Here is a 70,987-nt window from a genome sequence, read left to right on the forward strand (position 1 = left end):
TGTTCCACCAGAACATCTTGGCAGGAGTCTCCTGGTCACATTTGCTGAGGTAGGCATACTACTGATAATTTCAGTGAGAAGCATGAGCTTTTTTAGTATAGATCATTAATAATTTTACTTTAGTTTCTTTCCCTCTGTTCTTGCTGTTTCTTAGGCTATCATTCTTTCCTGCAAAGTATTAATACTTTGGGGTGGCTCAAGTGGTGAGTCCATGTTTTCACCATCCATCCAAGATCTGTGGCTCAGTGAATTCTTATCAATGTTGCAAAAGGGAGCTGTATCAAAGTGGCTTTTTAGCTCAGGTAGGGAATCAGCAGATACAACTGCAAGGTAATGCCACAGCCAGACGTACAAATGAACCGTGTCATAGAGCAAGAAGACTTGTGAAAGAACACGGCCTCCAAAACAAGCACTGAGGAGAAGAGCGACGCAGGTGTGCTCAGACACTGGTGGCAAGCAATTCTGTGCGTGAGAAAAAGGGAAAAGATGGCACGCTGAGTCAGTTTGAACAGCAGCGAGGTAATTTCGTTCCCTTGCAAATAGATGTCTTGGAAAAAACAGAGGCTGCATGCCAAGAAGCTATTGATCGTGTTGCTAAATAAAGTAGTAGCCTCACTTTGCAGCAGGTTCTTCTAGAAGCACCTGCTAAGCATAGATGAGGAAAGGACCGCAGCCATCCCAGCACGCCAGCATGACACAAGAGCAGCTGCAGATGGGGGGGCTGACTGGCCGTGCTCAATACGCCCACCTGAGCTGGTGCCCCACAAGCCGCCCGCCAGAAGGGATGACTGGAGGTGAAGGGCCATCATGCGGCAATCCCAAGACACGTGGGGAAATGTGGCATGGCAGGACGGACTCACCTGCTCTCTCCTTCCATGGGAAAGTGAAGAGGGCCGCTGGGGGGTTCCCAGCCAAAGAGCAGGGGAGCAGGATGGGAGCCATCAGGAAAAATGCTGCTGCTCCTTGTCAAGGTCCCAGGAACCAGAGAATAATGCTGGGGGCTGGCTCAAGTGGCGGGTCAACGTTTTCATCATCTGTCGAAGACTCTGTGGCTTGTCCTTCATACGGCAGAGGAGAATCAGCCGCACCGCTTCTGTCCTCTGTGCTATCAGTCATGTCCCCAGGTGAGTTTGATAAAACAGCAAGATGATTCAATCCCATCCTAATTCCAAGTGAAAATGTCAGGAAAGGGAATGATAAAATAGTGACAGGCAGCTGAGGTCAGCTTCTGGGGAGAAACCCTGAGCCAAGGAGGGTGGTGCAAGTGTCAGGCTGGTGAGCATCACTCAAAGAACCACTGTTAGAAACGTTATCAGTGCAAAATGGCTAGGTCATGGAACAACTTGATGCACACACGTCACTGTTTTGCAAAGCAACTGTACTTTTACAGCCATCATCCACCTGCTTCTTTATTGACCTAGACATCCCTGGAGTTGGTCTTGCTAGTTTCTTGTATCTATGGTGCCAGATAAGGGGTGTGGGGGGTGGGTTTTCACGGAGGTGTTGGAGGGGCTAGGATGCTGGTGTGACCTCCGTAGTCCAGGGGTATCCTTCACGGATGGCTTTGAGATTCTGAGAAACAAAGGTCCCTACCCTCAGGGTGGGGGCTGTCATCCTTGCGGTGAGCTCGGGTCCTTTGGTCACACTTACTTCACCACGAATATCTATGCTTACTTAAGCATGACTCTGCAGTATATGACGTAAGCTGTGGACATCTTAAAAAAGTTCATTCAATTTCATGTTATAAAGACTGCTTGGTGCAACAGTTGAGGAATGAGATTTTCCTAACGGGGGCTAAGAGGCCGTCACCTGGGGGGCTTAAGGCCTAGCAGGAGAGAGGCAAAGACTGAAACACCGTCTGCTGTCCGGCTACAATCCCAAAAGCGCCTCACCGTTCGTCTGACAGGCTCTCTGCTGCTCCGAACGGTTTGTTTACAGCTGTGTCTAAAATAAACGTTGCCTATTTTTTTTTTTTTTTTCACTCCTGTTGTTCCTGCGGAGCAAGTTGGATTCCTTTCTGACTCACGCATGATTAACTAACTTCCAGCTGCATTATCTTTATTGTTGCTGCCGATACACAAGCCAGCGCTCAGCACGACTCGCGGGTCCCAAGCTGGGCCGGCAGCGCTGCCGGTTTGCTGGCGCCGGGCTCTTCGGGAAACGTTAGTATTTTCGGTCTGTTCTGTGCGAGACAACACGTGCTCGCGTCCTCGGGGACCAGGGAAACCCAACGGCGCCGCAGCGGGTACCGCGCCCCGGACCCCCGTGCGGTGCTGCTCGCCCCACGCGCGGCGGAGCCCGGGGGGGTCCCGGCGGCGGCGGGAGGGGCGGGGCTGCCCCCCCTCCGTCGCCCCGCGGCGAGGAAGCGGTTAAGGCCGGGCACCAGGAAACGGGAAGGAAGAGGCCGAGCCCAGCGGGGGCCGCACAGCGGAAACCCACCCCCCCCACCGCCCCGCTCCCGCGGCAGCCGCCGCCGCCGGTGGGCCGGGCGCACGTGCGGGCGGGGCGGGGCGGCGGCAGGCGGGCACGTGCGGCACCGGCACCTGGCAGCGGCCGCCGGGCGGGCCCGGAGGTAGGGGAGAAGCGCGGCTCCCTCCGCGCCGCCGCCCCGGGGAAGGGCGGCCGGAGGCGGCTTACACAACCGGCCGCCCCTTACATAAGCCGGGAGCCGGGCCCGCGGGGGCGGTGCGAGCTGCCCGCCATCCTCTCCCTCCCCTCCGCCATCCCCCGTCCCGGGAGCCGCCCCCCTGCTGCAGCGGTGTGACCCGCCCCCTCCCTCCCTCCCTTCCGTCGCCGCCTCCTCCCAGGAAGGAGCCGGAGTCGGCAGCGCCGCGGGCCCGGCATGGAGTAGGGCGGCCGGGGGCCGGCGGCGCGGCGCGGGCATGGAGCTGGGCCCGGGGCCCTGCGCGCTGCCCCCCGCCGCCGGGGCCGGGACCAGGTCCGCGGCGGCGGGACCCTGCGCCGAGATGCTGCAGGTGGCGGAGGAGGCCTTCCGCGGCGGCAACTTCGAGCTGGCGGCCGAGATCTACGGCTCGGAGCTGGCGGGGCTGCCGCAGCCCGAGCGGGGCCTGTGCCTCCGACGCGCCGACGCGCTGGCGCGGGCCGGCCGCATGGCCGAGGCGCTGGACGCCTACGGCGCGGCGGCGCGGCTTGCGCGGCTGCGGCCCGAGGAGCTGCGGGAGCTGGCCGAGAGCTTCGCCCTCAGCATCCGTGACAAGGAGCTGCGCCTCCCGCCCTGGGGGAGCGGCGGCCCCGGCGGCGGCGGGGCGGAGGGCGAGGTGCTGGGCGACCCGGCGTGCTGCCGCCCGCCCGAGCTCTTCGCCTGCCCGCTGTGCCGGCGGCTGCTGTGCGAGCCGGTGACCCTGCACTGCGGGCACACCCACTGCCGCCGCTGCGCCGAGCCGGGCGACTGCGGCCGCTGCCACCGCCCGCGCCGCCCCGCCGAGCCGACCCCCGCCGCCGCCTCGCCGCCGTCGCCCGCCGCCCGCCCGCGGGTCAACGTGGTGCTGGGCAACCTGCTGCACAAGTGGTTCGGCGCCGAGAGCCGGGCGCGGCGGCTCCGCGCCGAGGGCGACGCGCTGCGGGAGCGGCAGGAGCTGCCGGCCGCCCTGGAGAAGTACAACCAGGCCCTGGAGATGGGTGAGGAGCGGGGAAGGGGGGCGGGCGGAGGAGGAGGAGGAGGAGGAGGGGGCGAGGCGGGGGCAGCCCCTTCCCCGCACGGCTGCTGCGGGCCGGGGGGCTGTGGTGGGTGGTGGGAGGGGGCACCTGGGGGAAGTTTTCAGAATGAGTCCTCCCAGCGGGTTTCCTCACCCCCCACCCCCCCCAAGTGAATGGCTATTTTTGTTCCGCTGTTATTTTTGTCCTTGCTCAGAAGGTGCCTGGCGTTTAGCTGCTTGCAGTCTATGACTCATTATGCAGTATTTCTAGAAAACCCGCTTTCCTATTTGTGGGGAAACCATCTTTTAGTAAAAGATAACGCAGGAGCGGTCGTGCCGCGGTTTTGTGGAAGAAAAGACCGTGTGGGTCGGATTCATTCAGCTGCAAGGTTGTATCTTCAGCAGAACGCAGCCCTTAAAAACCTTTAGGGCAACATCAATAGGCATAAAGGCTCAGAATTTTTCCTTTACCTTACACTGCGCAAAATACTAGAGATAAATCCGCGTTTTGGCTGGCGGAGATGGTCCGCCTGTGTTTTGAGTGTAACCTCTCTATAGGCATGCAGCATTTCTGTGTGCAAAGTGTTCTCTGGAGCCTGGATTTCAAGAAAAATGGCACAGTCTACCTTCTTCCTCGGCCAAACCGATGGCAGCCGTAGTTTATCAGAACTAGGTTGTTTTCAGTCTCTGTGCCGAGTAGTAGGTGGATCCTGCTCGCTCGGTTGTAGCCTTATAGTAATGCTTGTGTGCGTGCGTGCTCCCGGCTTGTTTGCTCTGCAAGCGGTGGGGGTGGTACAACACCATGAGTATCTCAGACGCCTGGAGAGAGGCGTGGAGCCGGGATCTCAGCAAATCCCCCGGGATCTGCCACTCCTCCGGCCTGAGCGTGATAGATGTCCGGTTTAATTGACGAGGAAGGGGGAGAAAGCCTCGGTCATCATGTTAGTAGTAGAGACGAAATCCTGCGGGTAAATCTCTTTGGAAGACAAATGTAGAGAAAACCGTCTTTCCTGTTTGGAAAAGCTCCTTCCCTGCTTTGATTAAAATTACTTTGCTTGTGCCTAGTTTTTACATCTAAGGATAAATGCTTCTGATATATTTTTTTTAATTATTATTTTGCTGGCAGCTGTGGAGAGAAACGCACCACTATGCTAGTCCCTGACTTGCTTTTGTTTGTTTTTTTTTTTTTTTGCTGTGGTTGCATGACAGCAGAGGTACAAGACTTGGTGACTGCATGGCAATACTGTTGCTTCACAGCTGATGCTGGCTGTGGAAACCATTACTATTTATTCCAGTTTTCCAGCTAGATGCGACAAGTTTTCAGTCCTAGCTGAGTCTCTCTGTAAAACTATTACGTGGTTTAGCTGAAGTAATCTCTCTTAAAGTAGGGCAGGATGGAGAACCCAAGAAGGAAGGTGAAGCAGAGGGAGGGGAGAGGCTTGATGTAGGTCACGGGTGGATCCACCGAGTTTTCTTTCAGTAGTGGAGCCTCTTTAATGTATTGGGTTCAGGGTCCCACTGCTGGGGAAAGTGTCATCTCTCCAATGAAATAAGTACTTGATGTGATTTTTAGAGGACTGTTTCTTACTGTCGTGTGTGCTTCTTGCTGTGTCTGTGCAGGGGTGAAAGGAGAGGGAAGACTGTAGCGTGTTGCTAGCGCAACTGCACAGCCTGTCCTTCCCCTTCCTGTCCCTGGAGCACACATGTCCAGCCGTGGCTGCTCTGCATCGGGGTCTTGAGATAACTCCCTTGTGTCCTTATTGCTGTTTTCTGTGATTTTCCAAGTACGCTGGGAATCTGTTCAGAAACTCCTCACCCTGTCAGTAATGCTAAAATTGCTTAACAAGATTTTTTTTAAATGTCTTATTAAAAATAATAGCAGGTATCTTGCTAGCTTTTGAAATCCTAAAACCATAGGCTGATACTTGCTAACTTCCCAGTAGCAGAGACAAATTCCTGTTGCTGGAGGGCAGCCCGCCCCCAGCCCTTCACCTTCTAAAAACATTGTTTTGTGTGTGCCAGTGCCATTTCTCACAGGTCAAACTGCTGTCTGAGCCTCACGTTCTGAAATTCTTAGTGTTCGTCTGGTGTTGCCTTTTGGCTTGCTGGAGTTGCCTTCTTGCTTTCCAGCCACATAACACAGTAAATAGCAGAGGAAAAAAAAACCAACCAGCCAAACCCAAACAAACAACAACAAAATCCCACCATGGCTGTCTTCTGACTGTTAGTACTTCTTAAGTGTTGGCATATGGGCAACTTGAAATGCTTATGAGCCACTGTCAGGTATTTAAGACTGTCGGTGCGTGAGAAAATAACTGATTTTTTTTAGCCTCCAAGATGCTTATGTATTACTATTGAGTCAAGGGCATGGGTATCCTTTTAATTTCTTTTTAGAGGGTGAAGGCACATGTATACACTGATTATACAATTGCTGTATAAAGTTAGGTAAAACTCCAGGCTTCTTGGCAGGACGCAAGGATTGGTGGGATTTCTTTACTGGTGCTTCTTGTGGAGTACTTTCCTGCTTCATCTGCAACAACTGGCTTTGTGTGATGTAATATTAAAGCAAGTTTTCCAGTTACCAATCTCTTCTTTTCATTCTCGTTGCAACCTTCTGCCTTCTGATTTGCAGGCGCTTCAAGTCTAAACTATAAAAGTCTCCTGTCATATAGCCAGTATGCTTATTTCCAGTACAGTCTGGTCTCAGAAGAGGTCCGTATGCCTTCAAATTGTCAACTTTTCCAGCTGAAATAGTTAGTTAACAACAAAAGATGAACATACTTGCTAAAAGCAAGCTTTTGCAAGACTATCTGATTTACAGTGCCGCTACTGCTCCCGTGCTCCCTCTATCAGAGTCTGCTATGGATTGAAGTGTGGGTGTGTGAGGTTTTTTGTTGTTCATTTTAAGGAAATCAGCTTTACTATTTGATCTTTCTAGTCCTCTTGAGATGCCTGCAGCTTGGTGATCTCTGCTGTTTTAAACAAAGTTGCTGTCTTTTTTGCTGCTGTAGAGGTTGGAATAGATCCCTCATTATTGCAAGGTATCTAATTTCCACAGCTTCAAAGCAAGCACATGTCAGGCTGCTTGAAAGGAAGCATTTGTTTCCAGCTGGATCACTCTTTGTGCCAAGGTTTATGTTGTTCAGCCATCATAATGCCAAGTATTGCCAAATCTTGCTTTTGGGGCTGGTCCTTAGGCAGATGAAATGAAAGGAGTTGGGGTATGAGGTGGGTTTCTTTTCTGTCGTCACTTCTCTTCTAATTGGTCTTCTGATTATATGAACTTTTAGGTCAATTAAACTGAAATATATTTATCATATGTGTGCAGGGTTGGGGTTTTTTGTTTGGGGATTTTTTTTGTGTGTGTGCAGTAGGTGCTTTCTGCACTCTTTCCTGTCACCTGCTGCTCTGTGATGAGATGCTGTCTGGAGGGACTGTGCCTGGGAGGACTACAGCTGTCTCTGTATCCAGGTGTACAGACCCTTTAAGCTGTGTGTCTGAAACTAAAGGAAGATAGATTTCAGTGACAAATTAATGTGGGCATTTGAGGATGTGCTTGTGGGAGTGTTTTGTTTTTTTCTCTTTCTAGAAAGCAATTCCCAGTTACAGAGGTAGCAGGTGGTTGTTGCTTCATAGGGAAGATAATGAATAGGGCTTTTCCCAAGTACCATGTGTAACTTCATATGGCCAAAGACTGTCATGGTGGGGTGGGAACATGAAAACACAGTTCACTTTTAGGGAACAGTATTTATCAAAAGATACTGTCTTAGGCAGGCCAGGTAGGAGCATGCTGTAGTAGTCTGCAGATTTTACAATTGGATGCTATACAGCTCTGAAGGAGACTGAGCTATCCTTGGGGTGAGGGCCTGCTTGTAAGCAAACACACAAAGAGTGTCAGAGGGTTTGGGTGGCAGTGGCTTGTGCCTTCGGTGGGCATTTCACTGTGCCCTTCTTCCTACTGAGACGGCCTGTTAGCGTCTTGCACCTTCCCTGTAAATAAGCCTGAAGATGCCTGCTCAGAGGTAAACAGCTCAGCAGTGCAGTCCTCTGGCTTCTCTTGCTGCTGCTGTCTTTGCAGTGGCTCTGGTTCGTGAGCTGTCAGTGGTTACAGCTCTCGGGTGGTCTCTCAAGCCTGCACGCGGGGCTGTGGCTCTGCTGCGCCTGCCTGACCCTAATCCTGAACGAGCTGTGTCAGGTGGGGAGGGATGGCTGTGCGCTGGCTCCTGTGGTGCAGCGAAGCAGGTGCTTGCTTGCCTGCTGTGTGCTGTGCCATTGTGTCTGGCTCCTAACAGAGTAGCACACATTGTTATCTGGACACCGGCATGCCAGGACACCTTGTTTTTGCAAGAGGCATGTTGGCTCTGGTGTGTAATTACCCACTGCTGCAAAGTCTGCCAAGCCTGGGAATTGTTGCTGTCTCTAGAGAGCAGTAAAATTTGCAGCAATCCCTCAGAGTGGTTGTGTTTACTTCTGGTGTGATGGACTCTTTCGGAGCAGAAACAGGTTTCTCCTGGGAAGGGAGGATAGCTAATGCATGTAGCTGCTCAAATTGCCCAGCATTTTAATCTCCCTGGCTCCATCCCCAGGGGGTTCAGAATAAGCATTTAGGAGATAAAGCTTGGTTGTATCAGAGTTTTAAAAACATGGAGTTAAGGACAGATATTAGTGCAAAGGGGTCCTTTTCTTCCAAAGTCCTTTACATGGATCTCCCACTTCCAGTGGGTAAAGGATGGCACAGGAAAGGCCAAGGAGAAGAGGTGAGTTAGCAGCAGATCTGACGCAGTGTCAGAGGTAGCATGCTGCAGGGTGAGGGAGATGCCGCCTGGGTGCTGGAGATGCTCTGTCTCTTATCTCCTGGGGTATAGAGCTGCATGCTGATCTCCAGCCCGTGGAGTGGTGGCTGGGGTGTTGCTAGAACCAAAATGTAGGAGCTTTCCTGAGCTTTGGTGGAAAGAGAAGGATCTGCCTCTCTTGGCCAGACCTCAGGGGAAAGAGGCTTCTCCCTTCTCATGCCAGCGGGTGTTCACCATAAATTGGCCTCTTAAATTTCCATTAATTGCTTGGCCACAAAATAAATTAGTGCTGAGTGGCCACATTAAGTTTATCTGGGGCCTTCCAGATTCTTACTTCATAAGAATTAAGGGGGCAGGGCAGACCAGGAGGCAGTAGGAAAGAGTCATAAAGGGGGAGCATTGGGCGTGTGAGGATGAGGCCTCAGGCCAGAATGTGCCTGTTCTCAAGCAGACGGAGCCTCTTAGAATGGTGTCAGTGCTGGCTTCTGCACCCCAGCCTTGCTCACGGGGCTGTTCTAGGTAGTGTGCTGGGGGTTCCTCTGCTGTGGGTCACTGTACCCTCATTGTCCTCCCATGTCAAGCATTGAGATTGGGCGGGGAGGGGCTTGGCTGCCTCCATGCTCCTGGTCTTGATTGAGGCCACTGCTTTGCTTGTGTAGCAAGTGGGATGGTTGACCTCGGTACGGAGGATGTGTAAACCATCATTGCCACCTTGTCCTGTCCTGTCTCCTCTGCTTGTTTGTTCACATTGGTGTCTTTGGAAATGAATTCAATTACACTACTCTTGGTGTACTGGCTAGTTGGGTGGGTAGTTGGTGTGTATCTTTGGCTTTTCCTTCCCTTTATTTTGGTAATTCTCATAATAGGTAAAAAAACCCCAACAACTTAGCAGTGTTGCACATAAAAAGTGTGTCTTTCTGCATCTGTTCACCTTCCATGCTGGCTCTCAAGCTGTTAAAGCTACAGATCGTCAGTGCAAGTTGATTCAAGAGCAACTGCTGTGGATTTTCCTGCTAGGTGTGTGACAGGTTGTGGGGTTGCACTGCTTCCTGGAGAGCGTGGCAAAGGTAAACTTCCAGCTGAACATTCTTGGATTTGGGCTGAGTGCTTTACAGCCATGAGAAAGATGGCTATGGGCGAGCATTTTGCTGTGCCCCGAAATTTATTTGCTGGGACGTTTTCCTTCCATGCATGCTTCTGAATTCCTTGGTGGGCTGGTGGGACGGCCTCCTGGTGCTTATTCTACTGCAGACCTGACAGGTGAAGGGTTTCTGTTAGTTGTGGGTCAAGCTCAGAAGAAGCAAGGAAGGGTCCCTGTTAGCAAAGGGAAGCTGCTGACCTCTCTTTAGAAAGCTGTGCTTAAATTTTTATAAAGGTGACTGATGCCATAGTATGCATTTTATTAATTCTGCTGCTGTATTCTGAGAGCTTGTGCTCCTTAGTAGTGCGCTTGCACTGAAGTCACGTTGTTCAAAGAAAACCTCTAGAGCATGTCCACATGTGCCTATATATGAATTAAGTGCATTAAGTACACTTTAATGATCTCTTCTTTTGTACTTTATTTCTAGAAGATTGTTATTAGAAGATAAGGTCAGTTGTCTTTTTCTGATGTGCTTAAAAAAAGAGGTTGACCAAGTTGTCCTCACAGGGTCTTGGGAATGCTTTCCAGTAGTAAAGTAGTAAGTCTTTGATGTTGTACCAGCTATTAACAAAAAAAAGTCATAGTAGACAGCTGTCCTGACTGCTGGAACAGCAAATGGTTCAGTCATTTGGTAATTAATCAGAAAGATACTTAATTTTGTAGCTCCTAAAAGGAAGTGTGATGTCCAAGTGAAGAATGAGAGGTAGTCTTCCTGAAATTTCATGCTACAAATAATAGTAGTTGCTTGCTGCCTAGAGGATTTGTGCTAAAAAAGGAACTTTCCCATCCCTTTGTAAAAACGCCTCTTGGAATCTGCTTAAAACGTGCCTCCAAAAGCTCTTTGTTCTTTTTTACAGGGGCAGAAAAATGTGTAAAAGTAGGAGTCAAGGTTACCTAGAGACTGTTGCAGTAGTCTGAGAGCTATTTTTAAACAGAAAATACTTTGCAGATTTCTGTCCCTCAGCCCTCCCGCCCCATTTATCTATTTTTCTTTTTGCTGAGGTAGTGCTTGAAAAATAGTAAATACTTCATCTGTGACAGCACTGGAAACATGTCAAGTACTTCAGAGCAGGAGCTCGTATTACTCCTAATTTGTAAAGGGCTTGCAGTTGGAAGCTCAGATCCTGTAGCTGGATCTCTGGAAGTTTTGCCTGCTTCTGCAGGATCTGCTTTGGGGGGCTGTAAGAGTAAGGCCATGGTGGACAGGAGGCTTATCCATCACAGACACAAAGGTGAGAAGGCATCATGCTGTACAGTAGACAGTCTTTGGGTGTGGTTTTAAGTAGTTAACATTTCTCATGTAACTTACAGCTATGTACCAGTTAAGATAGGGTATTTCTGCTCCACGCCCCGTATGTAACTTGGAATAATTTCCTATAAATAATTGAACTACTTCAGCAGTCCTAGAGAACAAACCATACTTACACATCAGAACGTCTGAAGTCTCTTCAAACAGCATATTTTTTCTTCTGCTGTGATAAAGTATAACAGAATGTCTTTTGCTTTTGGAAGAAGACATTTATAGAACTGACTTGTGCTTCCTAATCTTTAAATTAGCAGGGTACTGCATGACTCCTTTTCTCTTTTATAAATGCATTAAGTGATTTCCTTTATTTGAGGACAGCAGCAGTGAGGTCATAACTGAGAAACAAGATCCTTTTTGTAGCTTGCAGAGAGCCAGAAATTCTGGGCTGAGATAAGCTTTAACTGGAAAAAGAAAAGGTTATAGAGACCTAAAGAGTAATTGGTAGAAATGTAGCTGATACACTGATCATGACAAAGTGAGCAACTAGGTAATCACCGGTGAAGTTCTATTATGATAGAATGTGTGGCTGTAAAATGATCTTGTTAACTATAATCATAGCTGGTCCCTCCTGGCTGCGAAGCACCACGCATCTTTGGAGTCTCCTTGCAATTGCAGGTTCATGTGCACTGAGCACAGCTCCCTGTTCCTAGGGGGGATCAGGACTTTTCCTTGGGTGCTTTGGAGATCATGCAGGGGGTTGACCTCTTGAGGTGTTTTGTTTCAGTTTTGAAGCTTGCTTTTTAAATCTTCATACTTCAGTCTGTAGGCATCATGCTTTTGGACAGTCTCTGTACCTGCTGTTTGAGGATACTGCAGTTCTGGCTGGGACTTTGGTAGGAAACCTTGCCTGAACCCTGAACTAAATGCTGGGAGAACTAGTAAGCATTGAAGATGAGTCACATTTGTGTACTTAATAGTTATATTATACTAGGGCTAAGCGGCCATGGATGTACTTGGGTTATGTCACCTGAAGCAGTGCCCAAATGCTCAAACGGTAGAGTAGAACTGAAAATACAGGGAAGGGGTCTTGATTCATGCTATGTTGCCTAAGAAGAGTAGCGTGCATCTAGCAGTCTTGAAAGATTAGGATTTGGGTAGGAGGGAGTAATAATCTAATGTATTATGCTTAGCTCTATGCTGAAACATTCTTGAATTGAGGACTTCTGCTGTACCATGCAATTCACCACTTAATGGGTTTGTAAAAAAGGTTATTGTTGGCCCTGCAGTTGTGGGAATGAAAGCTGAACCGTAGGTTACTGGAAGTGGTCTGACATGCTACTGCCTCGTGATGCTAGAGGTACAACAGAAAAGCAAGGACAAAGTTAGCTGCACCTTCTTTGTAGCAGGTCTGCTTCCACGTAGCGCATAACTTCCCTTAAAATGTTTCTCCCGAGTAATGATGGGAGTGGTGATTAGCTGTGCTTAGTGGTAATGACGGTCCAGCATTAAATAACATGTGGAGCTTCCTAGCTGAGCACTTCCTGAGCCTGAAATAAAACTGCTGGTAATCTAAAGCTTTTTGTCCAGCACACAGAAGAATCTATTCTTCAGTCAGGGCTTTTGAACAGCAAAATACAGAGGCCTAGAAAGAAGTTAGTTTGGTCTTAAAATGGTGTGTTCTTCATAGAATAGTTTGGATTGGAAGGGACCTTAACGATCATGTGGTTTCATCCCCCCCTTCCACTAGACCAGGTTGCTCAGAGCCCCATCCAACCTGGCCTTGAACATCTCCAGGGATGGGGCATCCACAGCTTCTCTGGGAAACCTGTGCCAGTGTCTCACCACCCTCGCAGTAAAGATTTTCTTCCTTAAATCTGATCTAAATCTACCCTCTTTCAGTTTAAAGCTATTAGCCCTTGTCCTATCACTATTCAGTGTCTTTTCAGTCAAAGTGATAATACGAGGGAGTTTCTTGATGTCTCCCTAACCCCAGACCAGAGAGCACGTAGGTAAGCATGCTGCAGAGTGTCAAAGAAGCAAGTGGGTTGATGGTCCTGTATCTTTGGGTGGGAGGGAAAGAGGGGGAGCATTGCCCCTTCATTTCTGCTAGCGAAGTGGTGGCTGCAGCTTGCCCAGTTTAAACAGGTCTCTGCTTTATCATCTCAGTGTGCTGTGTGCTTAGGTTGTGTGTAGGGGTGAAATCCCCAGTAAGGTACAGACCAGTTCTGTAGCTGCTTAGTGCAAATGAGCCGTACTGGGGCGCTCTGGTCGTGTCTGAATTGCCTTCCCTGTGGAGGTGATGGGGGAGAAAACTTTGGCTTGGGGTGGCTTTTTGAAATTTGCAATGGGCCCTTCTGAACAAAGAAAACCATGAAGAAAAAATACTTCATACCTGCATGAAGATTAAAAAAAAAAAGTTTGATGGAGGAGAGATTCCATCAGAGGAAGTGATGTTTCTTGTAACATTGGCTGTTGGCAGTGTGGCTGTGGATGAAGGAGGCAGCCTTTGCACGCGCAAACCAGCTGCTGCCTGGTGGTGCAGGCTCTGATGGAGGATGCTGGTACCCTGTGGTGCTGCTTCTCCTTACTGCAGCCTATTTCAAGAGCCTCTAAACTTCTGTGTTGCTGTGTCTGCCAGTGTTGGTCACCCAGTGGAAATAGGTGTTATGTTTCCCTGCAGAGTACTGTTCATGAGTGCCTGCTTTGTAGTCACGGTAGAAGGGTGCTTGGTTGCAAGAGTGGGCTTATGGAGGAAGAGGCATCTTTTCTTGCATCCTTCTATGCACTAAAGCCTCTTGCATGCTTCTGAGGTCTTCAGTTACTTTACCTCCTGAAGACTGCGAGTGATGTAAATGCAGGGAGGAAAAGCCATAATATTAGAGAAAATATTAATATTTTTTAAATCTAGTTATTAATCCAATTAAGGTGGACTGATAAGTGAGAAAAGATGGGCTTGCTGGCTGCAAGTATGCCATCATGATCATTGTCCCTCTTCATCAGTTCTGGGAAGCTGACCCTGGTTTTCATTTTTGCTGTGGATTGAAGTTTTATTTGAATGTCCTGAATGTCTTTACTGCTTCTGTTAATTATTTTATCAAGTGTACTCCTTCCTTTACCACCCTTCCCTCCCATCCTACACCAAACAACCCCTGTCCATCCATTTTTTGTGTGTGCAGACTTCTCATGCTTGCATGCAATCTGGAGGAGAGAAACTAGCTTGCTATTCAGTTGATGACTAAATCTTGCTAATTTTTCACTGAAATCATAGAATGGTCTGGTTGGAAAGGACCTTAAAGATCATCTAGTTCCAAGTCCCCTGCCATGGGCAGGGGCACCTTCACACTAGACCAGGTTGCTCAGAGCCCCATCCAGCCTGGCCTTGAACACTTCCAGGGATGGGGCATCCACAGCTTCTCTGGGAAACCTGTTCCAGTGCCTCACCACCCTCAGAGTGTAGAATTTCTTCCTTTATAGCTAATCTAAATCTACCCTCTTTCAGCTTAAAGCCATTCCCCCTGTCCTAGCACTGCCTGCCCTTGTAAAATGTCCCCCTCCAGCTTTCCTGTAGGCCCCCTCTGGGTACTGGAAGGCTGCTATAAGGTCTCCCTGGAGCTTTGTCTTCTCCAGGCTGAGCAACCCCAACTCTCTCAGCCTGTCTTCATAGGGGAGGTGCTCCAGCCTTCTAACTGTCTTCATGGCTCTCCTCTGGACTTTGTCCAACAGGTCCAGGTCCTTCTTACATTGGGGGCCCCAGAGGTGGATGCAGCACTGCAGGTGGGGTCTCACCAGATCAGAGCAGAGAGGCAGAATCACCCCCCTCGACCTGCTGGCCGAGCGGCTTTTGTTGCAACCCTGAATACAGCTGGCTTTCTGGGCTGCAAGCACATGTTGCTGGGCCATGTTGAGTTTCTCATCCACCAACACCCCTAAGTTTTTTTTCCTCAGGGCTGCTCTCAATCCATTCTCTGCCCAGCCTGTGTTTGTGCTTGGGATTGTCCCGACCCATGTGCAGGACCTTGCCCTTGGCCTTATTGAACTTCATGAGGTTCACACGGGCCCACCTCTCAAGCCTGTCAGTGTCCCTCTGGATGGCCTCCCTTTCCTCCAGATTGGTGACCGCACCACACTGCTTGGTGGTGTTGGCAAACGTGCTGAGGGTGCCCTCAATCCCAGTGTCCATGTTGCTGACAGAGATGTTGAACAGCACTGGTCCCAGTATGGATCCCTGAGGAATGCTACTCATCAAAATCAAAATACTCAAAAATAAATGTTTCATATTATTTTTCAAGCTTATGAAAAAGTTTCAGTACTGAATTGTTCAGAACTGAATGCATAACATAACAAAGCAAGCCAAATTTCCTCCTCTCTCCAGGGGCAGAAATTTATTTAAAATGTGGGAAAAATTTTCCCTGAATTCCTGCATAGACTGACTTACTAACAAGACTGAAAGGTTTTTTTGTTATGGTGGTGTTTCAGTTCTGCTCGTGCATTCAGGAAATACGCTTAGGATTGAATCAGATTTCAATAAAACATGCTTTTCTAGGAAATAATGTCAGATAAGGAGGATTAGGGAGTTCTAGCAACTTCAAGCTTGTTCTTTCTGTACTGAGTTCCTGGAAGAAGTCTTAGTGGTAGTTTATTACAGTAAAACTTTTATTGTCATCTATGGTCGGTTTGGTGAATCCTCTTAATTGCTTTGATTGCCGTCCTGGCACAAGGAGATTCTGGGGATTTCTGCACTGTCAGCCTTCTGAGCTGGATCAGCATAGTTGTTTTTTTTTTTTAAGAACATGAATGCTTGGGCATATCTGGAAAAGTAATTTTGGCTGTTAGCTTCTGCATAAGTAAAAGCACAATCTACCAAACATCTGCAGATGAGTGCAAAGGTGGTGTGAGCAGAAAGTTAACACTGCTGGAAAATTCAAGTTGATAACCACATTCAGGGTAGGCAATACAGGGTGGTCCGCAGGAGGGTCCAGGAGGCAAAGCGCCACCAAGCCCTTCCACTCTGGGTATTGCTTGGACGTGGGTTTGTCTGGTGCCGTGGGATTGTGGCTGAGCGGGAGGGAGCTGTGTGGGAATGCTCCCAGGACCTGTAGCTCTGAAAGTCTCCGTCCCAGCTGCCTGGAGCTGCAGGTCCTTGGAGCCTCAGCAGTGGATCCCTGATGCTGACAAGGACATAAATTTTGCTGTGCAGCTGCAGGCTCCCAGAAGGGTTTGATTCAGGAAATGCCATCTGCTGGTATTGTGGAAACAGTAAAATTTTCTATGCTTTTCTTTTTTAATTTGGCCTGAGATAATAAGTCATTTCATTAAAGAAAAAAAGATTATTTTTTTTTTACCTCCAGAAAAAAGAATGGGTGCATTATTTTAAAACAAACTATTGGTTATTGTGTGACTTACAGTTTTTGGTGGTCTCTTCCCTTCCCCCCCCCCCCCCCCCCCCCAAACTTGACAGTTACGGTATACTGGCACCTAGCAGCATTTGCAAACTCTTATGTCCTCAAAGTATCTCTGTCCACCTTCTGTGACTTTTTTCACCATGGCACATGTGGTGGCATGGAACAACTCGATATCACGGTGCTTATAGGAACCCTGTAGTTAGTTATTTAGGCTGTAGCTGGATGTTCACTTGTTCTTCCCACTTAAACACATACCGTAAGTTGGAGCCAGCCAGCCGATGCCATGGTTCTGCTGACAGAGTGAGGTTTCAGTCCATCTAGCCATGCCCTGGGACCAGCTGTGGGCCCTCCCAGGGTGGTCCCACCGGCAACAGGAGGCAGGGGACAAGGGGACATGTGGGTCAGGTGCAGAGCTGGTGAGCTTTTGGTCTGTGCTGATGTGCCTCTGAGTAGGGTGAGCTTGAATGGAGGTGGCTGGGCACTGCTAAGGCGTCTTGTCTAACTGCTTCATCTCCTTGTAGAAAACCTGTTAACACTATAGTGTCATAAATACTGCTCTCCTTAGCAGAGCTGTTGGGTTTGGTTTGTATGTTGGGTTTTTTTTTTTTCTTAACCCCCTTTCTGTCTGTCTTGGCTAACTAAACATTCCTTACCAGTTACTCATTAATATGGGCCACACCTTCCTTATTATGCTTTCTGATTGAGACTCAGTGAACAATAGGTATAAGCCTTGAGTACATGTAGCTTTTTCTGGTTTGCTGTGGGGTTGGGTTTTTTCAGTAGCTTATTTTTCCCTTCGTGCTGTGAGAGCCTTTGGACTTTGCTTGGGGAGGACTTGTAGCCTTTGCCACACCGTTGTGCTCTGCAGTGGCTTTTTTTGGCTTAAAACTTGCAGTGGAGACAAGATCCTGAAAAAGAGCTGATGAAGCTGGTCTCTCTGTGGGTCTGCTGAATGTATGAACTGTGCTGAACTGTGTGCTGAAAAGCACTAGGAAGCATGAGCATGGCTGACATGTGCAGTAGTGAACAGAAGCACAGGAAGCTGGCTTGCCTGTCCCCTAATCTTGCACTGCTTCCTTTCCCCGATGGTGCCAAAAAATACCCCACCCAGTGCTCCGTCCTTACCATGTCTATCCGCCTCAGTATGGTCCGCAGCAATACTCTGCAGCAGACACGATGGTAGAAATACAGAGTCTGCATTCATATTTAATACAAACAGAAAACACAGATGGTTTAAGAGATAGCTAAATTTAAATGATTTTGTATTTCAACGTCTACTAAAAGAAAAAGCTTGCTTCTGAAGCTCTTGGGTTAATTGTTTTCAATCAATTTCACTTGCAGTCTTTTTAAGAATTATAGCTAGAAACGTAGATCACACGTGCAGACTGCTGTAGTAATAGTTAAAAAAACAATCAAAGACAAAAACAAAACCCACACAGAAACCTACAGTGTGAGCTAGCTTTTGCAGAGCTCCTTATTTTAGGTGTAGTCTCTAGCCGTCACTCTTTGGGACCAGTGGAGCAGCATCATCCCTGGTATGTCATTCTGCAATTAGTACATCTGGCATCAGTCCATGCTACAGCCAAAAAAGGCAACAGTCCTTGCTGCTCCTTTCCTTCTCATCCCTTGTCCTGGCACTCGTGTTTGCATGGTTGTACAGTGAACCAGTTGAGGGGAAACTGATCCTCTTAAACCTTTTTATTTATTTGTTTTTATTGGATTAGCTCTCAGTCAGTTGATTGCTTGCTCTGGTTCTCTGTGTAACCACACAAGCCTGGTTTGCCGCATGAGCGGTAGCATCAGCTGAAGGGAGGGAAGGAGGCGGTAGGGGGATGTGATTTTGGGCCATCCCTTCTGGTCGGCACTTGACCTTAATGAATGGTGGCACCTGCAGCAGTTATGTGATTGTTCTGTGTGTCCGTGCATGTGTGTGCCTAGGCTTTTCATGGGCACATGCTCTTACTGAGGACATGTTTAGGGTGCTCATGCTAAGGCAAGGTGCAAACAGTGAGCCATAGGAGGACAGAGAGAACAGGAGAGGTACGGAGACAGGAGCCCTGCATAGGGACATGCAGGAGGTGATGCTTGGAGAAGAAGTCTGGAGAGAGCTAGCTTAGAGGTGAAGTTTAAAATTTGTAGAAATGAGGCGGTACTGTTTCTCAGCACACCTTGAAGCTTTTTTGAAGTTAGATGCCATTTAATACATTTTTAACCAGCTCATGTTTGGGTAAGGGTTACTGCACTTAGCTGCCACCCTCCAGCAGCCAGCTTCCAGCCCTCTGGGGGTCTTTCCTAGCACAGGAAGATAAAGACTGACCAACAACAAATCACACCTAAATCTCCTCTCTGAAGAGATTTCCTTTAGTGGATGAAGGCGGAACATTGCCTAGGGCTTAGTGTGTTTTTTTGCAAGGCTGCTGATGCAGTCTGCCACAGCATCCTCCTGGCCAAGCTGGGGAGGTAGAGGTGGAAGGAGTGGAGAACTGGCTGGACCATTAGGGGCATGGGGTGGTGGTTAGTGGCTTGCTACTGGGTGGATGTCTACCAGTGGCGTTGCTCAGGTGTTGGTAATGGGACTGGCGCAGTTCAACACCTTATTAACAACCTCCACGAGTGGGCAGAGTGCACTGTCAGCAAGTTTGTTCCTGACACCAAACTGGGGATGGAAGAAGTGTTTGATGTGCTGGAGGACAGAGCTGCATTTAGACCAACGCCCTGGGGCATGGGCTGACCAGTCTTGCCTACTTCAGCAAAGGCAAGCATGCCTGGGACAGTAATCCTGTGCAACAGGGTGGGGTGGGCTGGACAGCAGTGCTGCAGAAAAGACCTGGAGGTCCTGGTGGACAAGCTGAGCATGGATCAGCTGAAGTTTCTTTCTGGTTCTATGACATTTTATGCTGGAGGAAGATTTCAATCTTAAAATGTGTTACAGAGACATTAGGAAAGGATGGAATAGTAATGCTTGAGATGTTCATAATCCATGCAAACTGAATGGTTCATGAATGTGTGGGTACTGAGGCAATGTGTGTGATCGTGAGAGGTTTGCCTGCCCTGAGGAGGAGGGCGAAGGTACACAGGTGGCAAGTGGATATGAAATAAGAAGGCTGCATACATTTTTCTTTAAAATTTTTCAAAAAAAAAAGAAGCGAAGCTTACAGGAATGCTTTAGCCCAAGTCCTGCGTTGGTGATTTCTTTGAAGCAAAGCCAAGTCACACTAGGGGGAGAAGCACTTGTGAGGAGGTTTTTTTTTTTTAAGTGTCCTATGAGCAAGATGAGGGAAAGAGCATCCTGTATGTAAAAGATGAAATCTGTCCTGCTAGATAAAAATGCAGAGGCTGCTTCCAGGCTGAGAGGAATATATTTTAAGAAGGAAGGAAGAAATCGCCTTTTTTTCTATTTTAGGATAGTATAAATGTAACTGCTGTGCAGTAGTGCTTAAGTTACTCTGGCTGGAAAGTAGGTTACTTGTGTTGTACCATGTCCTAGTACTTCTTCTAATGGAGCTCCTTGCAACCATTTTTGTTTTCCAGCTCCTTGTAAGTGTTCACTTATAGCACAGCGAGCGGAACTCTGTACGTTGATGAAAAACTACCAGCAAGCACTTCACGACGCGGACGTCCTCTGCCGAAACAAACCCCACTGGCCTGCGGTATGGTGCTTGCATGTCATAAAGACCCAAACGAAAACTGCTTGTTCTCAGGGCTTCTCTCTGTGGTGGGGACAGTGCTGCTCGGGATGTTGTTGGAAGAACATGACAGTATGAACAGGGCTGGAAATGCCTACTGGGAATTAAGTTCTTCATAGGACAAGTCTGGAAGGTCCTTAGTGTGTCTCCAGCTGGTGAGACTTCAGTGGTGGGCAGCTGGTGATGTGGTTTGGTTTGTGCTGGTGCCCATTGATCCGTTAGGGCTGGCAGTGCAGCTTGGCAGCAGAGTTGGGTCCTTAAGGCTCTGGCAGCCTGGGATGGCCCTGCAGGTCCCTCTGGAATGGCTTGTCCCACACAGTGGGTGGCTTTAACAGCCTGCTGGCCAATGTGTCTTTCTGAGGAGCACCTCAGACTGTATCAGGATTTTTTTTTTCCCTGCTTTAATACTAAGACTTCATATCTGTGACTTCTGTCTGCGTCATGGTGATTCATAGAGGGGGTTGGGATTTTTTTTTTCATAATGAAAGGAAGTGCTACAAGGAGCGCTGGTTTGTAGGCAGTCTGAAGCAAGCATCAGAAATGATATTATGAGAGAGAAATGGGAGAAGCACTTGGTACCCATTGTTACCGCCTGAGGCTAGACTAGGTGTCCGACAGCTTGCCTCACCTAGGATTACACCTCCAGTTGATCCCTCGCCCATCAGTAGCAAAACTACTGCAGCACAGGTTTGACTGGGTAAAGCCGATGGGTGCTGCCTGGAGAGAGGGTAGCATGGGGAGCTGGAGAAGGATTTCGGGCAGACCTTGGCTTCCCTGTGAAGACTGTGTGCATGAAACCCCTCAGTCGCCTGCCTCAGCACAGAGGGCTGCAGCTAGCTCTTTGTTGCTAGTTGGGGAAGATGTTGGGGCTAGCAGAGAGGTGTTGTCTGAAGCATCTAGTTTCTGGCAAGTTAGATGCTTGTCTCTGAAGGCTATCTGACTAACCCGTTAAATGCTTTCTTATTTGAAGAGAGTTTGTAATCTTCCCCCTGCCTCTGATTTGCTTTTGTCTAGGATCGTTTCTCATCAAGTCAGGAATCAATCTTGGGTGGTGTTGGCTGGGTTTCTCTGTAGAGGGAAAAAGATGAATTATGCCTGTTCAGATGTTTTCTTGAAGCATGTTCTCAGTTTGCCTTGAATCCATGGAAATGTGATGCATGTCAGTTGTAGGCAGATAAAGATTTTGTTAATCACATCTCTGAAGAATGCTAATTGAAAATTAGATTTATCATTATGGCATAACAAGCAGCTTCACAGACGCATTTCACTTGCTCTTGCCTGTGTGTGAGAAAACTACCACATAAACTCTGCTGATCCAGAATCAATGTTCTTCAGGAATTCTGGTCATCTGCTTTGTTTTGATCTTGCGGCATCTCCTCCAGTGGCAGAAACATGTGCTGTGTAGTTAAAATTAAAAATAGACTAAAATTAAACTCATTCTGAGAGAAGCTCCTGAGAGGCAGGTGTTCACCTACTAGTACCTTCTGGTTTATTGATAAGTGAAATGTAATGGCTCGCTGAGTTATTAGTGAAGCTCTTGGGTCCCCTGTAGGCATTAGAGCAACAGACAAGTTGTTTCTTTTCAGTTGCTATGAAAAGCAGGTCCTTGGATTCTCTGCCAGGAGGTGGGGAGAAGTTTCCAGTTGTACTTTTATGTGGCAGATAGAAGCAGATGCCCTCCTGTCTGCTGCACAAGGTCCTGCCTGTACCTTACCCTTCAATCCACTGCTTGTCAGGGCCATGTGAAAATAGGAAAGAGAGGGTGGCAGCAGTAGTCTTTGAAGCGTAGGGGCCTCTAGTCCCTCAGCCTAACTTCTGGTGTTGGATCTTTAGGTATTTTGTCCATTGACAGCCCAGCTCAGTCTTCCATTGCAGCTTGGTTAGGGAAATTGCTTTTGTGGCCCTACAGGACACGGCCAGACAGCCTTGCAGCCTCCCCAGTGCAGTGGAGTAGTCTTGATGACTGTCAGGCATGTTAGGACCTCTCTGAAAAGCTTTTACAGAGACTGTGCAAGCATCAAAATAGTAAGGTCATGGTCAGGCCTCACAGTACCTCTGTTCTTGACTGCATTCAGAAGAAAGTATTTTACCTTGAGAGATTGTGTGTTGAGGCTTCTTGTTAAGGTCACCAAATAACATAGGTTAGTTAATGTGTCCTACACAGTGCCTGTTACTTGCTTTTGGTACAAACCTCCTTCCTGACCGTAGAAAGGTAAAGATCTTGGCAGGCCTCAGCTTGAAGGGCTATATTGAAAGAGTGAGGGAACCCTCTGCTCAGGAAGATTGTGTGATACTGGATCTTATAGCATTTAGTACGAAGGATAGAAAACTGTATCTGCTTATCTAACTATTCTCTAGGTCTAGTGAAATTGTACTTTCAGCACAGCCTAAAGATATTAGTGTGGATCAGAGGTGGGCTTGCAGAGCATGCTTCTGTCTAATAAGCAAGAGGCAGATGTTTAAATGCACACTTGATTTTCTTTTCAATGTTAAGGAGGTAGTTTCCAGAGTCAGAATTGAACTGCAATTTGGTATCTGTGGGGAAGTTCAGAGGTGAGGCATTCCTCTCGTGCTACTAGTAATAAGTCAAGTAGGATGTGTCCTCAGGCTGACTACCATACCTGTTGGCCACGCACGTGTTACTCTAGGACATGGGAGAGGTAGGGTGGGCTAAAAGGTTTCAGGTTAAACATTGGTAAGTTGCCCTAAATTCTTAATGTCGTTGGTCTTCTCTAGCCAAACAAAATAGGTGAAAAATAATCTCTGTCCCAGTAAGACACCCAGGAGGAGAGTGGCCTGAACCTAAAATGTTTTGTTCACTCAGCTGCTCCCTCCAGCCTGCCCTTGCCCCACTGCCTTTCCGTGCAGCTTCACTACTGTTAAGTTTGCCCTGGTATGTGAAACCATTCTCTGGGGTATCAAGCCCAGTGGCATATGTAGTAGTTTTGGTCCCTGGGGAGACAGATCTCTCTCCCTGTTCTGCATCGGGTCCCCTGTGAGGAAAAGAGCGGTGTCTTTGGCAGGAGGTGATGCAGCAGTGGATTCCTGGGGGATCTTCTTTCAGCCAAAGGGACTGACTGACTTCAGTTGCATGTGTCAAAGATGTTACCTAAAAAGCTTACTCTTCACCTGTAGAATGGCATGAACTTCCAAGTTTGTTTGCTGGTGACTTCCTGCCACTTCAGAAATGATCTCTAGATTTGAATGTTTCCTTCTTGTGAACAGGGCCATTATGTGAAAGCAAAAGCTCTTTCTGGATTGGAAAGGACTGAGGAAGCATTGAAGGAGTTTCTCTACTGTGTTGCCTTAAATCCTGAATGGAGCTCAATGAAGAAAGAAGCCCAAAAGGTATACGATGTATTTGATGCCCACTTCTGGGCTGTCTTGTTGCTCTAGCCAAGTAAAGTTTGTGTCATTTCAGGTGGTACTAAACAGCTAAAGGATAATTTGATTCAATAGACTCTCCAATAAACCTTATTAGCTTTATTCTGTACAAGGCGCTGCTTGGGTTTGGCTGATGCCTCAACCAGAGAGATTGTGTATTCATGAATTTCACTGCAAATCTGTAGGTTTGGCTGCTGTTATTTGTAAATAACACTTGCAGTATGTTGGCCAGATTTGAGTACGTGTGGAGGCTGCTAGTTTTAGTGCCTATTAGAAAATCCCTTTTAAGTGTGAAGTGGGACAGAAGGTTGAGAAAGGGGGAGCTGTATGCTGCCCTATCCTGGAAGAATTCTGCAGTCTCTGTGTAGTTGTTTGTCCCTTTGGGAAGTTAGATGCACTTGGTGCTAACCAGCCATGGTGAAGTTCTCCATGACTGTCCATACAGGCAGCAGCTTATAAAAAGAAGCAGGAATTTGGCTAGGCACTTGCCTCACTGGTGAGAGGGGGAATGGGCTCTTAGCTTTTAGCTGGGGGTGAAATCTGCTTGGATGCAGGGCATGAGGAGAGCTTAAACACATCTCTGTTAAATGGTTTTGGTAGGAGAGCATGGTCTGAAGACTTAAGGAGGCAGGGGTCTGAGGGTCAGAGTGGAGACAGGTAGGGACAGGAGAAGGATGCAACAGACTGCCACTCTGGATGTTCCTGGGGAGAAGAAGCCTTCAGGGAGGGAGGTAGACACCAGAAGAGCACCTTGGGATGTGTCTGTGATTGTTGGGGGGGGGGGACAACTGCCATTCCAGTTTCCTGTGGGCACTGGGGAATGCAGGATGTCCTGGTTGTTGCAAGCTTCTTTGCTTTCAGAAGCTGTCAAGTTTGTATATCTGTATTTGTACAAACATAAATGCCTGTGTCGTAATTACTTTTTTCTTCTTTAATTGACTAGATAATGTGTGAGATGTTTTTCCCAGCCTTTGAAAATGTGCATGATAGTCTAACAGCACCTTTCTCTAGTCGAACATCCCATACAAGATTGAAACCTGCATTTCTGAGTAGCATAAACACACAGTCAGCTGTGGAAGATAGCTCTGTTGCTGGGTCCTCAAAGGTAAAGTAAAAAGTGTTCAACATAAATACCACAAATAACGCAAGGATCTCTCTGATCTGTGTGACACTGTCTTTGTCCATGCTCATGTAGGCATTTACTTTCATGGTAAGCCTGTTTTCTCCATTGCTGTTGGATCTCTTCTTGGGATGTACTTTCTCAGAAGAATAAGAGAATGAAACTCTTCAGAAAACAATGTGATACCTTCATGTGGGGATGGGTTATATTTGTGGGCATTGGTTTTTTTTTTTTCCCCCCCACTCGATTTTAGTATGACAGGAACGTAATTTCTAGAGACAGGAGCTGTAGGGAGAAAACTGGCCTTATTTCATGCAACTGGAGAGTGGACTTCTCTGATATGGACCTTTCTCCCTTGCTAAGTTCATTGTGGGCACATTGATCTATTGCTGATATATACAACTAATAGAAAAAACAAAGCAAAATTGTCTCATGCTGTATATAACTGTTCTTAATTTTTTTAGGATACTGTGTTCAGGTTAACAAAAACCCCGTCCCAAGAATCTGATGTATTTAGAAGCACTGATTCTCCTGTTTCACATCATGTTCTGGATCTGTATTTTGAAGACAATAAGAAGTCTTTGGGAGCTATTCTCTCCAGTTTACCTGGGGTTGGCTTAAAAAGAAAGCTGTCCAGTGATATGAGGGATTTACAAAGCTTGGATGTCCCCAGTAAAATTCCTAGAAAAGGTTTGTGTTGTAGCTTAAAAGGGGATTTCTTTTGCATATACTGAAAAACGATATTCTTCCTCCTTTTTCATAGGTGTCAGTGAAACATTCCATACAGTGATTGAAATAATATTTTGTCTGATGTGTTTGTTTCTGCTGTAACAGCCTATTAGTCTTATTCCAGAGCAGTTTCAATAAATTCAATGAACACCGTTTTTCTTTTCTCAAATGGGCCCTTTCCAATGTGTAATCCACTAACAGTTTAGTCTTTGTGTTGCCAGTGCCGTTTCCATTTTCTAGGTCTGAGAGGTATAGCTGAACTTTATTGTCTTTCTATATGAAGGAAAGATGCAGTAAGCCTGGAAACTAATCTTTTAACAGGCATCAGAAACAGTCACATGCAAATTTAAATGAAATTTTCCAAGCAAACAAAGAAGTCTTTTAAAGGGTAATAAGCCCCCCCCCCCAGTCTTCTGTCACTTGATAGCTGTGCTTACAATTGGTATGCCTCTCAAGCTTCTAACAAAGACCTCCAAAGTGGGTTTAGTACTCGGTATAAAAATGCTGAAGGCAGTATGTTGCACTGAGTCATGAAATAATAGGTTAAAAAGGATGTCAAAAATGCAGCTGTACTAGTGTACATTTTTTCCCTTGAAAACAAAAACCTACGCTTCTTCCTCAAATCTGACTTCTGCCTTGAGATGTTAAAAGTCCTCAAGCGCTGCTGTCGGTCTGCCACTTCTGCAAATGATCAGTGTATGGCCACTTTCTGATCACCTTGCTGTCAAGGGAAAAACCCTGTTCTTCCCTGTGAACTGCAGACTCAGTAAATAGATTGTGAAATCTGACCTGCCTGTGTCTTCACAGTGAAGGACAGACATGGTGTTTTACCCATAACCATTAATTTCTGGTCTGTGCTAGATCCCAATGCCATGTTACTATTTGCAGAATTAACACAGTTGCGTTCTTGCTATTACTAAATGCTAACATGAGATGTAGGTTAAAGATAACGGTGTTTTTCGTTGTAGGCCCACACAGTACCCGTGCCCTCTCCCCTATCCCATCTGTGCTTGAGATGAACCAGATGCTGAGCGTGTTATCCTTTAACAAAACATCCTAGTGTTTTAACTTAGCATAAAAAGCTGAGCTTTTTTTTTTTAATGGTCAAGAATTTGGTTAATTAAAAGGATGTGGAGGCAGCATTCGTGGCTCTGTTGCAACTCATCACTGAGCAGCAAAGATGAGGATTGTAAAGAAGCTGCAGAATCTGCTTGTGTAAACGTCATCGGAAGCTTGAGCTGATAGCTCCTGAGCTGAAATGCTGCTGCTGTGAAGTTTGAAGTCCATACCCTTTAAGCGTGTTAACGACAGGGATATACCACCCCCAAAAAAACAAGGGTGGGCAGAACTTTAAGTGAAATGTTTTGCCTCTGTGTTTGCAGAGTGCTGAGCTAGTGAAATCAGTATTAGCTAATGCAACTCCAGTAGTCCTTAAACTTTAAGCTGTCTGAAACTTGGGATTTGCACAGCAGCCTAGTCTAGAAGAATGTAAGCTTTTTTATACTTGTAAGAAAAATTACCCCTGCTGAGAAATCTATAATAAACACTGAAATAGTTTGTGTGTAAACAAATTAAATTCTGGACTTGATGTACTTTAAAACATCTGGCCTGGCTGATGTGGGGGTGGTGGTGGTAGCAAAGCAATATTATTTTTTTTTTAAAGTCTAGTTTTTAAAACACCAGCCATTTTTTGAGAAGTAAATCATGGGTATTCAGTTCTAAAGTGCTTTCTCTGGCCATACACATCCTCTGCTCTCCAGAAGATTTCCTGCCAGAAAGTCTAAAACTTAGGTGGAAAATATGTTTGTTTGGAACAAAACTTCAAAGAAGGAAAGAGATAAATTGGGTTATTTATGGAAAAACAACTTAAACAGCATCTGAAATTGCAGTACTACAATATTTACTATAATCATCTTCTTAACTACTTAGATGCAGATGCTTTACCTGAAAACACCGCTGTCACTTCAAGTGAAATACCAACAACTCTGGTGGATGCGTCAGACTTTGAGTGTTCCCTCTGCATGAGGTACGACTGCATTGACCTAGGATTACAATCAGAAAGCCTTTCTAGCTTTTGAAAACGCCTTTCATGGTATCAGAAGGGAAACCTGCCAGAGAATGTCTAAATCGTTACTGTGTTCCTTTTTGCTGGACCTTGCATCTGGTGAATCTTTACAGATGCGGCTTTCTCCATTATGCCTCCATTGCTTACCACTTAGAAGGTTTTCATTTTTAGGTCCTTAGATAAAACTGTCACCTGCTTTGTACAGAAGCAGGAAAGGAAGACATGGCTTGGTCTAGTCACCCCTTTCCACAGTTTGGGAGTCTGAATTGTTATTGTTGGCAGCTCAGCTTTTCTGTTCTGTGTTTGCATATTCAGGTTGTTCTATGAACCTGTTACCACCCCCTGTGGACACACCTTTTGCCTCAAATGCCTTGAGCGTTGCCTTGACCATAATCCACATTGCCCACTCTGCAAAGAAAAACTGTCCGAAGTAAGTATGTCATGCCCCAATTAACAAAGCTGCACAAAGTTGTGTTCTTCTGAAAGTAGAATTTATATTCTATAATTACAATACATAATTCTACAAAAAGAATGAAAGGGAAAGAAAACTCTGTGGGTATTTCCTCTGCTCTACTCACAGGCTGCATCAAAAGCAGCGTGGCCAGCAGGTCAAGGGAGGTGATTCTGCCCCTCTGCTCTGCTCCGGTGAGACCCCACCTGCAGTGCTGCATCCAGCTCTGGGGTCCTCGGCACAGGAGAGACATGGACCTGTTGGAGTGGGTCCAGAGGGAGGGCCACAAAGATGAGAGGGATGGAACACCTTTCCTTTGAAGAGAGGCTGAGAGAGTTGGGGGTGTTGAGCATGGAGAAGAGAAGGCTCTAGGCAGACCTGATTGTGGCCTTTCAGTGCTTAAAGGGGGCTTTAAGAAAGATGGGAACAATCATTTTAGCAGAGCCTGTTGTGATAGGACGAGGGGTAATGGTTTTAAACTGAGTGTAGATTTAGACTAGATATAAGGAAGAAATTTTTAATGATGAGGGTGGGGAAATAAGTGGAACAAGTTGCCCAGAGAGGTGGTAGATGCCCCATCCCTGGAAGCATTCAAGGTCAGATTGGACAGGGCTCTAAGCAACCTGATCTAATTGAAGGTGTCCTTGCTCAATGCAGGGGTTGGACAAGGTGACCTTTAAAGGTCCCTTCTAACCCAAACTATTCTACGAAACAGGAGCAGCACAGTAGTACCCACAGCATCATGAAGATGTGCACAGACCTCATTTGCTCCATAATACATTTTGTCATTTCTTGGAAGACAAGGAGGGGTTTGCTGGTGCTTAAAGCAATAGAGGCTTCCAGTATCATGTCAGGCTTATGTTTGGGGAGTCCCAGCCATAGCCCTGTTCATACTGCATCTCCAGTTTGTGTATCTACCTGTGGTGAATGAGGAATGGTCACTCCTTGGTCAATGCTTCTGTTCCAGCAGACATAATGTTTGTCATACTTGGAGTACTTCTTGGCAGTAATCTGGCAGCTCTAGGTGAAAAGAATATGTCTTCTGCAAAAGTGAGGGGGGATTGTCTTTTCTTGCTGGTGGTACAAATTCTGCCAAAAAAAGGGCAGGGGTTATAGTTAAGTAGGCACTGGAGTCAACCACATACCCTAAAGTGGAAGTCTTGATGCATGAAGGCTGGAAAGGAGGAGGAATCGGTACCATCCTGACTAATGTGCTGTTTGGCCTTAGGAAAGGGATGGGTTGGGAGGAAGAGATGTTACTTGTTTTGTTGTCAGACTGAAGAGCTGACTCTTCCTTGCAGTTTCTGGCAAGCAGAACTTACAAGAAGACCGTCCTTACAGAAGAACTGATAGTCCGTTACTTACCAGAAGAATTATCTGAAAGGAAGAAAGTGTATGAGGAAGAAATGAAGGAATTGTCAAAGTAAGCTATTTACTACTGACAGCTGTTACAGAAATGTATTTTCCAATCTAAATTACTGAAAAATCTTCATTTGCTTACGAAAATGCACAAACTGAATGAATTTGTAAAGGAACCTGCCAGATGTTTATCTGTAAAGGTGTCAAAAATACAAAACAAGTAAAAATGTGCTTGGATGTTAGAGAGGCACGATGATACTCTAAAAATGAAGATCATTGCTTTTTTCTCTGAAACAATATAATAGATTTAAAATGTATAATGTATGGGTTTTTTTCTGGGAGTAGAATTCAAGTTGTAAATGGGTTATACTTCAGGTTGGGAAAAGTTCAAGGATCTGGTTTTGTCAGTGACTTGTGGATCTTGTGCTACAACTCAGCTGAAAAAAAACCAAAACCCACCCAACATGCAATTAAGCCTGAAAAAATTAAGTGGACTAGTGGACTTCCTCAAAATTAAAGGGGTTTACTGAGCTTGGAAATTCTGTACCATCATGCTTTGAACATGGAAGTGGGTTAGAGGCATTGTTTCCTTAGTGTATTGACAGAGAGTCCTGAAATATGTTTGTCTTGTAAAAATGACAAACCTCAACCACATACAGGTTTGCGAAGAGCAAGTCTAAGGAAACCACTGGAATCAATGTCACATTAAGGGTTTATGCTGAATGTAGCACTTGCCAGAAAAAGCCTGAACTTTTTTTTCCTCAATTATCTTACAGTTTGAATAAAGATGTTCCCATCTTCGTATGTACCATGGCCTTCCCTACCATCCCTTGCCCACTCCATGTCTTTGAGCCTCGTTATCGTCTAATGATAAGAAGATGCATGGAAACTGGTACCAAGCAGTTTGGCATGTGCTTAGCTGACGAATTAAAAGGGTAAGGAGTTGAGCTGAGAATGTCCCGTTGTTGCAGAAGCTGTTGTGATGCTAATGGAGTACTACAGCACAGTATACTTGTCTCTCCAAACTACTGCAGTTCCTTCCAGTCCTGCATGTACCAATACTGAAGTTGCTGGCTCTTTAGTTTTGTATCTTAAACATCCCTTTTGATGCAAAGACGTAATTTTTATTGCTCCTCTGTTGAATGCATAGCAAGAATACAACTTATCCTGCTACTACAGACTCCTAAAATAGCACCTAATTGTCTGTGTGGTTGGAAAGCTTTCTAGCCTGTTTGTTCTGGTGAAAGTTTTCTGTCTGGGTAAGTTTGTTTCTCTGTCTACTCTATTTTAAAAGCCAAAAATAATATTAAAAAATAAAAATATCCAAACCTTCCATAGCTTTCCTGCATAGGTGGTATCATTTGAATGAGACAAAGTATACCCTTGGCTGAGAAGTCTGTTTTGCTGCTGAATGTTGAATTTTGATGTTTGTCTTTACCACCGTGTTGCAATGTCTAAACTATCTGCAGTGAGTGGGTTGTGTTGTTGTTCTATATGATCTTGCCTTTAATTCATTTTTGTGAATTCTGATACTGGTGTGTTTCCAGCTCCCTATGTGGAAACTGACTAGATGACTGGTAAAGGTCCCTTCCTACCCAGACTATTCTATGAAAACCTTCAGGTTTTTAAGTCCTTTATAGATAATAGGTTTTTGGGTGAAGGGGATAAGAAGATGCTCATAGGGAAAAATACAAGGTGGTCTCTTGAGAGGTCTGCCTTATTAGATGTGATAGGTAGTTGCTGTCTTCAGAAGGTATGTTGGCATAATGCAGATTGTAGAATGGGAATTTTTAAGAACACATTAGACAGGCATCCTCAGGAAGCAGCATTTTTGTAGGTGATCATCACTGGAGCTGAGAGGAGGGCAGTCATACTGGGGCCTGGCATCCTTTCCATGTCCAGTTCAGTTGCGGGTTTTTTTGAGGGTTTTATTTGTTTGGATTTTTTTTCCCTCCCAGACTGGATGGTAAGGTGGCAGTAAGAATACAGAAGATGTTGCAGCTTCCAGTTGGCTCTGCCTGTGCTTCATGCCATTTGGCATGCTGTCAGTGCTGCATGCAGCGAAGTTCAGGCTTCAACAGCAGCTGATGCTCCATGGTCCCTTTCAGGCTTGTTACCAATTTTCTGGAAGCAAATACTTGTAAGAGTGAGGACAAAACGACCCTAGGACATCACTGATAACTCCCTTTGCATCTGTGAAGGCTTGTGGAAGAGCCAAACTTAGTTGGAGTCAGGCCTAATACAGAGGGCCAGGGGGTTATAATCCCAGAACTACAAGAACTGGTTTATTAGATAGTGTTGTAAAGGTTGTTATTTTAAAATGCAACCAGTGTGGTCAAATTTTGATGTCATGTCTGTTTTGAGTTACTAAAATAATTAAACTTTTTAACCATGGTAACTTTTAACAGTGAAGCACAGGAAGCCTTCATCTGTAGACACCTGGCAGGCTGTTGTAGCTTCTTACATTAAGTGAAGAAGTTCTCCTGTTTATTCAAAATTGCGAAATCAACTGGGAATACAAAAAGTGGGGAAACTTGTTTTGCTTCATCTATTAAGACATGGATACATACCTCCCTTGAAAAAGTGACAAGACATGTTCAATTTATTACCTTCCTCTGTTTTATTTCTCCATTTTAAGTTAAAATTGGGAGAAGAATATAAACTTTTAGTGTGTGTCTGTACATTTCAGACCAGTCTCCAGGTGCTTTCTTGTCTCTCTTTGATTAAAGTCACTTTCTATCCAAAAGTAACTTCTCAAAGAATGACAAAAAAAGAAAAATCATTGTTTACTTCTAGATCTAAATTCGGTATGAATGCCACTAAAATCATTAGTTTAAAACAGTTGTTAAGTAGCTGTTTAAATACTTACTTTTCATAATCCCACTGGTAGAGCACCGGGGCTTAGCTGTGTGCAGCTATACTCCTCTTGCTCTTCCTCACTTTGTTCTGTGCAATGGCTGGGACAGAACGGTTGTTCAGTGGTGAGTGTTTCCCCCTGCCCCACCACGATTTCTGGTAGAGTAGAAATGGGAGTAATTTCCCCACAGTGCTACTGTTTCTTCATCACTCCAATATAAGAAATGGCAAGCCCTGGTAAAACAAGTATTTCCCTGATGAAGCATTTATCAGATTCTGCAGGGACTTGGTATCTGGACATGAGACCAGGTACAGTACATTCTCCTGCTTAGCAGTAGGCTGAGATGCAGAAATGCAAATGCTGGCAGGTTAATGTATCGTGAAGTCATTGCACAGTCAGCCTCTCCAGTGAACTCACTACAGCACAAATGTAGAGTAGGTGAGCTTGATAATTTGAAGTAGAAAAATAAAAATTGTTGCATGCTTGTTTCCAGAGCATGATTAAAACCTGTGCCTACTTTAAATATAACAAACATGCTTTTGTAAAGAGGGTATTTGGATTTGTTTTGGTGGTGTTCTTTGCTTTTTTTCTAACTTGAAACAAGTGCAAGAAAAATCTTGCTATATATTGAAGCTTTTTCTTTCTAAAGCCTGTAATCCTCTGTTAACACCTCAGAGTAGGGGGATAGCCCTCCCAGCCCTGCGTTTGTTCCTCAGTTTCTGGACTTCATTATGGTATCTTTACCCATCTTGTTTTCTTTGCAAACCAGGTGAATTTTGCCACCAGCAGCTGGCAATTCCCAGCATGGAATGTGCTGCACTTAGTTTCCTGTCCCTTCCCAACCTTCCCACCCCGCAAATACACTCTGAAGATGCTGTTGCCCTGGATCTCTGAGGGAAGGCAGAAAGGGTGGGGGTTATGTGACTTATGTGAATAAGCAGAAATGTATTATCACCAAAATAGGATCCTCTTTCAAATAAGAAGTGGTGAATTAGGCCCAGTATTTGACCTGATGTGTATAAACACTTGCTGATGACTTCCACTTTTATGCCCTTCTGTCATTTCAGATTTGCAGATCATGGCTGTATATTAGAGATCAGGGACGTAAAGTTTTTTCCTGATGGGCGCTCAGTTGTTGATACAGTTGGTGTCCGTCGTTTTAGGGTCTTAAGCCATGGCCAGCGAGATGGATATAACACAGCAAACATCGAGTATCTTGAAGATAAAAAGGTGATCTATGGCGCAAAGTTATTCATACCCATGTATTGCTGGATTCACTTAAACAGCCTTTCCTTGTTGCATTTCAAGCTAGCTGTGCATTAATTTTAAACCAATATCATTATAAATACTAAAGCTCTATTTTGAAAATCATGGAACAAACTTTGTCTCTTCCTTCCCTTTCTTCCTTTCTGCCCTTATAATTATCTCTGCTTGAAGTGTTACACTCCCTTCATGGATCTCAAAGTAGCTTCTGAGACTCGGATGCTAAGTGCTGAGGTCTGTCATGATGTGTAGATGAGGTCAGAGTAATGTTTTAAAATTACGGTACGGACTTGAAACCCTTCTAAGAGCACGTGCCCCTGTTGTTGGAGAATTGACTATTCTCTTCTGGCACTGAACAGAGTTGGCAGACTTCATGTGACCTCCAGGCTCTCATTTACAGAACAGGGCCTCAAACAGGTGTGGGAGTCCACTCAAAGTGAGATTTTAGTGATGTGTAGTTAACTGTGCCTTACAAGCATCCATCAGAGCTGGCTGAGAGCAGAGAAATGCAGAGGGGAGCAGGTTTTAAAAACAACACCTCTTAAAACCTGCATCAATTGCTTGTGATGGGCGTTGGCCAAAGGGTGAATTTTTGGCCATGCTTAACGGTGACTTTCTGGATCATCTTCCAGAGCATGTCCATAAAATCTGGATCCCTCTTAACACTGAGTTTAGTAGTAATCTCATGCCAGTTGATGAAGTCCAGTCTGGTCCTATAGCTCTTCAGCGTGCTCTCATAGTTGAAGTGCAAGTCTGTAAAGTCTTAGTAGGGCTTTTCTAACCTGTGCAGGATGATGCAGTTGTTTGCCAGGGCAGGAAAGGCAGATCGCATGGAGATGCCTCCCCCTGTCAAAGGTTGGAGTAGGTAGTCTGCTTGGAGTAAGGGCTCTGCCATCTTTAAGTCCCCAGTGATGGGTGGTGGAACACAGGTAACCAAGCATTGTTTGTAGATGGTGCCAGACACCCACCTCTTCATAACTAGGGTGAGATTTTCCTTGTCTCACTTGAGAGGCTAACATCTGTGTTCAGCACCCTATGTCCATGTTATATCTGATGGTGAGAACAGTCTAAAGCTGCCCATTTTATCTGCTCTGGTTTAGATACGTACCTTAAAATGAGATTAATTGCCCTCTAGAGCTGTTTCTTCTCAACTGTGAAGGGCATCCAGAGCATCTAGTCAGGTGTGTGCACCTGAGTAGCCCAATGAATCACATCATTGGTGTGTACAGTTTACGGGGGGGGGGGGGGGGGGGGGAAGACCCCAACAACCCCAAAAACCCCAAATGAAAAAAAACCCCAAACCAAATCACCGATTTGGAGTGGGTTTTGCTTCTGCTTTTTTGTTTTCCCTAATAACCAATAGTTAGGTCTGTTCAACTATAACACTTTTTGCCTCAGCAAGGGTATGTATGTTTTGTTTTGGGGTTTTTTTTGTTGTTTTTTTTAATGGCCATTCCTGGTATTGGGAAAGCATCCACTTCCCCTGCTTCCTGCCTGCTCAGGTGTCTGCCCTCCTCCTCCTCCTTGGCTGTCCTGACATGGCCTTAATGCTTCTATAAAATACTGCTGGTCTCTTAAGTGCTGTAGACCCCCTGTCTCTGTGCTCGTTGGCAGTAGTGTTTCTTTTGTTTTGCCAGGTGATTTACCAATGTTCAGAGGTCCTTCTGTGACAGGAACTTGAGATTGTGGGTTTGAGATGATTAATACGATTTCCTAGGATTAGAGAGCAGATACTTCTGTCGTGCCAGCATTTTGGAATGGACATTAACAAGGCAGTAACTGCTCCAAGAAATGTCACTTCAGAACACCTAGGGGAGGGTAAAAAGATTTCAGCATCACAGGTTTGAAATCTGAGACTTACTTAGATAAGGACATTTGAACAGCTGTAGTCACTACATTATTTTGCTTCGTTTGCTTCTGGGGAAGCATATGGACTCCACGGTATCAAACCTGTTTTGTTCCATCTCTCTTCTTTTAACGATAAGGTTGAAGGACCGGAATATGAAGAACTTGTCCGTCTTCATGATTCAGTTTATGATCAAGCTGTTGCCTGGTTTACTTCTCTTAAAGACAATATGAAAGTACAAATTCTGAATCATTTTGGGTCCATGCCAGGAAAAGAACCAGAGCCACAGGTAATAACACTTTCCTACTGATGCAGCCTTATTCCATACAGATTTTTTACGCAAGACTACTTCCTGACAGGTTTTTGCTCTGCTTTTCTACGCTCTAAACTCTTATTTACCCAATTTTAATCTATTAGTATGAAGCACAGAAAACAGTTAATCAGTGGAAAGCAGTGTATCAATGTAAGTTGATATTTGAAAAGATCAGTCCTAATAATGTGTATAGACAAGGAGAGCACCTGAAATTAAGTGTTTAGTTGTTGTTTGAACTGTTTTGTGACAACTTTATCAAATAGAAGGTGGAAAGAAAGGTGGTGCACTTCAAGGGGCAGTGCCAGTTGAACACATGATTGCATGTCTTTCCATCTCTTTGCAGAGCAATCCCAGTGGTCCTGCCTGGTACTGGTGGCTCTTGGCAGTGTTGCCTCTGGAAAACAGAGCTCAGCTGGCTATATTGGCTATGACCTCCCTTAAAGATCGTCTTATCGCCATCAGACGCGTATTGATATTTGTGACTCGCAAAAGACCCAGATAACATGGACTTCAGTTGTGAGTGGGCACCAAAACCATCTCAAGACAGGTTGTTCTGGGGGAGGGCAAAGGGGGAGGGTTGTTTTTTGGGTTTTTTTAAAGATTCCTTCAAAAAGCAACAGCCCTTTGACTGCGTCTAGCATCCGTTGATTGCATTGGTTTGTTATCCTGGGTATTCACCAAACCTTGCACTCTCTCCTGTTGTCCTGATGAAATCTGAGCCTCTACAAAGCTGTGCTACAGTTAGAGCGCAGCTGATAGATGTGGATAATTGCTTCAAAGTACTATGGTAGAGTTGATGTTTCTAGCCTGCAAGAGAGTTAAGTACTAGAGTAGCACCATTGGCCTGCATGTGATTTGGATTTCCACTTGGTAGGAAAAGGAAACTGGACAGTGGATTGAAGAGGTGTTTCCTAGACTTTCTTGAAGGTAGTGAACAGAAGAGGAGTTACGCTGCCTGGCAGAAGTATGCATGAAGACTATAATCAACAGTATGCTCCGTCAGTGAATCGGTAGGCAGTCTGTCACACACCCACATCTCTCTCTTCAGGGAATAGCAGTCTGTGAGGAAAAAAAAAATTAAGCTGTTTGTGGTCAAGGCATCTGAGGATGTTTATCTGAAAGAATAATAGCTACTGAATAAGTACACTATTTAGTAGCCTTAGGTAATCCCTTGTGTTGTGATTTGTGTGTTGTAGCAGATTGAGTATGTATAAAATGTTTGGAAAGGTGTACTTTGGTTTATTTGAAAAGAAAAATCAAAGTAATCCTGGCTGGTCCTATTGCTAAATTCAAATCAGACAGTCTCCCTCAAGTATGGTAAATGCTGCTGTGAAATAACAATTTCACCCCAAGTACGAGGGAGGCATGCTGCAGTTTACTCTGAATGCCAGCTCTGCAAGTGAGACTGGCAAGGATGAAACATGGGGAGGTTTGTCACCCTCCTGCCTGCAGTGTCATGCCAACCTCCCGTTACATTGGGGTGATCTCTTCTGAACGTGTTTCAAACCGAAAGTATTGTAGTTTAGTACCGGTTGCTGTATGTGATGGAAATCAGTCCACAATAACACCATGAAAGGAGGCACAAACCAAACCTCTAAAGGCAAGTCTCAATGCAAGCTTAAGTCAGGTGTTAACCTTCATTTGTCTCTTTTATGTTTTTATATATTGTTTTGTTAATATCTAACTTTGATAGCTATTAAATCGATCACTTGTCTGTCCGATGATCAACATTTGCTCAACTGCCAATGAAATAACTAAGTGTTACCAATTCAATTGGCGTAGCTTCCTATAAGTAGAACTGATACTACCAACAGGGGGGAAAAATGTTGACTTGAATCTCCATGTGCTGCAAGCACAGCAAGACCAATGTAAAGACTTGTTCATGTGCAGAAGTCTGGTAAGAAGAAATTGCTTTTTACCTAAATGGTCAAAGTGCCTGGTTTCTTTCTTAGTTTTTTTTTTTGTCCTTATTTGTCAATGAAGATGTATTTAAACTTTTTTTTTCCACTTTGCACATGAATTCTGGAAGAAGACTGCATTAAAATGCAGTGATTGCGATATATTACCTGCTCTCTTTGGGTATTGTAGTTATAACCTGTGTGGTCTGGGAAACAAAAATACAGGTTTTTTTCCTTTCAGCAAATGGCTACCACAAATGGTTTCTGTAACATACCCTGAATGTACTGTAACTGCCTCTACCTTGAACACGCCTTTTCTATTTAAATAGTTTGTAATTATATTCTCTGAATTGTGAAGTGCATAACTTACAACCAATGATGTCATAACCTCTACAGTAGCCTTCTGCAAATTCTGCTGCCATCACCAAAATACTCAAAGTTAAAGTTGAATGCATTTCCTCCAGGATTTGAAGACAAGGAAGTCACTGAAATATAAAAGAGGAGTTTTATGTATGAGGGAGGAAATGTCAGAAGTCAGTAGGTCTTCAGCCCACCATCAGCTGAGCTACTGAAGAGTGGTTTCACAAAGTAATTCTCTGACCAGAAGATGGACTGTATTTGATCTCGCAATCCTTTCTGTTCAGGTTCCTGTTCTTCCCATCCCTTTCCATGCTGTGTATTTCTTCTAGACCCACTTATCTTGCTCCTTCATGTGTTTGGCCTAGTTTTGAGTATTGCTAGTTTAGCTGCGAGGGGACCCTGATGGTATTTGTATATTGCTGGTCCCTGATCTTAAGTGTGCTTAATTTACATATAGGAGTGTGTTTAAGAAAAAAAAAAATCAAGGTGCTAGTTAGTGTCTTCTTGGCTTTGCCTCAGTAACTAATGTGAATATTCTTCTTTGCAAAAGTGATTTTTCAAGATATCTACTTTTGAGGTACTTCTGAGAGGAAACCCTATGGAACAAGAGAGATTGTTTACTGCTGTTCTGTAATGTGCAAAGACACGTTTTACATCGAAAGCGACATTACTATGTTTGTGAAGGTCTGCATAATTAATGGAATGATAGTTACCGAAGAGAATACTGAACTGTAGAGGGATTTTTTTTTAGTCAAGGTTTAAAGTGGTTTGTGAATATTTCAGTGACTGATGTTTTGGATAAATGATAACAACGTAGGATTTGTCTGTGTATGGATGCAAATAATCATATTAGCAGCCCAAAGCTGACATTTCTTCCAAAACATTGAATGCTGATTGAATAGCGAAGCTTTAATAAATAGAAGTACAAAAGATCACCACTGCCCTGTGGTACTTGCTTTCTAAGGGAAAGTACCAGTTTCAATGTTACCAAATTATCTCTGCCATATAATCTCTACAGCATCCAGTAGTACCTCATGGGAAAAGCTAGCTATGTCATTTCTCTCTGCGAGGATATGTCCACGTTACAGCCGATCTACACTTAAGCGTAACTTGTCGCCAAGGTACATGTGGAAGCATTGGAGCTGAGCTCCTGGAAGAGATAGATAGGATTTGTTGCCTTTCTAGCTCATTACACTTTTCTTGCTTGCTTTCCAAGCAAGGATGCTGGGATATATGATGAGTCTTTTCACTGTGGTGAATGTGGCCCTTCTTTATACACCGTAAAGAGGCCAAAAAAAAAAAAAAAAAAAAATCCCTCTACCTCTACACCTGTTGTTCACCTGTAAAGCTTCAAGCTACAAAATTATATATATATTTTAACCTTTTTTTGTCTTTCAGAAGCATACTAATTGTTTGCCACTGAGGCCTTTTATCTACTGTATTTTAATATGTTCATTTGATAGTCATCAAGATCTCTTTGTACTTCTAAGCTGTAGATCTTGTCATGTTTCTTACTGCTCCTTTTTCCTTGTTCTCCAGTCCACTTTTAAATTGATAAATAGAAAGCTGTACACTCTCTATTCCTATTACATTTTACACTAGTGGAACTGGTATTTTGGTAGCGCCTTAATTTTGCAGTTGTGAAACGATTGTATCAACTCTTATCTGGGGCTTCTGACCAGATTTAAACGAGTATGTTTAATGTAGATAAACTTGAAACCATTTTTTACTGTTTTAAAGCTAGTTATGAAATGGAGTGTGTACATATGTATAAATATAAATTATTAATCTGCACCTTTTTGTATCTAGTAAATACAGGAGAAGTTCATGTTCTAACCACATTTGGCACTTCTTGTTGCATAAGCAAAGCCAAAACTTTTTTTTTAAAATTGCAATGTTCATTTCATGTATATTTGCAATATTCATGGGAAATGTATTTAATTTATGTGATATTTGGAATAAAACAGATTGAATTTACAAGAGCGTGAGTTTATGTGGAAAGCTTTATCGCTCTGTGAGGGCTGAAAGCTGTGGTAAATACGGTCTGACCAGGAAGAAGCTGCTGATGTGCTGTGGTTGGAAGGGGGATCATAGTTTGGTTTTCCTGACAGGACCCCAAGGGATTAGAATTGGCCTGACGAGGTTTTAAGAAGCAAATGGCATTCCAGAAGTGGCAGTTAGCTGTTGGGGTTCACAGGTTGCATGGCAAAGGCTTTAGCAGCGGTGTGACAGAAGCAGGGGAGGGGAGGCTGTAGAGAGTACAGCACCGTGGGGCTGGCTGGGGATCCCGGGGCAGCCTGTGGTGTGAATTCGCTGGGTGGGAATGCGAGGGGTGGATTTGAAGGGGAGCTGGAGGTTACCAAAGTAGTGGAGAGGTAAACCTGCTCTTGGCAGGGGTGGGGGGGGGGGATGAACCCTTAGCTTCCCCTGTGAGTGGGATGCGATAAAGTTGGGAGAGGGATCACGCAGTGGTCTCTTCCTTTTGTGGCTTCTTGGACTGAATACCTATATTTTAGCCTGAAGTGTGACCTGACTGGCCCAGTGAAATAAACTCTGGAAAAAATACAGTTACAATTAAGGGCACAAAATGTTTTGTTGACTAAGCCCAGTGAAATAAAGTACCTTCAGGGTGCTGTGAGGTGGAGGCAATGCTTCACACCAAGTCACTGGGCATGGCTGGCACCGGTGTGGGAACTGGATGCTGGCCAGGCTGCAGCAGCAAAATGCAGTTGTGGGAGGGCAAAGCTGAGCCAGATAGCTGAGGGACAGGATATGCTCTCTGCAATGTCTTGCTGCCAGTAGAGCAAAACCACTCTAAAGGAATTTTTGCATTTTTTTGTAAATATTAGCCTTTATTTTTTTCTTTTGGTGTTGGATTGACTTTGGCCTTTGTGCCTGTATTTACTGAATGTCTGAGCAAACAAACATCAGTTACAGAACTGCTCTTTTAAAAGAGATTGCAAGTGTGTGTTGGAGTATCTGTGTATCTGCTTGAGTTCTTTGATATGCTAGACAACAGTGTTCTTGGAACATCATTCCTTTCACCAAAGGAAGGAGGTGAGGAGAGATGACTGATGTAGTTTTCCTTTTTATTATCCAGATCCTTGTGTACCTCAAGACTTTGAGAGCAACAGAAGCAAAATAACTGCATGAAGTTAGTAAATATTAATAAGATTTTTTTTTCTGACTCTGCATGTCCTTCGCTAGGAGATGTCGAGCCCTGGGAGGGCAGCATGTCAGATTGTGCCCGTTTCCCTGAGCCATATAGAGTGATGCCATTCCTAGAGTGTACAAAACTTAGTGGTCTGTTGTCCTCTTTGTATTGCTCTCTGCCTCATCACACCAGGAACCTGAAATAACACTTCTTAATTCTGTCCAGCAGCATTTGGAAGGCCAAGCACTTCCTGAAGCTGTTGGCTGTTCAACCACCAAACAAGAAAAAAACGAGTCATCTGGACCAAAAAATCTGACACTTTGTATCTATGGGGCAAAGCAAAAAAGTAGAATCCATGCCAGCACTTGCCATAGTTCCTCTAATGAACACATACACTACACTTGCAACTAAAAGGCATGTTTTCAATTGCATTTACGTTACCTGGTAGGAACAAGTTGTTTCTAAATTGAGTATCATTTGCTGACAACTTCTACAGCTCTTTTCTGCCATATGTGGGGTTCAGCCTTGTCTGCTAAATTTGGGACTTCATGCATCCATGGAAGAAAATTTCTTCACTTTTAAATGCCACTTACGTTTTATTCTCATAAACACCTGCTGTTCTTTTTGTGCAACAGTCATGCTGGATCCCTGCTCTTGGGAGGATGTGGATTTTGAGCACAGAAGCTGGTCCTGGGAGCCAGGCCAGTTAACCTCACCATAGACCGAGTCAGAGGAACAGCTCCGGTCGCCTTTCCCCCACCCAGTATAGTCCAGAGGCAGAGCTGAAACTTCTCAAGTTTTACTCCTAGTGTCCATGTAGACCTGAGGATAGTATCTTGAGGATGGTATACTGCAAGTGTCCAAAAGCATAATTTTCTTTAACCATAATGAAAGACAAAGGGAAACACCTCCATGTAGCCCCTTTACCCCATCAACCCATTCAATGTTCACCATGGCATTAAATTCTCCCACCCACAGTTCAGCTCATGAAACCCATGGGAGACACACTGCCCATCTTGGCTGGGGTCTTTCCTGTGATTCCCAGCTCGTCATCACGAGACCTTGTTCTTCCCTTGCTGTTGCACTGTTTCTCTTTTCACGGGAGGGGAGAAAAGAGAGAAAAGGTAAGAAAGAAACCAAATGCCCAGACAGGTTTCGCTGGCTGGTGGCTCCAGTTGCCAGTTTTTTGGCTAAAGCTGCAGTTGGAGAGCAGGTTCAAGCAGCAGGACCCCTCATGTCCTGTCAGAGCAGAGCTGACAGGGAAAAGAAAGACACTTCTAAAGCAAAAGGAGGGAGGAACATGTAATGTGGTGTCCTTCATCCTAAGAGGAAAGATACCTGACTTTAAGCCTAGGCTCATCACTGCCCTAGAGAAAACGTTCTCTGCTGATGGCTGAGGCACTTCACAGCGCTGGCTGGCTGCCCTCGTTGGCTAACAGGAGATGGACTTACTGTGGCTAAGCAGTCATGGTATCAAAAAATGTCTTAAGTGCTCCATGGCAGCTTTATTTTCTTTTTTAATTTCTTTTTCTTTTTAATTATTTTTTATTTATTTTTTATTTTTCTATTTCTTTTATCTTAAATGATTTGGCTTGAACAGAAAGAGGGAAGATCATCCATTGCCTGAATGAAAGGGCCCTTACTCAGCACCAACGTGATTTCCCCATTCCCTCTCTGTGAATGTTTTTTGTGGTGTTCAGGTAAGATCTATCCCCATGAGGCTGCGTGGAGATCTGAACCTGCCAGTGACATGTCTTTTAGCAGTTCCAGTTAAACCACTAGCGAGGTTCTGTGTTACAGAGGACGGTTCCTATATCAAGGTATGTAACAAGGCTGTCAAGGTATAGTTGGTTTCTGCAAAGTACATGCCACCAGAGCCTAAGCTGCATCAGGGGCTTCACTGAAGGGTGGCTCCATTTCTGACACCTCCAGGCAGCTGCCTGGAGCCCCTGCCTGCCTGTACTTTCAGCAAACATTGTGCTGGAGCATCTGGAATACTGTTCTCTACAGGTGCATCAACAGGTGCTTCTTCATGTGGAGCACTCTGCAAGCAACTTCTATTTTAGTAAATCTCTGAGGTCTTATGTGGCAGTAGGACCCAAAGGGTGCAGACCCAAAGCTTAATTGCCAGTGGAGACTGAGGTTCAAATATAGGTATTCAAAGAAAACAAAAGTTATTTACCCAGAACCAGAAATCATGGAGTATGTGTGACACGTGCGTTTCCATCCCAGCCTCCTCCCCCCCTCCTCTGGGCTCTGTTTCCCTGCTCTCTCCTGGAAGTGAGGGAGCACCCACACCTCAAGCACCCTGCTCTGCAATGGGGCCAGAGCAATCCCAGAGGAATGCCCAATACTGAAGTATCCAGCCTGGTTTGCTTGAGGTGCACCATCCCCAGTGCTTAAGTGTAGGTGTGGAAAAAGTGTCTGAAAGGTACCAAGTTACTTTAGAGTAAGTTTTTATTCTCTTTTGTTCACTGTTGCAAATTGGCTCTCTGCCTCCACAACAGGTGTAACTACATGGCCCAATGTGCCTTCTCAACGCTGACTAATACCGGACACCTGAAAGTACAAGAAATGCATGAATGGGAAAAGAATCTGGTAAGATATTTCTCCCAGATCCCTCCATTTCAGGCTTTTGTATGTTCTGGAAAGCTTTCTCTCTTCCCCCTCCCCTTCCCCCTTCCCCCTCCCCTTCCCCCTTCCCCCTTCCCCCTCTCCTTCCCCCTTCCCCCTTCCCCCTCCCCTTCCCCCTTCCCCCTTCCCCCTTCCCCCTCCCCTTCCCCCTTCCCCCTTCCCCCTCCCCCTCCCCCTCCCCCTCCCCTCCCCTCCCCTCCCCTCCCCTCCCCTCCCCTCCCCTCCCCTCCTCTTTTTCCAGACGTGTTGTACACAGATTTTGAGGGAGGCTCTGACCTTTAGCAAGTACTGCGGTATTATCATGGCATTCATAAAAACCAATCCACTCCTTCTTTAATCCTGCAATATTGTGACATCAGTGCCATGACATATCAACAAATTCCTCAAATTAATTGTGCACAGATATCTTTTTATTTCTTTTTTGTTTGTTTGTTTTGTTTTTGTTTTGTCCACTCTCAGGATTTCTATTATTTCTGGTATATTTTCTTTTGCTAGAGAAGTCCAAATGGATCACACTTTCCTAAATGAAGGAATTGTAAAAAAATGGTCCTCCCACTCTTGCACACTTGAGTGTTTTGTTTGCTGTGTAGTTACAGGATTGTGTTCAGAGGCTGTGTGTCTGAATCACAGGCTCCTCGTTTTGCAGAGGTACCTCCTTACCAGATGGTGCTTTCAAGCAAGTAATTTTCTTGTTTACTTTGCAGCAATTGATGCTGCTTAAGTGTCAGCTTTGGCTAGACGTTTTCAAATAGTCAGTACGTGCCAATTCTACAGTGCAGTGGCTTCTTGATTTCATCTTTATGGCTAATAACAGGTAATTCCTCTTGGAGGATGTGTACCAAGACACCAGTAAGAGCTGATGCTTTTCCATTTTTAAGACAGCCTGGGTGTATATCTTTTTTTAGCAGAGATACCTAGTCGCCTTCAGAGAGCCAGCTGCTGACTGCAGTTTGCCTTTCGCTCAGCACTGTTCCCTCTGTGCTTAGAGCTGGAAAATCTCTTGGCACGGAGGAGTTAAATATTTCTGAGTTCTCGTTTGAGTCATCTGTCCCTGCATCGAGAGTGGGTTTGCTTGCAAGCACGTATGGGATTGGAGCCGGTCCTGGAACAGGATCGCACAGCTCACGTCTGACATGCACCCACTCAGGCAGAACCCAAGGAACAGCCACTGCAAATACAAAGACACCGAGAGGGGAAGGGACGCACAGGACCTGGGGAGGATTAGCTAAGGACAGTTTGTCCCTTTGCCTTCATTGCTTTGAGGTAGAAGAAGGAATTCAGGGAAAGCGGGGAAGTTTTTGGCTCTGCCTCTGTTTGTAAACTGCTTGTGAGATTGTTTTCTGGCACAAGCAGTGCCTGGCACAGAGCAGCTCTGTGTGTCCACAGTACTAAACCCTCTTTCCCACCCAAAACATGCAGCTTCACAGAAACGACCTCTTGATAATGGTCCCTGCATTGTGCTAACTCCTGAGCTGTGGCTGCAAATTTGAGGAGGTGGGGGTGGTTGGGCTAGTAGCATTATCTAGAAGAAACCTGAAGATTTCCTCAGCTCTTCTTAATTTGCTCGTATAGATGTAGCCTTGATGGATTTTTTTAGGTAATGTGGAGTTTCACAAGGAGCCCTGAGTGTGTGTGGGGTGAGCACAGCTGGGACTGGGGCTCTGAGGGCAGCAGTTTGCCTCTGGCTGCCTTCAGATATGAGGCTGGTGATTGGCACAGGGAATCCTAGCAGGCATCTCCTAGACAATCACATATGCAAGGCTTTACAGTGCTCCAGCTTGATCTCCCTAAATGGAGTATAAGGTCTTGGTCTGCTAAATGTGTGGGAAGGGGAAGGAGTGGAGCACTGAAGAAGTGGCAATAGATTTTGGATGAAATCACAGGGAAGCATCCTAAGGGGTTTGCCTGTTTGTCGTATTTCCCATTGGATCAAGACAGGTTACGAGCCCAGGTTCGTGCAAACAGGGCTGATGATGACCAAAGAGCCCAGAGTACACTGCACCAAAAAGGAGTTTAAGGCCACCAGCCTGAACTGGAATAAAAGCCCGTCTGTCCCCATGCCCTGTTTCCAGTAGTACCCAAGACCCCAGGGAAGAACAGGAGAACTAATACTTTGTCTTGCAGCCTCTAGCACTGAAGAGACTTCCTCAGCCAGGTGTGATGTCCGTGTGTTTCAGAGCCCTCAGCAGATCTCACTTCCATGTTTTTTATGGCACCTTTTTGAACCCATGGGAACTTTCACCATCCACAGCCTTGTTTGATGAGGATGTCCGCAGGCAGGCTGGAGGGTATCTGAAGGACTACTTTTTGTTTGGGACTAGGATCTTACTAGCTTCCCTGTGTGCTCCCTAGCCCTTGTATTGGAAGGTTAAATGTAAACCATGGGGGCTTGGTCCGTTCAGGGCTCAGGTGGGTGAGGATGGGCTAGTGAAGGTAGATTTTTGGAAGAAGTCATGGGCAGGTGGCCTTAACAGCTCACCATTCCTCTCTTCTGATAGAGCAAATAAGAGGTGCCAACAGGAGGCACCAGGAGCTGAACAAAGGAAGTGATTCTTCCTCCAAGCCCACAATCTATTTGTTTTTCCACTTTTGTTGTGCTGCTAGTGCTGGCGTAGAGCTTTATCAGACCAGGGAGTCCAGGCTCAGTGACACTCTCTCTTAGAGCCCTCCTGTAATTCCTCACAGTCAGCCTTCCCCGTATAACCCTGAAAGACTCAGCATTATCAAGAGGGAAGAGGCATCTCCATGCACAAGATCTGTGGTGCATTCATGGAGGCTCAAGTGAGCCAAGCAGCCAGACAACTCTGAAGGCGTCTGGATCGATGGTCTTTGCCAGAATAAGTCAGAGATGTTTCTGCTGGTAGCAAAGTTGGCATCATGTGCTAGAAACATATTTTTAGCTATTTTTTTTCTATTCAACAGGCAATTTTGCCATTTCCTCTGCCCACAGTTTTAGAAAACCAAACAGCTAGCAACGCAGAACAGATGGTAGAGACAAATCTGCTTGCAGCATCCAAAGTAAGTAGAAGATGTTTTTGCTATCTGTGAGGTAAGTGGCCACAAAATACAGATGCTAGTCAGACTAAACCCATGCATCTCAATCCCCTTTAATTTGCTGTTGCTGGCAGTTGAAAGGTCACCTCTGAGCTTTAGGAGTGTCAGCTGACAGCAGACCATGCCAGTGTTATCAGCCAGGCACTGTAGGGATGGATACTTGGCTGTTACCTAGTATTTGGAAGAGTTGGAGATGCTCCCAGGTCTCACTCTGCATGGCCTGGCTTTGTTCTGGCCCAGAGCAGGTCCCATCTTGCCTGCTGCCTTCTTCTTCTGCCCTTTATCTAGTTCCCATATTTCTGTTGCAGGCTGACATCTTTCTTCCCTTCTCTCCCAGCCTATCTGAAGCTTGCCAGTGAGAGAGTGCTGTTCACAAGACAAGGAAAAGACAACTAATGCTGGAAACTTCCCAGTGGTGTGCTTTGACTGCTCTAAGTAGTGCTGATTCTACCGCAAGCTGGATGTGGTCACAGCTGGGTGGGAGGGCTGGCAGGGGAGACCTGGGCGTCCACGCTGTGCCAGGGGGACCATGCGTCTTGCTGCTGGGGCTGCTCCCCTGATTCTTCCTCTGGTACATCCATGCCTTTGGGGATGAGTGGGGAAGCTCAGTGGAACAAGATCCAGTCAGATAGTCTAGATAGACCGATCAAGTCAAGCCTTCAAAGGAATGGAGATGAAGGGACAAACTGTCCTTAGCTAATCCTCCCCAAGTCCTGCATGTCCCTTCCCCTCTTGGTGTCTTTGCATTTGCAGTGGCTGTTCCTTGGGCTCTGCCTGAGTGGGTGCATGTCAGATGTGAGCTGTGCGATCCTCTTCCAGGACTGGCTCCAAACTAGTTCATTAGCTTGACTAACCTCATCTCCTTCCGCTTAGTGGATGAGGGAAAGGCTGTGGATGTTGTCTACCTGGACTTTAGTCAAGGCTTTGGCACCATCTCCCCCAGCATTCTCCTGGAGAAACTGGCTGCCCACAGCTCGGACAGGTGCACTCTGCACTGGGTAACAAGCCGGCTGGGTGGCCGGGCCCAAAGAGTGGTGGTGAATGGAGTGACATCCAGCTGGCGACTGGTCACCAGTGGTGTTCCCCAGGGCTCAGTACTGGGGGCAGTTTAATCCTGTTTAATACCTTTATCAATGATCTGGACGAGGGGATCAAGGGCACCCTCAGTAAGCTGGCAGGTGACACCAAGCTGGGCGGGAGTGTTGATCTGCTGGAGGGCAGGCAGGCTCTGCAGAGGGATCTGGACAGGCTGGATCGATGGGTCAAGGCCAACTGTGTGAGGTTCAACATGGCCAAGTGCCGGGTCCTGCCCTTGGGTCACAGCAGCCCCACGCAGCGCTACAGGCTTGGGGAAGGGGGGCTGGGAAGTGCCTGGTGGGAAAGGGCCTGGGGGTGCTGGTCAGCAGCCGGCTGGACATGAGCCAGCAGTGTGCCCAGGTGGCCAACAAGGCCAACAGCGTCCTGGCTTGTATCTGAAACGGTGTGGCCAGCAGGGCTAGGGCAGTGATCGTCCCCCTGTACTCGGCACTGGTGAGGCCACGTCTCGAATCCTGGGTTCAGGTTTGGGCCCCTCACTGCAAGACAGACGTGGAGGTGCTGGAGCGTGTCCAGGGAAGGGCAACGGAGCTGGTGAAGGGTCTGGAGCACAAGTCTGATGAGGAGCAGCTGAGGGAACTGGGGTTGTTTAGCCTGGAGCAAAGGAGGCTCAGGGGGGACCTTATCGCTCCCTACAGCTGCCTGAGAGGAGGCTGCGGGCAGGTGGGGGTCGGTCTCTTCTCCCAGGTAACAAGTGACAGGACAAGAGGAAACAGCCTCAGGTTGCTCCAGGGGAGGTTTAGATTGGATATTAGGAAAAATTTCTTCACTGAGAGGGTGGTCAAGCATTGGAACAAGCTGTCCAGGGAGATACTGAAATCACCATCCCTGGAGGTATTTGAAAGACGTGTAGATGTGGTGCTTAGGGACATGGTTTAGTGATGGACTTGGCAGTGGTTTATGGTTGGACTTCATGATCTCAAAGGTCTTTTCCAGCCTAAATGATTTTATGAATGATTGAAACACCTTCCTTCTGAAATATACTAAAATCTAGCAGTCCTTTGCCGAGCTTCCCTGCTCTTCTTTCCCTGCACCTTTCCTGTCTCTCTTGCTCTTTCCTGTACTGGCAGGCGAAGAGGCTGGTGGGTAAGGAAGGGAGCAGGCAGCATCTGAAAAGAAGCCAGGAGTAGGGTCATTTTGCTAAGCCACCTCACTGCCACCCTAACCTGACTTGCTGCACTCCTCTGCTCACTCCAGCCCCTCCTCAACAACACAGGAGGCCGCAGAGCTGTGTGTAGCCAGGCTCTGTGTAGCTGTTGTTACAGCCAGCTCAGTAAACCTACGAGTAGTAAAACTACCACAATTTCAGTTACCACTGGTTACCCAGCTCCCCTCGTTTTATATAGTCTAACAGGAATACCGGGCTGACTTGTCACCCTGTCTTCTCCCACCTCTGGCTAGCTCTTGGCTCTTGCATGGGCAAAAAGCCTGTGCTGCACCCAGCCAGCCCAAGGGCCTCTCCGTGACCCAACCCTTTAACCACTCCCAGGCACCGGGAGAAGAGCCCTACAGCAATCCTTCACGCTGCCCTGTGTCCCACCAGCTCCATTCCTGCCAAAAACTTTAAGCCTTTGAGGGCTGTACAGATGCAAGTATTTTTCCTAGGCGTATTTGTGCAGACAGTTATTGCCTGTATGTTCTGTGTCCCTCTGGGAGTTTTAGTATAATATTTGTACTTCGGGAAAATTCAGCTCTTTTCTCCTTGGAGATTGGAATCCCCTGTGAGTTCCCAGAAGCACCCTGGGAACAGCCCTGCAAACCTGCCTGCATCCTTGCATCCCACTCAGCAGCCAACGGAGAATCTCGGTACCTGATTGCTTCTGGAAAAAGGCAAAGAGGTTCCTTTTAATGCTTCATTTCTCTTGCTAGTTTTTTAGATAGGAAACCATGCCTGGGTGCAAGGCTGTGCCTGTGCTTTCAGCCACACCGGTAAGCACCCAGTGCCAGTGGACTGAAACCAGCTTCCTCACCCTACAGCTGCTGGGAGGTAAATACATTATCCTGCCCCGCGCTGCAGACTGCTGGGACTGAACCATGACCAGTCGCTGACGGAGACTGTGTTATGTTGCAATAGCTACTTATTATTGTGGTTAAAATATACCCAGAGCGTATAAAACATGAAATAATCCCTCCCATATTTCTAGAGGGCTCCAAGTGTCACTGCCAGCAATGCCAGCAACAGTGGGACTCCATAAGGACTCGCAGCTGGAGGAACAATCCTTCCCACCACAAAATTTTAAGCAGCCTGGTGATGTCAGCAAGGCTTCCCAGAGATACAGAAGTCTTGGTTCTCATAACTTTGATGAAAATTGGTGGCCAAGCAGAGAAGAAAGATGCCCTTAATTCCAGTTCCCACTAAGGAAAAGTCTGCATTTTTAGATGCTACTGATCAAGCAGAAGAAACAAGTACTGAGAAAAGTAGGCTGGGATGGTTCTGAGAGCCCTGGGAACTACTTGTTTTAGCAGTACATCTGCCATGTCATCTTGTTCCCGCAGAGCATGACTAATCCCTATGGTACACAGCAAGGGCCTGGCTGTCACTCCAACCCGGTGCCGGTCATAGCAGGCAGTCCGGCAGTGAGTCCAGGCTTTGGGCATTTTTATCTTGTGCTGAGGCTACTCAACAAGGTGCTCAGAGCTCCCCTTCAACCCCACGTCACCTGCGCCTGCTTTCTCTTGTTAGCAAAGATTGCACTATGTAGGAGAGCAACGCAAAGCAGCATGGACCTTGTAACTGCTGGCAACATCAGTTTTTTGGCCTCAGTACCTATGAACAAGCCTTCTATTCTTTTCTCTTACAGTAGGACAGACCCTTCTTATCTTCCACTGCCCTAATTCTGCTTTTTTTCTTTTCCCCATCTGTTGGTCCCACAGAAACCTCTTATAAGCCTGGATCGCCTCCCCGAGCACCAGCAGGCATTCCAGACACGGGAGCAGCAATTACATGTTGTACCACTGTTTTCTCTCAGCAAACACGTTGTCTTTGGGGAAGGGGGGGTCAGTGCGACCAGAGCAGTATTTGGCCTCTGGACTTGTGAGTGACTCAGCACTGCTTTGATCTTTGTAGGCTCCCAGGCAGAAGCCTGGCAATCCTGCCACTGCATCCCTCCTGCCCCCTCACCCAGGCTGTGACAGTTTTTCCTTTGCCTTTTTGCCGAGCAGTGGGATGTGGCGATGCTCCTCTGACAAATGTGTGTCACCTGAGCATGCAGTGTCCTGATGCTGGCCACACGCTGATGGAGCCATTTAGCCCAGCAATCATGAGGCTGCTGTGTGGGGCCGCTTTTCTCAAGGAGAAAATCATGTCTCAGAAATCGTTCAGGAGGATAATTATATTACTATAAATGACGGTGCATCACTTTAGAGAAAGGTAATTAAACATCTGAAGGCCAGAGACTTTGGATTAATGACAAGAGGGCTCAGGCAAAAACTATGGGGACAGTGACAGTGCCTAGGTGAAATGATGTTCCCCTGGCTGTGCTGATGCCATGCTGTTCTTTCTGAAACTTGAGAGAGAGGTTTTGAGACCTGTGGAAATTTTGAAATTATATTAAGTGATGAATCTTAAGAAGTAATTACAGAAAAGAAAACCAAGCAAAATGAACAGTGGTTTTTTTTTCCCCTTCCTCCCCCGTGTGAAATGGTAATGGAATATGGTCTCCTGGTGTAGTATAATGCTTTAAGTACTGTGTGTCCCAGTTTCACAATGCTCAGTACAATGTGTACAAAAACAAATATGAGTATGTTGTGGTTAGGCTGTTTATCGGCTATCTGCTTTACTGAGTATATATTCCTACATATGTGCTATTTTCACTGTGAAGTAACTGTATAAGGAAAGGAAAGGAGAAATCCATTACCGGTCAATTAAATTTCACAGTGTCCTGGAAAAAGCTACAGAGGACAGTCAACATCATGAAGCTAAGCTACTGCATTTTTTTTTCTTTTGCTTTTAAAGATGACTTAATTTTTAATTTTTTTTAGTGATGTTATTTGTGTTAGTAAGTAGTCCCTGGATAAAGAAAGAAACTACAGTGTCATTTTGCAAAGTTTGCTGTGTCTCCTATCCTCTGCTATAAGCCCTCTTGATTATGGGATTATTGTGTAGTGCTGGCATCATTCAGCCAGTGCTAATAACTGAAATTGACAGCATGTGCCAAAACTACATTAACAAACACTAGTTCACATTTCAAATGACTGCTCATTTCAGCCAAGCATGTGCTCCTTTTTATTTGCTGTTCATAAAACAGATTGCCTTTTTACAGAAATGTAAATTGTTGCTTAAGACTACCCCATGATATATATGGAAGGGGTATTTATTCTTTCTTTTGCTTCATGGCATTCTGTTTACAGTCCCTTTGAGCTACTCACGTTATCGTGGGACTTTGATCCTTTACCTACTGCAGACACTGACTGGTCAAAGCAGAGACTGAAAAAAGCTTCTAGGCTCCATGATTGGTATACGCTTTGCAGATTTTCCCTTCCATGTCCTCCAGCCCAGCTGTAATTGTGCAGGGTAACTGCGAAATTCTTCAGCCCTCCTTTTGCAGTCAGGAGCAGGACAGCTTCCCCCTCTTCCCTGATGGTCAAGGTAGCTCATCTCTGCATTTGATCCTCTTTTGAATTCCTGTGTGTTTAACATAGGTGCCTAGAAATGTACACTGTATTACATTCCAGTATTTCTCCACCTATATGGGACATACCTCCTCCAAGACCGAATCTTCCTCTCAATGGATCCCAGCGCCATTGCTGGGTCATGATAAACTCATTTTTTCTTTCTCTCCTCTTATCATTTCCAGGTTTCAGTTCCTATCTTCCAGATGACTTTTCATTGCCAAATATATTTTGCATGACTGAGTTTCATTTCCATGCAGTTCAGTCCTGCGGGTCTTCAAGCACAATATCCTTTTCCTCTGTACCGATGCCTTTCAGCTTTGTAAAACACTCCCACACTTATGTAAACCTCAGGAGTTATTAAACAGGAAGAACTTCTCCCAAGACTGATCCTTGAGGAAAAATACTAGGTTTTTTTCCTATCTCCAGTGACATAATTCCATTAGTGCATCCCATAAGCCTTATGATTTGTCCATTCATCACCATCTCCTTGAACTTTATTGCTAGGATTCCATGTTGAACTTTGTCAAAACCAAATGAGACTAATTAATTTCTTAGACCAAGGAGATGCAGCAGTCTGGTTAGTCTCTGTTGATTTTATCCCATTTTTTATTTAACTCCAGGTCTTTAGCTATCTTTTCATTGCAGGACTGCTCTAGAGTCTTACACACTGTTAAAGTCAGCTTGATAGGCTTGTAGGTACCCAAATAGTTCTCTCTATTCTTAAATATTGGCATTACAATGTTTCTAGAAGGTAATGTTCCTAACTGGATAGATACATTAAAAACTACCCACATCCACCATAAAGAAAAATTGGTGTGCGTTCAGTCCTTCAGGAGTAAGGTAATTTGGTATCTTTGTAGTTAAGTGACCTTTTCCTCTGTGTTTTAAGTCTCCTTATCCATATCACACGTAACCTCTGGTGAACATCAATGTCCTTACTGAAAATTACTACCTTTGCCTAGACTCTTTCTCCACCTTCCTTAGCCACTAGTTCCTTTTTCTTCTATTCCTTTTATTTATGAGGCTGAAAGAAAATATTTTCCTAGCTGTTGGCATACATTTTGCAAGGTGCACAGGTTTTGACAACGGAGGTCTGGCAAATCTTCCAGTGACAGTTAGACATTGGTACCCTGTGTTTATTCATCCTGTCTTTCTGGAAAAGCTACCAGTCCATTTAGCACAGTGTAGATGAGACTCAGCTACTTTGGTAAAAACCTCAGCCTCTTAGCTTAAAAACACTGATGTACGCTAACTGCAGCCCAGACGCCTGTCTATTTGAGAAGCTATGGCACGAGGGCTAAACCCAAGTCTAAAATGACACAACACCCAGCTGGAAACCAAAAAGAGAGATACGGTACAAAACACCCTGAGGCACTAGTCTGAAGGTACCTTTTGTGTCTGGAGTAACGAGTGGTCTGAAAAGGCTTTGAAGTCAAAAGGCAAATTTGTTAGCCGAGGTGTGGTTACTACTGACTTATTAGAAACCAACTTCATAGTTAAGTGGCATTTTTCATTAAGGGAGCACAAACAAGCTGCTTTTGCTGAAGCAGATGTAAGGGCTTTAATTGGAAATACCAAAATCTGTTTGTGACTTCTGGATACGGTAGGATGCTTAATTAGGAAACCTAAGGCCTATCCATCTCTTTTTTTAAAACGGCTCTCTTTTTCTCAAACAACATGTGCGTGGTATTTTCGTTTCTAATTTAAAGATCTGGTACACTGAAATTAGGGGTCATAAACTTGGCCAAAGGGGAAGAAGCTACCTTAAATTGGTTATTCTTTTATGAACAGTAACAAATCTATTAGACATGCCAAAAGCAGATCCAAAACTACGACCAGGTTAAAATAACTGGAATTAGAAAAGATTTTAGAAATTTCCACAAGAGGTCACTGTTACCATTAGCAATAGATAAATGCACCTCGTGTTAGGGCTGGAGCACCAGGTATCATCTCTCCCTTAAAGAAAACCTAAGGTTGTTCAGAGTACATATTCCCCACATAACAGCTCCCTCATCTGTCTTACAAAATGAATCTACCGAGATAACAGGTTTTGATTCCTAAATTCGGTATAGGAATCCTAGATTTTAAGGACACTGAGACTACCCTACATTTTCCTTGTCAAAGAATGATCTTCGCAAATCAAGATATTTTAATTAACGGGATTTACAAGGATGTGCTCATAGTTCTGTTCATGTTTTTCCAGGGTATCTCAGCAATGAATAAATAAATAAATAAATAAATAAATAAATAAACAAATAAACACTGAAATTTTGTGTTTCTTAGGTCGGCAGAGAATGGTAACCTCACCGTGTTACAGGCTCCTTCACCTAGCTGGGGCCTTTTCTGAACTTAAAAGACACATGAACCAGGGAAAATGTGTGAAATTGCTATTATAAGTAAGAGCATCCATTAGAATATCAGGTCCATAAATTTCCTTAGGGATAGGATGTAAGAAATGGTAACCTGATATCCTGACAGCAAAATTTGGTGGAAAAAAGGGCCAGTTTGAACCGGGACCTCCAGAATGCCAGTTTTTCAATCACCCAGAAATACAGAGGCTGCCTGTAAATTCCACTGTGCCAAACACAAGGGGAGAGTGGGATCTGTGTTTTCTGAGCATTCTCCTCTTCCAACAAAATTGCTTTCTGTTACCTTGAAAGAATTGCCGAAAAGCAGCCTATTTGAACGATTGCCATGCACACAAGGGTGCCTTTCCTTTCTAGGTCTTCATATGAAATGGAAAAGAAAGGTAGAGAGGTCATCGTAATGTGCTGTAGATGGTAATTCGTAGCAGCACCGCTGCCTGCTTAGCACGATAGCTTCAAAGTATTCTGCTGTCAAATGGAGGCAGTCATTCCTCACAAAAACAGCAGTCCGCTTCCTCAGAGGGAAAACAGGATGGAGAGAGCAGAGGGATATTACTTTAGGACAGATGCAGATCAAACGAAGCAGTGCTTTGACTTGGGCTTTCTGCCCAAATGACGGTGTAACTGCTGTGTTAATGGAAACCCTGGAGGTGGAATGAATATGGGCCCTTCTCTGGGCAGGCAGTCGCTGGACCGGAGTAATTCTATACCGTGATTGAGGCGCAGACGGCAGAGACAAAAATAGACTTCTCTCCTTTTTTTCCTAGCATCAGTTGTGCACCTACAGAAAGTGCTTAAGTAAAATCTCCCACTTTACTCCTTATTGCTCCTTAACCTCAAGGTAAGTTGGTCCAAGAGCATTTCTAGTCAACATCTCTACTGACCTTCTCTATCTGAGCAAATTGGCTGTGATAACTGCTGCAGAATACATCATCTCCCAATAGCTGCTTGGGAGTAGTTCCCACTAGGGCACGCTATTTGAAGAAAAACCACTGTATTTCCAGAGGGCTGTTATTATTCAGGAGAAATAATCTTTTTCAGGAAAGCAAAGCCACCTGGTGAGCTATTCCAGAGGAGCTGTTGCAACATGTTTGTTTTGGAATAGCTGTTCTGGTCTAAAAAGGCCAGAAGATTACCAGTTAACCTAACATTCACATCTTCCCCTGGATAGCTGGGAGTGTGCAGCTGTGCACGTATTTAGGCAATTATGTGGATAAATTATGTGGCCAGCCACTGAGAAGTTTTAGTGGTGCACGACTCTTGCTCACAAAAGATGTGCTCTGTATGTAGAGTGAAACACTGGCCAAATTTTGTTGTGCTTCGTATGGTTTGGACCATCTCATGGCTCCCAACCTATAATACAATCCAGTCATGAAAGAGGGGAACAAGGGAATAGGTTGTTAACAGGCAATGCATTAAGACCAAAATATCTCAGACAAGCCCTTTTCATGTGACTGCTGCAAATAGTTCAGGCAAAATCATTTGTATTACTGGCATATCTCAACCCGTTACGCTTTGGCCCTTGGCTATAAAATGTAAGGCTGCCTTTGTTACTGAAGTAGATAACTGCTGTTTCCCCTTATGTATCTTAAAATCTTCAAACCTCCCTTTTGACAAAGATCATTGATATCTGTGACATTTTCCTGTGAAAAAAGCGTTATTGCAAACTGTGTCCACCACTATAATTACTTGACAGTGACATGAAGTACTACTTGTTTGTGAGCTTGCTTCTGATCGGTTTTTACAGTTGCTGGAAAGCACAGCAGCATCTGAGCCCAGGCGTCAGCGGGCTAAATCTTGTGAGTGAGAGAGGAGCAGGGTTGGCAGCACAGCACAGAGCTGGAAATCCTTTTGTGGTGGTTTTCCTGTGGAAAGTGAAGAAACGTTCTGTTGAAACTCAATTAAGTGAAAGAGAAATGCTAAAACTGGTGCTTTGAAAAATGAACGTAAACCTTTCTAGGCCATCTGTTTCCTAAATCTGGGAGGCAATCCAGTCTGGAAGAGTGTTCCCAAACACTTTTCATGGTCAGCAAGGGGTTTCTCCCACCTGAAACTGAAATTTTTCCCAGGACTAATGCCCAGTAGTGCTCCTGAGCTAACCATATTACCTTAGATAATACCTAAAGGACGGGAACTTTAGTGGCTTTTTTATTCTGGTTCAGCTGTAGTTACTATAAGGAAGGGAAATCTGTGGGGTGCACTCAGATATACCTTGTCATTGAAATCCACATCTGTGACACAGTTTGATTCACAGTCGCTGAATATTAGAAAGGCAACATTCATGATAGTGATCAATATATGTGCTGCATTTAATGATGACGGTTCAGGTAATTAGGAAGGACGCCTAGAATGAAGCTGACATCTGAAATCTGCAGGTTTCCCTTCAGAGAAAGGCATAAAGGAGTAAAGCAGGAGGAATTAGCAGATTTGTCTTTCAAGCCCTGCGGAAAGATCCTCTTCGGCAGTGGCAGAGGCTTTATCAGTTGGAGGAGGAAAAGGATGCTGCCGCCTTTGAACCTCTTTGCTTTCTTACCCCATACAGCTTTGGATCATATCAAACGAGGGATGTTGGCAAGAATGCATGCACACATACAACAGCAGGTAAGGCCATTGTGGCCACCAGAAAGAAAGGTTTCTTCCATTCAGCCCTTGTAATCCTGGGCAGGGCTTTATTTAGATGTTTCTAATTACCACAGTGTGTTTAAATAGATACCCAGAGAAATCAGCAGGGAGCAACAGCTCTCCTCACTGCCTGGCAGGGCTGATGATGACAGGGGTCATGTAATGGCTTAATATGATGCCACTTAATATCCTACTTAAGCAATGTAATTAAGGGGTTTATTCGGCAGAGCAAGAAGGTTTATCTCCTGCAAAAGGCATGAATGAGATTGCCAGATGCAGGTGCTGCTGGGTTACAAGATTCATTTTTTATATTACATAGTTTTTACAGTCTTGTCCACTTGGGTGATTTCCATTTTCTAAACCAATGCAGTCTGTCTCAGTGGTGCCCCTGTATAAATAAGCCACTTTCCTCTAGTAGCTGGCAGCTCTCATTACAAATATTTTCTGCCAGCTGCTCTTGGAAGATTTCTTTATTTTAGCTCTTCACAACAAAATGGAGATCTCAGACACTCATCCCATGTTTTAACATAGTATGCCTCAAAGGAAGTGACTCAGTTTTTGTATACAGTCTTAGTCGACAGCAAAGTTTTCATGCAGGAACATAATAAAGAGATTTATGTAACTAATATAACACTGAAAACAAACAAGCCCTCCAACCAAGTTCAAAGCACCAGGTTAGCACATACTTTCTAAATAAATATGGTGCTTTCAAATTTGTCTAGACCTCAGGATCTAAATCTTACGATGCTCAAAGAACTGGGCAGGATGGAGGACAGGGAGATGAAATTTCAGAGTCATTGGGGATTTTCTGTAAGAATTCGCAGATACTGAGCTCTTGCCACATCTTCTGAAGGCCTGTAAAAGGAGAGGTAGGGTGCTTATCGTCGAAGGCAGGGTGCAGGAGCCTCTGGGGAAGTGTACTCCCATCAGCACAACATCGGTTCCTGCAAAAAAATGCTGAAGCAAATAATCAGACACCTGGAAGGGATCAGGGAAGGAGAGCTGCCAACATGGACTTATCAAACGGGTCTTATTTTCTTATGTGACAGGGTGACAGACCTCACTGACAGAAGCAAATGCATGTCTGGTCATGGTGTCTCCCGCAGAGCGCTCACAGGCAAGTGCAGCAAGTGTGTGGTCTAGACAGATCTACTGCATGGTGGGCACAAAACAGGCTGGAAAATGTTACTCAAAAAGTAGCAGTGATTAGTTCATTATCAAAATGGAAGTTTTGGTCAAGAAGGGCTTGTCAGGAGGCTGCTGTGGCCCTGTGATTGCTCAGTGTCTTTGGCAGTGAAGCCAACAGTGCTGATGATGGACTCACGAATGAGCCAGTCACATTTACAGACAGCAGCAAGGGGCAAAGCACCCTCTGCAGTGCTGGGGGCAGGCTTCAAATGGCTTTATATATTTGAGATGTGACCCTAAAAAGAAAAAGAAGAAAAAATATGCAATTTAACAGGGAAATGTCCAAAGTACTAATGGTGAATGCCAGAGAGGGACCAGCTCTGCAAAGAAATAAATCTATAAATCAAAAAAATCTAGAAACTGTAGCGGACCAGAGGGTGAATGTGAATCTATTGTGTCATGCGGTAACAAAGAAGATAAACCTCATATTCCTACATGCATGCAAGAACATGTAAAATAACATTTTAGCTCTGTTCAGTACTGGTGTGGTCTCAGCTGGAAGGCTACGTCAGGTCTGGGGTACTGCACTTGAAGAAAAGTGAGACCCAGCCGGAGACAGCTCAGAAGAGACCCCTGGGAAAGGCAGAGCCAAGAAAACACGACCCATTAGCCAAGTCTGACAGAAATGGGTGCAGTTTAGCCTTAGAAGAGACAGCTGATCTGCCCTTCATGCTTCTCATGAAGGAGGCGACTAGTACCAGACCAATTTTTCAGCAGAGGTGGTGTAGGTTAGGCACAACCCAATCCCTCCCTTGCCATGGCGGGGTCTGTTGGGAGAGATTGTCAGGCCTTGTTACCAGTGGCTGAAGAAGAGCTGAGACAGGCATCTCTGGGGAGCAGCCCACACGCAGCAGACCCCAAAGCGGGTCAGCGAGGTGGTAGGTGGCCCTGCAAGGAGGGCAGCCAGTGACTCAGCAGCTGCCAGCACCCGTGCATGGGTTTAAAGACATTCACGGTTTTGCTGAAACTGGTGGTCAGGGCAGTCAGCCTTCTCCTAGGCTGAGCTTGTACATGCTGCTTGTTCCCCTAAGTGGTGAGAAGAATAAGGGAAAACGCTACTGAAAGGCATAAAGTTGCAGTTGGCACCTGGGGGGTGGCTGGTGCCAAAGGACCATGTGCAAGTGGGGACCTTGCTGTGCTGCCTGCCTGGCACGCATGTCTGTGCACGAGTCTTTCTGCCTTGAGGTCTGCACAGCAATAACCTGTGTCTGGGTCATCATCGGTCTCCAGATTTCTGCAAGGTTTATCTCTGTGTTACTCAAACCACACAATCACAACAAGGTTTTTTCATAACAAGAAAGCACTGGTTAAATCATTTCATGCTCAAAGAATTAACTCTGGCAGGAAGAAACCAGAGTCGTGGGCTGTGTGGAGTCCTGCAGTTTGAAACCCTCAAAGATATGTAGGTATCTTGCAGTGAGCTGAGGTGCGGGGCCTTAACATCGAACCTGTCTTAAAATAGGCAGTCAGTCTCTTGCCTTGCTCCCTGTTCCTCCGTCTGGTGGGGGGGCACATTCACGAAACATCCTAGGCTTTAAAAGGCAGCAATGAAAAGAGCCTGCTGCCATCCTCACCTCAAGAAGAAACAGCCTTCTGTCCCCAGGGGGGATGCAGGGGAAGGACAACCCACTCTGCCTGCCAGCCTTTGAAAGCTGTATCATGCCCTCCCGGCTGGCATGACCAGGGAACTGGTCCTCTTCACGTCCGTGGGGAATTAAGGCTGGCTGAAGGAATGTAGAAAAACTGAAGCAATTCAGACAAGCATGACTCAGCCACCCTGTCACAGTAAGTTTATAATGCTGAGGAATAAATTTACTCTTGAACATATTTTAATTGACACACCAGATTATATACACTGAAAGAGTATCTTTCAAAATAAAAGATGACAGACTTTCAACATCTGGTCTAATCCCCTGCAACTATACTAGCAGATGTAAACTGTTATGTATTCTATTAGCAAATGTCCTTCCTTTATTTCCTTTTTCTAAGTATATGAATGTACTTGTATATATTTTTATTACAGCTATAATAATCTATCTTAATTTTATACATTCACGTTTGAATTCCAGATTTAAACAAAAACTGCTCATGGTGTGCAAAATTCTGCTCGTAGAAATGGGTGGGAGTTTTGCTAATTACTTATGTGGGGCTAGGATTTTGCTCAGCAAGATGATGCGTGTCTCAGGAGTTTCCAGAAGCAATAGAAACTGTGAGACTGAAGCTGAAGTGTTTGTAGGCACCATAACTGCACCAAAAAAATTCTGGGTTTTTTGTTGCTGTTGTCGAGCTTATTTGCATTTTTTCTGGAGCTGATTGAATGAGGACTGCTTGTGAGCCCTTATTTTGGCTGTCTCGCAGTGATCAGAGGATGACAGAGTGGAAGAGCTGTGCCAGCTTCACTCACGGCACCCTGTCCCACGAGCCCTCAGGCAGGGCTTGCATGAAGCTGAGGAGGGGCTCCCAGGACTGGGAAGAAAAACCTGCCAAGATGCTGGTTCAGCTGATTTTTTTTTTGTGTTGCTTTGTTTTTATCTTTTCCTGCCTGCAGCAGTTCTGCCTGAAGAGGATGCCCAGCTCTTGCTGCCCTTGGACCTGCCAGCTCTCTGCTTCTCTGCACACACCTAACCTCTGTCAGCCTCAAAAGCTGACTTAGCAGAGACCTGCCATTTCTGGCTCATTTTCACATGGGTAGCTCAGCTGTTAAATTCGGGGGGCAGCAAATTCCAGCAAAGCAGTGGTGACAAGTACTTGGGGCTGGTGACCTTAGCCACTGGAGCAGAAGCAGCCAGGACAGGATGTGTTGCATCCTTTGCCCCATCACCCACTACAGCCAGTGTTAAAATCCCTGCTTTTACTGACCACGCAGAATTGGTTTGGTAGGGCATTGCTCAAAGCATCTAGCACACTTTGCAGACAAAGTGCATTAATGGCTTGGAAGGGGAAGCCAGCCTCTGAAACAGCAGCAGACTGTCAACAGATGCACTGTAGCGCTCATTCATCCAACATCAGCTTCTCCAAATATCTAAGTTAAAAAGTAAGCTTTGAAGCCAGCCTGGGAGGTAAAAATTGAAGATGAGAAATTTGCATCTTTTTGTGCATTCAGTCAAAACTGCTCCTGCAAAAACACATAAAAGCCCCTAACCATTATGGATTTGTATATGCATATTTAGTTCTTCAGCTGCTTTATGGTAAGACACAGAAACCTGTCAACAGAAGCACTGTCGCTGTGTTCCATTAGCATGTATTTATTTACATGACTATCAGAAACCAACCACTTAAATAAATCATTGTTAGGGAAGTGGACTACTTAAAGAATGTGTGGCCCATTCGCCCATAAAACACTAATTATCACAGTAGCACCTCTCCAATGAATCACCAGTAATGAGACACTGTTATGGAAAGTATCAATTTTCAGTGCAACTCAGCCACACACTACATGGCCAAGTAATTGTACTGAAGTGCCTAACAAATAAAACTTTTCCATGAAAATGCATTGTTCTCTGAGCAAAATAATTTTCCTAGAGGGCTCAGTGATTTTTTTTGCAATTTATATTATGGGCAAATAACACCTTGATCTGTGTGTTGCTTATTGCTGTTTGGAAATGTGGGTAGTTCTTTACTTACAACAAGAGGAGTTCTGTCAAAATCTGTCATCCTCAGGTATGAGGTCACTTTTGCACGTCTGTTCTTCTTACCAGGAGGGAGGAAGATTCACCTGGCCTTTAAAAGCAAAGGTAGAGTGATTTCATGATGTGGATATGGAAATGATAATATTCTCTGACCGATACTTCCAGCCACTTCTTGGTAGCATCCAGAGGCAGTGTATCTTTGTCAGGAGGCAGACATAACAGGATTTTCAGATTTCCTGAAAGTCTTCATAGGATTCCCATGAGAGGCATATTTCCATACACTAAGGGGGAGGAGAGGCAGTTTAATATCGGTGCAGAATGGGGCAGGACTTTGATTCATGGAAAAAAAAATCTGCCTTCACTGAAAAGCAGTTATCTGTCTTGGATCTTCTACATGAGTCAAGGGTCCCTCATCTGAAGCAGCTGTTGTCTGCGTGTCTGCCCTGATAGCCTGCGATGTTATGGAGAATTAGGTCATCACCACAGCTCGTTGCAACCCTCAGCTTCATTTTACTGGGAGGAAATGGTGCCTCTGGCTGCGTAACATTTAGAAGGGCTAGAAGGAAACCTGCACACAAGTGTGCCTCCCCACGCTCCTTGGGGAGGAAAGCAAGCAAGGGGGGAAGTCCATGGCTGCATGGGGCTCACGATGTGGCAGCCCGAGGCTGTGACAAGTTCATAAAGCAGGTGTCTTGATGGCGTATCAAGTGACCTCCACCAGCACTGCAGCTGGCAGTGCTTTCCGGGCCATGGAAGGAGGCAGTGAGGGGAAGGGCAGCACTTGTGTTAAGCTAGGGAAATTTTTATGCTATGCAAAGCCTTGGTGTCAGGATGCACAAAGCTGGGCGAAGATACTATTACGCCCACAAATTCCAGAGACTGGCTTCCTCCTTATGTACATTAATGAGACAAAGCAGGTCCAGGCGGATAGTCACAGTTAGAACTTATCATGGGGGCTCTAGAAAAGAGAAGGTACTATAGATTTTCTCATTCTTGATCTATGTGCAGTCTGGGGGCCTGTTATAAAGAAATACTCAATTATGAACACATGGTATCAGTCAGTAGAGAGGAGGGAATATTTGCTCCTGTCCTGTTTTCAGTGCCCGGTTTACTTTTGAAATGCATTCTTGCAAAGGTATGTATATTGGTGTCTCCCACATCCTGTGAGGGCCACCTATAGCCAGATTTCACTGAAAAACAAATTTTCAGGGTTGCTGCCTGTGGGCTCCGTCACTAGCTGACGAGTTTGGTCACTTTCTTTCCAAGAACATCTCCTGAATGCCTGTGGGATGCGTGTACCTAGCTAGCCACCACTGCTTTTGTCTTGCAACATCTATGTGAAGTAGCTTATTCTGGAGGTTTGCTCTTGTGAGGGACCCGTGGCTACCTATGATGTGGTTGGGAACAAAACAGCAGGGCATTCACATTCCCCTCATGTTTCCTCAAGCAGCTGCCTCTTCCTGATCCTCTTGTGTGATCACTAGTTTTCCTGCCCTAATCAAATCTCTTTGCTCAGGTCTTCACTGCTAAACATCTCTTTGCTTTCTTCTCCCATACATATCTGTGCCAAGGATATAGGTGTATCATAAAAGGATAGGTGTTTATTAGTTTTCCAGGGTGAATGGGCATGCTGCTTGCTTCCCACCAAAAAAGTATAGGCTTGGGAGTTGGATATTAAGGGGTCTGGTTTAGCACAGATTCATTTATCATGGATCCCAGCAGATGACACAAGGCTGGAGCAGTGGGTGTGCATCCTCCCATGCCCAGGGCTCCGCGGCTGCAGGCAAGGCAGGACCACCGCTCTCACCCCAGTCCTCCTCACAGGTGCTGCCTTTTGCAGCTGCTTAATTGCTCCTGCCACAACCCAATGCGTAATTCAAAACTGCTGGTGGGCAGCTCTGCTTTTGGCAGGACAGAAGCCTTCTCTGATCCATGAAATACTTCTGGCTGTTCATTCCGTGCATCAGGTTTCTCCCTGCGGAAACCCCAAGGCAGCAGTGGCCGTAGACTTTGTAGGTCAGTTTTTTTAACCTCCATTTCTCATGTAGCTACCCCTTGTCAAGCTTGGACCTGGTCCAGAGAACCAGACTTACCCCTACATTCTTGAAAAACATCATATATCTTCTTTTTGAGGTATACACCCAAGTGAGATATAAATGGAGAGTAACTGCCATACGGAAGAACAAAGGGGATTGCTGAGCAGTGATAAATAATAAATTGCCCAGGAAAAATGCATCCCCTACCTTGGGTTTTGTTTTGCTTTGGCTTAGCACAATTTCCACAAAATTTTGGCAATCACGCTGCCATTATCTTTTCATGATGGAGGCCCTAGGAACTTGTTCAGCCCACAGCGAGAGCCCTTTATGTACCTACTAATGTGTTGGTTCACAGACAGACGGAGGGAGGCAGCTGATCTGAATAGCAATCAGATGCCAGCATACGCCGCCTCTCTATGAGAGCCGTGGACATTAATAATGTCTCTGGGGAGTGGCTGCAGCTGTAATAAAGAAAAGATATCTGCAGTGTTTGCACAGCTCTCTCCATTCATCCTGATATGTAGTGAAGTGCGATAATAAGGACTTTACAAAATCTAACTGACAGTCTTGGGGGGCGCATCCATCATGGGGGGAAAGAGAGGGAAGAAACATTTGTTTCTGCTAGACGTAGTTGAAACGAAACACAGAGATATTTTTAAAAATGACCTTCTGGTTTTTGGTGTTGGGTTGGTTTTGGTTGTTTTTTTTTTTTTTTTTTTTTTTTTGTACATGAAACAATAGTCACAACATGGTCCTTTCTGAATACAACCTAAGGGGTTTTGATTTGTAGCTCTGACTCTGGAAAAATGTCACGTCACAGGCCCCATGCATGCTTTAATCCTCCATCCACAACAACAGCAACAACAGTTATGATGAAAGCAAGCTCGAAAAAAATTATTGCTTTTCCTCTCAGTGCCAGACACAACAAGGTATCAGCTACATGTTGAAAAACTAAAACTGGCTATCTGATAGTTTTGACAATGATATAAACCAGCTCCTGAGAATGCAGTGTCTCCTAGATCAGGCCCTTTGTGCCTCGTTTAAGGCATCAAGAGCTAAGCATCAGCCAGTGTACACAGATGAAGTGCCAAGGACCTGCACTGGTCCATAACCTCCTGGGGCTTCAAGAGCTGCTCACTTTCACAGAGCAAAACAACCCCTCAGGTGCCCTCTGGAGAGCCATAGGGGCTGAGCTGGGAGATGTTCCCCAGTGTTCCTGTCCCTGGGAAGCACAGGCAGCTGCCCACGGGTCAGGTCACAGACAGGATCTGGATCTTAGCGTTAAATCACATCTTGCAAGGGTTAAGCAAACACAAGGGGAGACTCAGTGAGACACAGTGAGACTGATTTTACATTATGTTTACAATCTAGTATTTTTCTTTTGATGGCTTTTTGGCACTTTTCATTTTTAATGTTGCAGCAGCATACACTCATCTCCTTGCTCCAAAGACAAGGGAGAATTCAGAAACACCAAGACAAAAATCATTTTCCAGCCCGGTGACTCACATCTCTGACCTGCACAGCAGGTCTGTCTGAGCCGCAGCAACAAGCAGGAGATAAACCTCTCTGCAGTGGCAGCCCAAGGAGATGGAGATGACAAGGCACCTTAAGGTGCTTGGAGCACCGGAGAGTCTCCTTTCAGCATGGTTTAAAGTGCCTAAACATTGGTTTCAGTGCAAAATCACCAGTTTCCACTGGCAGTATCACTGGGCGTCACTAAGAACCTGGGGCAGCTCCATGGCCTCTGTCACAGAAGAGCTTCTGGTGACAACAAATGCAAGATGGCAAAGCACCTGTGGGTGACAGAAGTGCCACTGCTATTAAATGCAAGAAAATGTATGTGAATACAAACATAAACATGCAGTGTCAAAAACTGGAAAACTTAATGTCTCATAGCAGTGTCACCAGCTCTTTTTACAAGCTTCTGGCTAACTGAGGCTTTTATTAAAAAAATCTCAGTTGCTGGAGTCTTTTGATTATGGGAAAATCTCATCTTTCACTTCAAATAACAGTTGGACTGCTAGTCCTTTTGGCTGAGTCTAAATATCATGAAATTACAACTTATGGACTCAGAAACTAAAAGGCAAATAAAAGGAAAACTGCATTTATTAATTTAAAAACTCTTTTGACTCTTAACTGACACTTTTAAGGCCCATGTTCAGTTTTAGCTCATCTGAGCATCTTACACATGCTCAGTTTAACATTTTTCTCCACATAGCAAGTATATGACAGGCGTAAGGGTAGGAGTAATCCCACATGCGCATATTAATGCATTCCTACATTTTCTGAAGATATCAGGAAGGTGGATGTCAAAAAAGAAAGTCCCTAAGTATAAAAATGTCAGCAGTTTCTTGTACGGGTTCGGGGTTTTTTTGTTGGTTTTTTTTTTTTTTTTTTTTTTTTTAGTTTATAACAAACTAAGATGTAGTGCTGGGCACGTCCTCAGTGCAAGTCACCAGGCTGCCTTTGCACTGCCTCGGGCATAGTCTGGGGCAAGTAGAGCTGCACAAACCCAGTTTGAGATGAAAATTGATGCTCTCACAGAACAGCGAGCTTCTCTGCCAGCCAACGCTCCCGTCTGGAGGGCAGCAGCACCCCACCACAAATGCTTTTCTTCACTGTCAATGAGCAATTCAGTGAACAACATGATCCCTCGTCTGCTGGCTCATGTTTGAGTTGGTTCCAACTCCCAATTATCCAGGCTTGGCTTAATTCAGAAAGTATGTCTGAAGCACTCCACCAGCAGCAATAACAGCAGCCAGGCAGCCAGGCTGGATGAGTGCTGTCAGTTGATAGCAGGGCTGTGTGGTGGGGGTCTTCTCCCCCATTGCCATCAGAAACATCACCTTCCTCTCCACCACAGGGAGAGGTTTCAGAACAAGCCCAGCAAGAATTGAGAGGGCATAGGTGGGAGGACATTTAAGCTGTGGCAAAGGGAGCTCTTAATGGGGTGCCATAGGCAGTGAGCATTAATGAAAAGCAGGATGCAAACCCATCCGTCTTTGTTCTGCCTTGGTGACCACTCTAATTACAAGAGGGGTTTTGCAGAATGTGTGGCAGAATGGTTGGTATATGCTTACATTTGTTTTTTTTCAGTGGGTGGAGAGGAGATGACCTCAGAGACCCTGTGGTCCCACCTAAATCCGAGCAGATTGCAGGGCTTGTGCCAGCATCTCGCTCCAACTAAACACACCTGCACTTGTGTGGGTCAGGCAGTCGCCTTTGTACTTTTGCAGCAGTGCAGGCATCTGTCAGTCCTCCAATACGTGCTTCAGGCCTGGCTTATACACATCTAGCTGATTAATTAATCTCTGTGCAGCAACTGGAAAATGTAAAGTGCTACATAAAAGATAAGTATTACTATTACTAAATCTGTACTCGACAAGTGTGACGACATAAAGTAGCAGGTTTTATCTTACTCATTGCTATTATCTGAAAGAGGCCATTGAGAGCAAATTTCTGGAGTGCAGTTTATTCCATAGACATAGTGGGATAAGTGGTGCACGCGAGCAACTTACGCTGCATGCACCATGGGAAATGCTTTGCCGATGGAATACGTGATGATTTTTTTTTTCACACGTTGCTCCACTACCTGTGACTCAGAAGCTCAAATGTAGGGGCATCAGATGGGTACGCTGTGCTCCCTTGAGAAATTTGGGCTCATAAATCAATTGCGGCATATGGTTGCAGAGCCCCCAGCAAGATGCAGAGCAAGGGGTGTTGCAGGAGCGCAGCAGACTAATGGCAGAGGCGTGACTGGAAAGCAGTGACATTTGGGGTGCCACCGAGGGGGTGCTGGAGAGAACAAGAGGAGATGGGCATTGCAACAGCAGCCGATGGTGTGGCTGGAGGGTTGCAATGCTTAACCCTCTCCGGTTGGGCATTGCTAACACTGTTCATCAACTGGGTGGAAGGAGCAAGGGTGGTCGGGGAGGCGAGCTGGGAAGTAATGCGACTGGTAAGTATGTTTATGAACTAATATTTACATCTCGTGCATTTGTGGAGAGCCTAGTGCTATAGGGAGTTGATCTGACTATTCCCTCTGGGCCATATGGTAATATAAATATTTAATAATAATGATAATCATAGTAAAGAGCTTTGAAAATGGAGAACTCTGTAGGCAGTTATGTTTATTAATAGGAGTATGGAATATTTGTGACTTAATGGCTGCTAAATACTTTCAATCGATTTGAGTCTATGAAGCCAGCCCGAGCTTCATATCACAACACAACAAATCGTGCCTGTATTGGTCCAACAGGAGAGCTGGTCAGGATTCCACTCCTGGATAAACACTCTCGCTCCAAATGAAGTAGGTCACCCTTGTCCAGATACTGTGTCTTGGATATGGAGTACTGCAAAACTGGTTTCAACTGTGCTTAATTTGTCAGTATTCAAATAAGACAAATACAAAAGCAATAGGAACACCCCTTACTAGTTTTAATGGTAAAAGGCAGGATGACTGAGAGTTCCTTCTGCTGACATTGAAGTCCCGTAGATACCCAGGTATGCCCAAAACTGTCTCTGAAACAGCAATGAGATGGTGGTGCCACACAACCTGAACTCTTCCTTTCCCTGCCTTTGCACCAAAGTCTAGCAGCTTGGTGTCTCACTTAATTTCTTTGCATTTGATCGTCTTTAAAGAAAACCATGTATTAGTGCTGCTCGCTTCTCTTTTGCTGTTTTCAACTTTTCACATTTCTTGGCATCTTTTTGCAAAATAACAAAGGAACCCGTCCTGGTGGTCGTGCACAGAGAAGCTGCTCACATGAGCACAACTTCTGACTTCTGCCCTTGCCCTGGTTTCTCAGTTCCTGTAGCCACAGCCTAACAGCGTGCACGTGTCTGACTGCTGTAATGTGTGCTGGAGGGTGTAAATCCACCTGGTTAGTGGTTTAAACCTCACTTTCTTAGTCAGTCAGGTGATAGAAGGCTCTGCTTAGGATCAAGATCCCTCCCATAACAGATGCAGATTTCTGTTTCAGTCTTCAAAGCTTTCTCTAACATACTGTCTGGTCATTCCTGTTTCTCAGCTTCCAGGGTTTCCCAAAGTTGTATAGAAAGTACTTCACTTTTAGAGGGGTTTAAGTTAATAAATGATAAATCCAGCCACTGTCAGGTAATGTGTCACAGCCTAAGGAAAAGAGAAAGGTCATGAGCAAACCTCAGACGCAAAATATGTGGTTTCCTTGAAAAGCCTCAAACACACCGGGAGAAATTTTTCTTCTTGTGCCAAGCAAGGTTTCTGGACAGGTTCCCAAGCATTACTTCCTTGTGGATCTCTTGCAAAGTCCCCAGATCTGCACTTAAAAAATTTAGCTGGCCTCTGAATTTACCGGAGAAACAAAAGTAAAGTAACTGTAAGGAGAAGGGGAAAGAAAAAGCCTCTGAAAAATGTCTCTCATTTTAAATTCTTACTCCAAGCTACCAAGGATGCCAGGAAGTGCTGTGTAAAAGCACCAAGAGAGGGCAGAGAGCATGCCAAATGGAGGCAAATGCAAGGGAAGAGCAAGGATGAAGGGAACCTGTGCTTCCAGCATCAAACTGGCATGCTGCTTCTCACTATATTCCACATTTTTTTTCCTCGCGTTAGCTTATTTGGTTATCATCCTAGCTGTCAGCAGCAACACCACACAGGATTTGCTTGGCAGACAGAGCTGGTCATACCAGGGAAAACTGGAAAGGAATTTCATGTGACCCAAAGCCAGCTGATGCACCGCAGCCCTGACATGCTGTGAAGATGGTGATCTGGAGTCACTCTAGGGCCTTAGGGGATGAGCCCAGGAAAGATGCTGGTTTAACCTAACGTAGGTCAAAGGCAAGACATGACCTTAAGAAGATCTTAGTCAGTGACCTTATGCAAGATCTTGAACATGATCCTGAAGTTCATCCAGAGTTTAATACAAAGCTCACTGACTGCATTTAGTTTTAAGTGAAACTTGTGGTATAAAGCTCTCATTCCTTCAGAGAGACGCAGCAGATGTGGCTCCAAGCTTCTCAGCCACAGAGGTGGACTGAGTGTTACCCCCAGGTGGAGCTACACTTGGCCAGGCTACTCCTTTAGCAGGAGGAGGTGGGAGAACAAGAGAGAGCAAGCACAAAAGCCTGAATGAGGAGGGCTGGCTAGACCCACTTTTGCTAGCGGGAAGGGACAGAGAAATTGGGCAACTTCTTTTGCTGGGCACCGGTTTTCAACTCTGGCTGCAAAATTCCAGTTTTAACGCCTTCTCCCTCCTTGCCATGATGTGTCCACTCGTCTAGCACTTGCAGCAGGAGAGGCGGTGGGCTGTGGGGGATCACAGCAGGTTTGCTGCCCTTGGCAGGCTCCTGCCCTGTACCCATCCTGCAGCCCATCGCTGCCAGCACTGCCTCCCGTGAAGGGGCAGGAAGGGAATGCTGAACTCTGCCTGCAAGTGGATTACTTGTTCCACAGCCCTGAAACCTTGCATCTCTTCAGATGCTGCTCAGGCATGTACACAGGGAAGAGATTTTTAGCTGTCTCAACATCCCAGAAGACATCTGGGTTGTGGGGTTTCTTTATTATTATTTTGGAAATTGTTGTTCCACTTCTTATTTCATTTTTTTATAGGCAGTCACTGTGAGTACATCGCTAGCTCTCAATTTGCAATGGACTGTAGGTGCTGCAGAGGAGAGTTATTTGATTCAGTATCAAACTGTGCAATATAAAATTATTGAATAGTCTTATTATTGAAATAACTCTTTGGTGTCTCTTACAGTGTGATGCTGGACCTCTTCCATTTATTTCTGTATAGTCCTGCATTTGGAAGTAATTTGTGTCTTGGAACAGCAAACTGAAATTATTGGCCAGCATTCTGTATAATGTAATGAGTGCTAGACGTTTATAAGCTTAGTGGGTTTGTCAGGAGAATATCAGCTTCTACTCCTCACCCTATTACCAGAGGTGTTCTGGCTGACCCTACAGTTGCCCCAGAGTTTTAGTCATCTAGAAGTTTTGGCTTCAAAATCAATACAAATTTCAATTATGTTTATATATCTTCAGCTATAATA

General features: G+C 45.3%; 1 protein-coding gene across 2 annotated transcripts; it reads left to right on the top strand.

Moving 5' to 3' along the window:
• Positions 1-2,475: 2,475 nt before the first annotated feature.
• LONRF2 (LON peptidase N-terminal domain and ring finger 2) lies at positions 2,476-39,549 on the top strand. 2 transcript variants are annotated; one of them, XM_055701983.1, is made up of 13 exons: positions 2,476-3,639; positions 19,770-19,888; positions 23,150-23,272; positions 24,252-24,413; positions 24,893-25,118; positions 27,087-27,183; positions 27,538-27,652; positions 28,975-29,096; positions 29,809-29,967; positions 32,957-33,119; positions 35,138-35,287; positions 35,655-35,827; positions 36,186-39,549. In XM_055701983.1, the coding sequence occupies exons 1-12, from the start codon at positions 2,883-2,885 to the stop codon at positions 35,811-35,813; spliced, it is 2,352 nt and encodes a 783-aa protein (XP_055557958.1). In that variant the 5' UTR covers positions 2,476-2,882; the 3' UTR covers positions 35,814-35,827; positions 36,186-39,549. The 2 variants fall into 2 exon arrangements, with proteins under 2 accessions (XP_055557958.1, XP_055557957.1); XM_055701982.1 differs by having other exon boundaries at positions 2,479-3,639; positions 35,655-39,549.
• Positions 39,550-70,987: the final 31,438 nt, after the last annotated feature.

Source organism: Falco cherrug, chromosome 2 (assembly GCF_023634085.1).
Source record: "Falco cherrug isolate bFalChe1 chromosome 2, bFalChe1.pri, whole genome shotgun sequence".
Classification (NCBI taxonomy): domain Eukaryota; kingdom Metazoa; phylum Chordata; class Aves; order Falconiformes; family Falconidae; genus Falco; species Falco cherrug.

Bases quoted from the DNA above. Each gene is read 5' to 3' on its own strand.
- LONRF2 (XM_055701983.1), top strand. From the start codon at position 2,883: ATGGAGCTGGGCCCGGGGCCCTGCGCGCTGCCCCCCGCCGCCGGGGCC. The intron at 23,273-24,251 runs GTATACGATGTA...TTAATTGACTAG, and splicing joins TGAAGAAAGAAGCCCAAAAG to ATAATGTGTGAGATGTTTTT. The intron at 29,968-32,956 runs GTAAGGAGTTGA...CTGTCATTTCAG, and splicing joins TTAGCTGACGAATTAAAAGG to ATTTGCAGATCATGGCTGTA.